At 43.2% G+C, this 58,129-nt stretch overlaps 3 protein-coding genes across 6 annotated transcripts; 1 reads left to right on the top strand and 2 right to left on the bottom strand.

Annotated features, from left to right (window-relative positions):
* Positions 1-8,212: 8,212 nt before the first annotated feature.
* slc25a23b (solute carrier family 25 member 23b) lies at positions 8,213-23,103 on the bottom strand. Its single transcript, XM_076080021.1, has 10 exons — positions 22,891-23,103; positions 18,555-18,678; positions 18,295-18,382; positions 17,099-17,210; positions 16,750-16,908; positions 15,519-15,671; positions 15,077-15,190; positions 9,095-9,262; positions 8,480-8,630; positions 8,213-8,394 (listed from the first exon to the last, which is right to left on the bottom strand). Exons 1-10 carry the CDS (start codon positions 23,101-23,103, stop codon positions 8,213-8,215), a joined length of 1,464 nt encoding a protein of 487 aa, XP_075936136.1.
* A 6,342-nt stretch (positions 23,104-29,445) lies between these two features.
* On the top strand, positions 29,446-41,628 carry gps1 (G protein pathway suppressor 1). 4 transcript variants are annotated; one of them, XM_076081998.1, is made up of 15 exons: positions 29,448-29,607; positions 30,790-30,854; positions 31,977-32,069; positions 33,155-33,336; positions 35,005-35,169; positions 36,555-36,690; positions 36,941-37,018; positions 37,174-37,234; positions 37,386-37,471; positions 37,803-37,927; positions 39,642-39,747; positions 39,864-39,944; positions 40,336-40,473; positions 40,563-40,697; positions 41,223-41,628. In XM_076081998.1, the coding sequence occupies exons 2-15, from the start codon at positions 30,822-30,824 to the stop codon at positions 41,295-41,297; spliced, it is 1,494 nt and encodes a 497-aa protein (XP_075938113.1). In that variant the 5' UTR covers positions 29,448-29,607; positions 30,790-30,821; the 3' UTR covers positions 41,298-41,628. The 4 variants fall into 4 exon arrangements, with proteins under 4 accessions (XP_075938137.1, XP_075938123.1, XP_075938113.1 ...); XM_076082015.1 differs by having other exon boundaries at positions 29,449-29,607; positions 37,833-37,927; XM_076082022.1 differs by lacking the exon at positions 30,790-30,854 and having other exon boundaries at positions 29,446-29,607; positions 37,833-37,927.
* Positions 41,629-44,625: 2,997 nt separating this feature from the next.
* On the bottom strand, positions 44,626-50,482 carry LOC142938667 (fructose-bisphosphate aldolase A-like). The gene is made up of 8 exons (XM_076081985.1): positions 50,370-50,482; positions 49,029-49,145; positions 48,342-48,608; positions 47,639-47,799; positions 47,342-47,425; positions 45,902-46,076; positions 45,611-45,810; positions 44,626-45,501 (listed from the first exon to the last, which is right to left on the bottom strand). The coding sequence occupies exons 2-8, from the start codon at positions 49,138-49,140 to the stop codon at positions 45,409-45,411; spliced, it is 1,092 nt and encodes a 363-aa protein (XP_075938100.1). The 5' UTR covers positions 49,141-49,145; positions 50,370-50,482; the 3' UTR covers positions 44,626-45,408.
* Between the last annotated feature and the right edge of the window lie 7,647 nt (positions 50,483-58,129).

Raw genomic sequence — 58,129 nt, 5'->3', positions numbered from 1 at the left:
TTTGTGGTTCTGGAGAGCCTGGGCTCTCTTTTACACACGCTTGGTTTTATTAGCATTTTACTTCATGGCTGTTATGAAAATTGCTTACAAACCTGATTTTGAATGATCACGTTTGAGAAGTCCTTTGCAGAAAATGTCACAATTCTTCTGTATAGGTGCGTTTTTAAAAGGTTAACTGACCAACTATAAAGTTGATAGCATCCTCTAAATCAGCATAGGCCTACGTTGCTGACGATATAATCCACAAGCTCTCAATATCCTTGTTTATGGCCATTTGCTAACATTAATCCCTTGCAATTGAGCAAGTGTTGTAAAACAGTTACTAATAACTCATCCACAAGTTAACCTGTTGAAGGTTATATCTCACGCATGTGAGCTTTGAAAGCTGATAGATGTTTGATATCTGGAGTCACACGGCTGACTGTATAAGACTTTAAATCATTTATTTACTAAAAAGGAACTTATATGTAAGTCTAACTCCATTTCAAAAGGAGCTATTGCACTTTTTACTTTTTTACAGCACTGCACTTATGTGACAGCCTACTTTTCAGATAAAGATTTAGCATAAAAACACAAAATGAATGTACAGAACATACTTCATTGTTATAGATTAAATCACAAATTTCAGGACTTTGACTTGTTTATTTTTAAATTGTTGGATTATGTCATTTATATCAAATAGTTAATCTGCTTCACAACTCATGCTGATGCTAATGCATTGACACATCAGTATGAATGATCTAGTAAAGTCATATATAATCTATCACTCCTAGGAGTCATTTTCTTTAGAATGTGTATTTTTGATACTTTAAGTACATTTTGTTGCCAACACTTATACGTATCATTACTTTTACTTCAGTGAGATTTTGAATGCATGGCTTTTAGTTGTAGTGTCTTTTTACATTGTTGTGTTTTTAATATTACTCAGTGACTGTGAGAAACTTTTAACTGAATATTAACCAGTTTCAGTCTTGTCCTGATCCTCGATATGAACTTCATCAGTAAACGAGACCATCAGAGAGAAGATTTTTTATTTACTTATTCTTAATAATTAATCTGGTGAAATCAGATGAAATCATGCAGGTTCACCAGAAACTCCTTCAGCTCATACTCAAGCGGGGCCTCCAGCAGAGACCGGTCCACCGTGGACAGACCCATACTCCAGCAGAGACCGGTCCACCGTGGACAGACCCAGATCCTCCAGCAGAGACCGGTCCACCGTGGACAGACCCAGATTCTCCAGCAGAGACCGGTACACCGTGGACAGACCCAGATCCTCCAGCAGAGACCGGTCCACCGTGGACAGACCCAGATCCTCCAGCAGAGACCGGTACACCGTGGACTATTGAACAACGAACTCACACGTCAGAACATTTACATGAACACAAGTAGACCAATGATATTAGGAAATGCCCCTAAACTGACGTTGTTCATTATACAACGTGAACAATGGAAAATGAATTATGCTTCATAGATGGACTACAGTTACAGCCCTCTTCTTTGTACAATGTCAGAATTTATTCTACCACTGAGGCATGTAAAGTGCACATAGACATTCTACTGACATAACTGATTTACCAAAACTAGAAAGTTCTTTTTGTGTAATTGATTTCAAATTACAACATCTCTGTCTTTTGGGTGGAAAAAGCTCATAGAAGAAAGGCAATACAGTCCGCACACAATAAAGCTACACTTTCACAACAGGCATGGAAACATGAACTCATGCTTTACAAATATTGTATGTCATGCTTGCAAGGCCCCAGTGGCAACAAGCATTTATTATTTCAAGTACTCTTGCAAGGGAGGAAAATCAGAGAATTAAGCATTCATAAAAATAACAAAGATGATGACATTCAAAGTGTATGGGAGTGTATCAACGGCCCATTTACTTGCTGCTTCAAAATAGCACCAACAAACTACTGAACATTTTTGTGCAGCTCATATTCAAGTTATACCTAAATATGCTAAAATAAATCATGCACAGTTACAGACTCAATAATTTCCCTCTTTTCTCTTTTATTAAAATTGCTGTTGATTCAACGGTTAATATTCTGACACTTGCAGCAAAGGTTTAGGTGTTTGGCTGAAGCTCCAGGGCAGGGAACAAGGTATAGAAAATAGATTTTGAGTTTATAAAATATATTGCAAGTCAGAAAATCAGATGGTTTTGAATATTTGGGATGACAAATCATATCATTATAAATGTTCCATAATGCACCAACCACACACTGGCCTCTAGTTTCATGGCAGAAAATGGGCAGACACAGGCAATAAACCAGCAGAAGAATGTGTTCACTCTGGTTTAATCTGGAGGTTTGATCTGGTGAACACTATGAGTCCCTATAATGAGAACAATCCATTCACTGCTTTCTACAACAGAACAAATGCTATTTTATGGTTTGATAAATTACAGCTAAGCAAAAGTTTAATATGAAAGTTCATTCTTGATCTTAGAAATGTTAGTTTGGACAAAATAATCCCAACTCATGGTCTACTTAGGGAGTGTACAAAAAATACTGGAGTGGGCAGAGGAGGGAATTTGTGAAATTGTCATGATTACTATAAAACGTAATAGCCAAAAACGTGTTTGTGAGGTCAAAGTGACCGTTGACAAGTCAATATTAATCAGCTCATCCTTGTTTGTGCCAAATTTGAAGAAATTCCCAAACATTAATTTTGATTGTTTGACATGATTAGTGCTGCTGCCTTGCATTCAGGTGCCTAACAATCTTCCCAGAGAACCGACTAATTTCCCAGTAAGTCAGCACTGTACCAATCAGCTGCCTGTCCACCTGGCCAATGTGATCTCACAGAAATACATGAAGGTTAGCTTCGGCTCTTAATTAGCTTCCAGATAGGGTTATTATTTAGATCATTTGAGAGTAATTCTCCACCTCATGAAAATACCTTCAACCAATTATTCTGGCGTTAGTGTTGGAAAATGTGGTCTAAATCTTTGTGGTCCTGGGAACAGCTGATATACAACAAGCTGACAAGTGATATCTGACCGGTTTTCGGCCCTCTCATAAGTTTTACAGAGCATTCAGTTTTCTCAGTTGTACAAGTTGTCGTATGAATGGAAGCTCTAGAAAAATATAGTTTTTCAATTCCCAAGGTTTAAACTTAACTTTGATGCTCAACGGTTAATAAAGGTAAACATAACTTTTGTTTATTTGCAAGAAAACTCCAGAGGGCAACTTTTACATGTCAGCCACAATGGACGAGAAGTTATAACGGTGCTGAGGAGGAAATCATTACAGCTGCTGAGCACAGATGTCAACGGATCCATCTCTATGACAACTGAGCAAACTGCATCTGCTGATGAAGACGTGGTGAGAAGGTCTGAACTTTTATTCAAACAAAGATTAAGTTGGACAAAGACAACAGTTCAGTTAGTCTGGAGACTGATCTTAGTGGTGAATGAAACGTTAAACTATGACGAGGTTCATGATATCAGTAGAGATAGCCGAGAGCAGAACAACCCATGAAGATCATCATTCTGAAAGAAGTTTTCAGCCTCTTGGCAGATACCACCGTCCACCGCCATGGAACTAGAGTCCACTTACTCACACCTCAAACCATGGGTAACAATTACCCCCCTATACCCTGAGTCTTTTTAAGCAAGCAATGCATACATTCGCTCCTCCACCTCAAACCTCTGAATCATTAGGGCCCGAGCAACCGATGTCGGGCCAGCGAAGGCCCTATTGAAATTGTACTCGTTTGGGTAAACGTACGCATGGTTGGAGGACTTGCCATGCATGAAAACTCACCACATTTTGGGGACTTGTCAGGCCTGGTAAAAGTAGCCATCTGAAAAAGAATGCATCTTTCTGTGTAAAAAAATGGCTCTCTAGTGCCCCCTACAAGTCGGACTGGCGACGCCCCTCGGCCAGTATGTCCGATTTACTTGAAATTCAACACACATGTCCACTTGAGCTAGATCTACAAAAAAGCCAATCAGACCCCTAAGCTCCGCCTACTTAGATTTTCCGCCATATTGAATTTAGTGTAAAACATATTTTTGCGAACTCCTCCTTGCTGGGTCCGATTACTACCAAATTGGCTGTGGGTCATTACTGGATATACGTCATCAAAAGTTATCAAAAGCTTTTTGATAACTCTTTTTGTTTACACGATATGGACCAATAAACTTCTTAGGGGCGTGGCTTAATAACAATACACATAACTTCTCAACCGTTTGTCCTAAAATTACAAAACTTGCAGCATATGTGCACATCGTATCCTGTAACATACCCTGAGAATTGTTTTGCATTCAACCACTAGGGGGCGCTACAGTAAGCCCGCGAAGTTGTGATTAGTGTCACTTTTTGCATTTTTCAGCCTTCGCACTTTAACGAACTCCTCCTAGAGATTTTAAGCGATCAACTTCTACTTTGGTCAGAATGCTCTTAAGACCTTTGTGATTAAAAGTTATCAAAATCGAGAGTTTTCATCGAAGAACCTTGACATGGCGTGGCGGCCATTTTGCCTCATTGTTTATGAAAAAATAAGTTCTTATAAGTTGTTATAACTCCAAGGTACATTATCCAATCTGCACAAAACTTATTATGCATGATGCTACTTCAAGCCTAAACATACTTCAATTGAAAACAATTCAATAACTCATAGCGCCGCCTACTGGCTAAAGGCAATGTCATATTTTATACTTTTATTTATACCTCCTAGCCAGGTGACTTGATGAGTCTCAAATTTGTTAAGGATAGCCTTAAGCCATTGATGATGCATCATCATGAATATTGTGAGTTTTTATTGAACACTGTTGCCGTGGCAATGCATCGTTCGCCATGAAAAAGGAAGCTGATGGTTTAGTGGGTTGGGGTGCTCAAAAACTCATGGAACTTTGTAGATGTGTCACAGGTCATATGAAGAAATAGTTTATATGATTTTCTTTATTGACCGTTTTAAATTGCCTCTATAGCGCCCCCTATAATATTTCAAAAGAGCAGCCCCAGCGCTACGTTTTGGCTACATATATGAAGCTTGGTAGGCACATGTGTCCTATGGAGACTTAAAGAAAAGTCTCTTGGGACCATGCTCCAAACCCTACAGAAAGTCGGCCATTTTCAATTTTGTATGAATTTATACAATATTTCGACGATGCAGCCCTCGCAGTACGTTTCACTATCTATATATAAAATTTAGATGTATAACATTTGGTAAACAGATGTATCACATGTAGACTCTAACCTCTAAACCCAACCGGAAGTCAGCCATTTTGAATTTAGTGAAAAAAACACATTTTTGCGAACTCCTACACGCTGGGTCCGATTTCTACGAAATTTACTGTGGATCATAATTGGATCTAGATCATCAAAAGTTATCAAAAGCTTTTTGATATATCTTTGCGTTTACAAGATATGGACCAATACACTTCTTAGGGGCGTGGCAAAATATCAATACACAACTTCTCAACCATTTTTTCTAAATTCCCAAAATATTCAGCATATGTGCACATCGCATCCAGTAACATACCCTGAGAATTTCTTTGCATTCGACCACTAGGGGGCGCTACAGTAAACCCGCGAAGCCTACTGGCTAAAGGAAATGTCTGATGTAACTCAGCTGGACTTGTTCCAAACGGTCCCAAACTTCACATGCTTGATAACACTCATGGCCTGAGGATGTCTACAAGCTAATTTCCCCTAATACTCACAGCGCCACCTGCTGGCGAAAGGAAATCTGTGTTTTTTGACAAACACCATCCGATTTACATGACTTTTACACAATGTGGTTTACACTTGATATAGAGCTACATAATGTACGTGTTCTGTAGCGGCAGGCAGCGGATACAGGAAGCATCGGACTATTTGCAAAGCATCACTTCCACCATCAGGCGGTCCATGCGGGATTAATAACATCTCACTCGCGGACGCGCTGTCCGACGGTCGCGGACGTTCTCGGACGTGCAGGCCAGAGTCCCGCCGGCACCCCCGACGCGCTGGAGGATGCGAGGGCCCGTTCATCGCTGCTCGCAGCTTTAATTTAAAATTGATTCTATATTAACGACACCATTAACACACATTACTGACTTTGCTTCTTCACCAGAGTCTCTGTGCTTTCTCGCCTCGCAGGTTTCCGTGGATCCTGGTTATATCTGGACCCTGGTCTTTCCTCCTGCCGTGGTTCTGTCATATGCATTGAATGTGTTGTACCTCTGTTATGCTGTTCATTCTGTACACATGACATCTATTGCACGTCGGTCCATCCTGATAGAGGGATCCCTCCTCTGTTGCTCTCCCTAAGGTCTCTCCCTCTTTTCTCCCAGTTAAAGGTTTTTTTGGGGGAGTTCTTCCTGTTCTGATGTCAGGGTTCCGGGACAGAGGACGTCGTATGTGTACAGATTGTAAAGCCCTCCGTGGAGAATTTGTAATTTTGGGCTGTACAAAAACAAATTGAATTGAACTGAACATAGTTAGCCAGCACTGTCACACCAAACAATCGCTGTCCTCAGCACATTGAAGTTGTTTCTAGAAAAGTCCAGTGTAGATAGATTCCATGTCTTTCTATCACTGTGTCAAAGAACTTCCATGGACATAAATGTCCCTTCTGGTTTAGTAATACTGTGTTTCTAAAGCTGAACTGTCTGGGCTTCATTCCTGTTGAGCAGAAAAATACAGTGTACTGCAATGAAAGTATAAAGGAAGAAGGGAATATGTTGTGCATGTACGTGAGGAAATATTCAGGAAGTATTGTAATACAATTGACTAGCTACAACTTTCTATTTTAAATGATGGCTCTGGTTAGAGTCAACCCCACCAACAGCCTCCATGTTTTCGCCATCTGCTACCTGCAGGGTGTGTTCGTGTACAGTGCCGGAGCGCACTCTGGCACAAACTAGTCCATTGGTAACTATCAGAGGGCTGTTGGTATGCGTGTGCTATTCAGATACCGCACCCTCAGAGAGTCACAGCGTACTCTGGACACTGTGGAGCAGCAGAGCAACAAGTACAGTGCAGTGTATGTGTGAAGGTTTATTATTTCCCATACAATTTAATATGAAATTCAACTAAGCTAGTTTTTACTAACTGTGAGCATTAGCTAGTAGCCTACATTTTCCAACTTATTGTCATAGACACAATTGTTTTCAGTCTCATGTCTTGACATTATTTTGTCATTGTCACTATACACTAGCTCTTACACAAGAGTTATTTTGTATTATTATTACATGAAAAAGTGTTGGATAGTAAAGTACTTTCAACCATTTTAATTTACCCGTTGGTTATTTCATATGAAAATAGAACGCTCCGTTTCCTTGAACAACAGCGCTCATATTTTACTGTAGATCACATAATTGGATTTTAGTCTCACCACGTAGCTAAACATGGTGGGTTGTAGTTTCAAATAGGGCAGATGGGTAAGCAACAACTTAATGTTACATTTAGCTAACTAATATCATAAATATTGTTTACTGGCCCAGTGCGGAAAATCACACATCGACGCTGGTGCTGCTCCAAATAGAGGTGAAGACTTCAGGGAACTTAAACCAGTAAAATTAGATGTGGTTTCTGTTGTTGCCATGGTTACATAGCGAACCATGGAGGTAATTTAAAAAACTGTCTGTGGGCGACTGTGGCTAAGTAGAGAGCAGGGTCGTCCTTCAATCAGAGGATCGGTGGTTCGATCCCCAGCTCCGCTAGTCGCATGAGCAAGTCCTTGAGCAAGACACTTAACCCCAAAATTGCTCCCTGTATGAATGTTAGTTAGTCTGATGTTAGGTGGCATTGTATCCATCAGTGTGTGAATAAGTGAATGACAAGTAGTGTTCAAGCCCTTCTGAGTATGTCGGAAAGACTAGAAAAGCACTATACAAAACCATTTACCATTGTTGATGCCCCCTGCTGCTCCCACCAACCTCAGTTCACACTGGAATCAAACAGAGGCAGCAGTGGAAACCACCCACTATCTGAAACATTCTCCTGAAGCAGCCAGTTAGAAGCCCCTGAAAACATATTTTATCTCTCAGCTCCTTCTCTGAATGATGGATTCTCACATTGACACAATATTTTCTGCCAAAGTTCAAACTGTTCTCTCAGTTGTTCTCACTCTTCCCATCTCCTCGTCCTAGACCTTTCTTTTCCGTTGAGGACTGAGGAGCAGCATCATGACCTCTCCTCTTCCTCTTACAAGCATAATGAAACCTTTGCCTTTTCTGTCCTTGTTGTCATTAATCCATCTTCTTTGTCTCAGTCTAGTAACTCATGCCGAGAACTTTCTTCATGTGCTCGTACACCACGTAGGAGATGCTGACAGCTGGAATCACTTTGAGGAAGTTGGGGGTGATGCCGCGATACAGGCCTGGTACCCCTTCATTGGATATGATGTATTTGAACTGGCCCACCATGGTCAGTTTGGGTTTATCCTCAGTGATGGCTAACAGAAGAGGAAATATGGAGGTCATTGCTGGATCATTGTTTATGCTCAGCATGTTTAGAATATGTCTGACAGTATGTCTCACCTTGTGCCTGCATACGTGTCCGAATGAGAGCAAGGGGATAGGATGCCAGCTGGCCGCAGGTGCTGGAGATGGTACCACAGCCCAGCAGCACCAGCACTCCTGGATCTGCTGAACCTACACAGTACCTCTGGAGCCAGGCGTTCTTCAGAGTCTTAAATCATGAGCAGTGAGATAGAGTTTAAAAACAATAGAGAGAAGAGTGGGGGAACGAAAGGAATGAGCAAAAGAGAGTTTTAGGAAACCTTGAGCTTTAAAGAAATGAACCTGTATAGTTATAGATTTACAACTTCAGTGGGATCCAATCGACTGACTTGGGACTGAGTGCCGCTGACATTAGCCGGGGAGACCAAAAGTATTGAGACACAGACTAATAGATTGTTGGTTTTTCATGGGATTTGTTGACAATAAAAAATATAGAATAATCAGTTATTACTTGGGAGCTTGATATTTTTCACCAAACCATCTAATTACCAATTATCAATTCAAAAACCTTCTATTATTTCTTTAAATACAATTAGACCTTACATTATTTTGTGTAGTTTCCACCACCCTTCACTAATTGTGGAAATGTGGCTACATTACCTATAAAATAAAAACAGGCAAATGTACACACACCTCATACACAGCCAAGTCAATGCCAGCATAGGGGATGATGCCCAGTGTATTTGGTAGGTAGCCCCTGTAGAAGGCCCGGACTCCCTCCTTCTTCAGGATCTGTCTGGCACAATCAGCCATACCCGAGTATTGTCCCGTCGTCCTTAAAGTAAGACGAGTCTTCAGCACCTACCCAACAGAGAGGGACAGGGAAAGGTTGAAGACGATGGAAGAGTGAGGACATATAGGAACAAGAGATTCTTCTGAAATTGGGCATTGGACAAGGAGGAAGAACTAGTTTTTGTATTCTTATATTTACAAAGAAACCCAGTGAGCACCAACCGCGATTTCAACGTTGGTTTCTGATTGAAAAGTGGTTGAAATTGGGTCTGAACGTCTAAGACCTATTTTCACCGTCTTTTCAACCGGCTAAAATGTGGTTACAGTATCAACGTGTCACAAAACACCAATTTGTTTTAAAATGTTGATGGTTCGTTCAGTTGTAGGTTGACAGAGAGATGATATTGGTTACTGTGAATGTAATTTTCCAAAGTCATATTACGCTGGGCGGTGAAATGTGGTCTACACGAAGACGTGATTGAACGCATTTAATCTTTCATACAAAACATCATAATGCTGACTATGCTGCCAACAAGAAGCTCCCAGGACATCGTAATGAGAGCAGTGTACATTCTGTAAAATACGAGTGTGTGTTTACTGCTGGAACACGCATGCGCAGGGACTTAGGCTCAGAGATCTTCTACAACTTTGGTCTAGAAATTCGGCATGGGACTTGCAGAGCGAAGTGAACGAGCTGCCGGAATAAACGTGAGGCTTCACGCTAAAGACATACTTTGTAAGTACTTGAACTACTGGATTCCAATATTGCAAACCAAAATTAGCACCATTAGTCAGATGGTTTTGACACCAGAGAGATTAGAGCTATTGACAACCACAGAAAGTGGAGTGACATCCTCGCCACTCCAAGCAACACACCTCCACCTGACAAATGAAGACAAGCCTAGTAGAAGCAGTTATCACAGTCATCTTACTGACGCTGGATAGTTTCTCACTGGTTGAACAATAAATGGCAACATATATGATGTTGAGCCAAATAAAGATATCAATATAACGCTAGCCCTCCAGTGTCGGTAGCTGCTGAGCTCCAATCCACCTGGGCATGCAATCAATTTGCCTCCTTTTTTACTGACAAAATTCAGAAAATTAGACAAGCAGTCAGTGCCTCGACACCAACCACAGGATATGTGTTGTCCCCTTCTCTAAATAACATCCATTCAAATATCTTGACACAATTTCATTCAATCGACCGTAGAAGCCTAGAAGACATTATACAACATCTGAAGTCATCCTCCTGCTGCTTGGATATTCTACCAACACACTTTTTCAAAAATATTTCAAACTGCATGACCACTGATCTTTTACAAATTGTAAACACATCCCTTCTCTCAGGTGTCTTCCCACAAGCCCTAAAAACTGCAGTTATTAAACCACTCCTAAATAAGGCTAGTTTAGACTCCGCAACAATGAAAAATTATAGGCCAATGTCAAACCTCCCATTTTTAAGTAAAATAATTGAAAAAGCGGTTTTCCAACAGCTGAACAAATTCTTGGCCGTAAATGACTGCTTTGATGTCTTCCAGTCAGGCTTTCGACAGCACCACAGTACTGAAACTGCTCTTGTTAAGGTTTTCAACGACATCCACTTAAAAACAGACAATGGCAGAAGTTCAGTCTTAGTATTACTGGATCTCAGTGCTGCATTCGACACGGTCGACCATGCCATACTCCTAGAAAGACTAAAAATCTGGGTGGGACTTTCTGGCACAGCACTTAACTGGTTTGAATCCTACTTGAAGGACCAAGAATACTTTGTGTCTGTAGCTAATTACACATCAGAGCTGACTAAAATGACATGTGGTGTTCCCCAAGGTTCAATACTGGGGCCTCTTCTGTTCAACATCTACATGCTTCCACTAGCTCAGATTATGGAAAACAACAAAGTGTGTTATCATAACTATGCAGACGACACACACATCTACATAACTATGTCACCAGGGGACTATAATCCCATACAAGGGCTGGGTAACTGCATTGAACAAATCAACAACTGGATGTGCCAGAATTTTCTTCAATTAAACAAAGATAAAACAGAAGTAATTGTTTTTGGTACCAAGGACGAACGATTGAAAATCACCGCTCAGCTTCAATCACTGATGTTAAAACCCACAAACCAAGCCAGAAATCTGGGTGTAGTTATGGATTCAGACCTCAACCTGAACAGCCATATCAAGACAATTACAAAATCAGCCTACTATCGCCTGAAGAATATATCAAGGATTAGAGGATTTATGTCTCAACAGGATTTGGAAAAACTTGTCCATGCATTTATCTTCAGCAGACTGGACTACTGTAACGGTGTGTTTACAGGTCTCTGTAAAAAGTCAGTCAGAACGCTGCAGCTCGAGTCCTCACTAAGACCAGGAGGGTGGATCACATTACTCCAGTTCTGAGGTCTTTGCACTGGCTTCCTGTCAAACAAAGAATTTACTTTAAAATCCTGCTGTTGGTTTATAAAGCACTGAATGGTTTAGGGTCTAAATACATCTCTGATCTGCTGCTACCTTATGAACCATCCCGACCTCTTAGGTCGTCTGGGACTGGTCTACTTTCTGTTCCCAGAGTCAGCTCAACATGGAGAAGCAGCGTTCAGTTTTTCTGCTCCACATATCTGGAACAAAGTCCCAGAAAGCTGCAGGTCTGCTGAGACCCTCAGCTCCTTTAAATCAAGATTGAAGACTTTTCTGTTTGCTGCTGCCTTTAATTGAACCAGATTCAATTTCCTGCATTTCTGCATTTTACTACTGTATTTTATTTCTTACACTGTTTTTATTGTTTCAATGAATGTTCTTAATTGTTTTTAAATCTCCTTTTCTTTTGCCTTATGTTTTGATGCTTTTAATGGTTTTATGTGAAGCACTTTGAATTACCTTGTTGTTGAAATGTGCTATACAAATAAACTTGCCTTGCCTTGCCTAGCCTGTGATGAAAAAAGCAAAAGCAACCGCCTCGGTATGTGCAGGTAGCCAGCACAGAAGGGCCTGGTCTGTTGTGAGCTATTGCTTAAATGTAATCCCTGCAGCATGTTCTAGGTCGTCTTCCAGTTAGACATGTTCAGAAAACCTCCAGATTCCTGAATTAACTCAACTCAAACCAGCAGGTTCTACTCTGAGCTCCTGTCAAACATCCAGGCTCCTCACCCTGGTTAGCTCAGACACCCTGCAGAAGATGAGCATGGGTGAGAGTCAGAGTTGTTCAGATACCGATATCAGTATCCGAAATGCCACCGATACAGCCTAAAATGCTGGACAGGGTATCGGCGAGTGCTGAAGTCTATGCACTGATCCGATATTATGTTATCATATCATTTATCAGGTCATTTACTCTACACTGGAACAACAACACGCATCACTCAATACCCGATCCATACATCCTGTCCGATTGATACTGCACAAGTAAAAACAAGTACTACACACCTGTGGTTAAACACCGTCAGCCTAGTTTTCTCTGACGATGCTACATTTCGAACAACAAATCCTGATGAATCCTGCTTGTCAAAATTCTGGAGCTAATAGCTAACGTTGGCGGAGGTTGCGTTGAGTTACATTATGATGCATGTAAAATTCTGTTTTTGGCGAGACAGCTGAATAAATCCAGTTTTTTGATGAAGATGTTTCACAGCGATATGAAATAGATATTAAAGATGGAACTGTGACTCTTTTTGCTTTTAGCGCTCTGGTATTGGATCGGTACTCGGTATTGGAGAATTCGTAAGTTTAGGTATCGGGAAGGAACGTATATCACGTGATAAATTAAGAACTTCGCCCTCTGATATTAGAATCAAAAAACACAGGACATGATGTTTGTCTGTCCTTTGTGCCAAGGTGGTGAGCACTTCCAGGAAATTAACCTTGTTTTGAGTGGTTGACGATCTACAAGTGGGGGTTTTCCAGCTTGTGTGGGGTGTATCTTGGTTTGGTTTAGGTTGTAGAATTTTGGGACAGTTGGGCCCAGAACACATCATCAGTAATGTTCCCTTGTGTCATTGAGTGTTTCGGCCTTTCAACACTATACACCCTCCCCAAGGTCGGCCAGCTGCAGGATGATTAGCCCTCAGCTTGTGTGCCGTGCCCAACTGTCTCAAACTTGACAACATTGAGAATGGTAGACGCTTGAATGGTTAACAGGTGGGGATTCTCAAGTGGGTTATGTTGACCTATTTGGAGCCCAGCATGGGTCATTCCACTTGATCCAAATCCACTGGCTGCTTCTTTCAGCCGCCTCCGAGACTGCCTTGATGGTCTGCCGCAGAGCCTGACCGTGGCTTCCCAGCTCTTTCAGCAGTCTGATGGTCGAAGAAGCCACAAATCCTCTGCATCCCACTTCCACTGGACAGTTTTTTGTGTTCCAGCCACGCTGCTTTGCTTCTGCTGCAAGCTCTGCATAGCGTAGCTTCTTACGTTCATTGGCCTCTTAAAACACGTTCTCCCATGGGACTGTGAGCTCTATGATGTACACAGTCTTCAGTGAAGGGGACCAGAGTACCAGGTCTGGCCTGAGGTTGGTGGCAGCAATCTCTGGAGGATGTCGACCAGCATCTTCCAGTCACGGGCCATGATTAATTGTCCCGTTTCTCGCTTGGTGGAAGGATGTTTGTGGGCTTTTTGTCCTTCTCGGACAAATGCTGTTGCCTTCAGGGGATTGGCTACTCTCGGGGGTAAGGAGTTGGTCGCACACCGCTTGATGTCAATCACTGATGCCAGGCTTTTAAGGACCTGGTTGTGCCGCCAGGTATATCTGCCTTGCGTGAGGCTGGTCTTGCAGCTTACCATGATGTGTTTGAGAGTCGCTGGCGTTGGGCAGAGGGCACAGGTTGGGTCCTCACCATACCACTGATGGAGATTCTTTGGTGATGGAAGCACGTCATAAGTAGCTCTGATGATAAAGCTAATTTTTGTTGCTTCCATTTCCCATAGTTCCCTCCAGCTGATCTTTCTCCTCTCCACACCTTCCCACCGCGTATTAATTCCTATTTATTTTTTACCTCAGTCATTTTCTTTTCTATTGTTGACTTTTATGATGGGTGCTGAAGAGTTGGGGGAAGTCTGGTCTGCTAAATTTTGTTCTATAAGTGTCATTCCTCTGAACATAACAGCATGTTGTATTTTACAAAGTGTGGATGCACTTGTAGAATCTGATCTGTATGCTTTATCATTGCGCTGCAGTACTTGCTTCTATTAAAAGAAGACTACTCCTGTTTCATGTAGAACACAGCTCAAGAGACTTGAATGAATCAGCCATTCGGGAGTCAGCCATTCGGGAGTCTTCACAATGGCCAGTCCATCCCGGTCCTCAGGACATCCTTAAGTGGTGTTTGGGTATCAACATTGGTTAACAAGTTTTACAGTTGAAGAAGTAAAATTATGCTTGCATTTTCTCAGAGAGCAGGCAGTTGTTTATTAAAGTTAAAGTCAAAGAGGAGAAAAAGAAGGGGGGACCAAGGCAGATCCTCAGATGGGACACAACAGTAGTTTCTTCACAGCACTAACTCTGCGGTCCGTGAACATACACAATGACACGTTAACAATACAGTAACTTGTTGCAAACAAACAAAGGAAGGTAATAAACACACTATATGACCTAATTATGCCCCAGACACACTAAGCTAAACGTTCCCGGGGGTTGGTGTTATCTTAAACTCAAATCAGGCTTTTCACTGCTCTGCAGGCCATGCAGGCCTAACTTGATGGTGAAACCACATCCACATGGTCCCAACAAAGTGATCTTTTAAAGGAGCTTTTGAACCATAATTTAATTTGCATGTATTTAAAACAGAGTACAATACAAACAGTTCAACTCCAGAAACAGTGGAGCCTGTCTGCCCTATCTTAATATGAACCCTTCAACTACACACTTCAAACTAACCTCCATAGGGTAGATGATGGTCTGGGCGGTAGCTCCTGCCAGAGAGCCAGCAATGAACCTCTCTCGAACCCTTAAACCGGCCCCCTCTTTACTTCCTCGGATCAGCCACTTGATCTAGAGTAAGAAAAGGAACAGGAAGATGGGAAGCCATGGATGGAGATGTTTGGAGAGAGCAAAGGAGTGGTAGTGATAAAATGCAATATGAGAAAAGGGAAGTGTAAAGGTATACACAGAATTAGACTTCCCTGACATATATGAAAATGATGTATGTAGGATTCATCCACTTTATCTGAGACAGAGGAACCATTGGCCATAATAACAATTATGTCTATTTGACATGACAAGATGATTTAAAAGGACACTTCACAGCAGCAAATCTGTCTGCTAGCAATCTAAGCAGATAGAGTTCCACTTTGTTGTGGATTAATTGAAGTGCACTGACCTGTTCATAGGCCATAAACTTAATGGCAGATTCAGGGGCAATCTTGAGGACATTGATGCCATTTCCCCTCCAGAGTGAGGAGACGCCTCCCTCCTGGACCATCCCCCTCAGTCCGGACCACAGATTAATGGCCCGAGACGTAGAGCCATGTACCTAAACACAAAAACACTACAGATCAGTCATCTTTATTACAACCTGCGCTAAGTTTGAAATGTTACGGTAGGCTAGTGTGTATATCTAACCCCACTGCCATGGGTGAAGACTTTGTCGGTAGAAAGGTTAAGCAGTATGCTAACATGTTGGCCAACAGTTTCTTATTTACACAAACAGAGCATTCTCATTCATATAGGGTAGGGTTTGTGTCCAGCTGATGAATGGAAGTCCAAAATTCATTCTCTTTTAGCTTTCTGTTTTCAAAAATATCTGTCTCTTTAGCTGCTACATGCTCCACTATGTTCACCAGCTGGTCTCTGGCTGTGCTGAGCAGGTGCTGAGCAGGTGAGAGTGAACCAGAACAATAAAGTTATAACTCCGAAAACCAGTGACCCCTTCACTTTAACACTAACTCTTCAAGTTCAATACAACCACACCTATAATGGCAGTGTGAAGACACATTCAATATTCTAATCATTATACTGGATAGTATTGGATATGTGGGTTCAACCCTTTAATCATTAATCAATTAGTAATATTCCATTGGCTCTCTGTAGAAAATGACATAATAAATCAGGAGGTTTCAGTGCTTCCCGTCATTCCTCTATTATCTAAATGGATGCTGACATTTCAAGCTGTGAACACAGGCAGAGCTGACTTTGCTCTGTGTTTTACTGCTAATGCCCCAACCACCCACCTGAACTACCCACCATGTGCTTTGTTTCGTTTCTGTAAGTGAGTGCAAGTGAATGTCAGAGCAGCATTTGAGGAATAGAATGAGCTGCAGACTCTGTAAGAAAGCCATAGCATTGCATTCACTAACAGTTGATATCTGCTATCCACAGGAATTAAAAACCATAATGCATCTGTGAGTGAAGGATATACTAAAGAGCATTTCCTGCTGGTAATGTGGTAACTCACCTTGGTTAGTCCAACTTTTCCTATTGTTATTTCATAATATATTTCTTCAGGCTCTATTATCCACAATGTATAATATATAGTTTAAATTGCAATCCTTAAAAAGTTCTTCCATCACTGAACTTTGTGTCTCAGTCAGAGTGAAAGTGCACTGACCCACCTGCAGGAAGACTTTGACGCGGTCCAGAGGAGCAGTTCCTGTCCGGGACACAGCCCCTGCCATCGCTCCAGCAACCAGCTGCCTCCACACCAGACCGGACCTCCGCTCCCGCTCTGAGAACTCATCTGGTACCGTCAGATGTTCCCCAATGTCAAACATCTATAACCACATCAGAAATGAAAGGGACATCTGTATTTGTTTTTTTAAACTTAAGCCTCCATATTTTTTAGTTAAAGTTCCTTTAAAGAAGGACATTGCTTCATCTTCTGCACTGCCTCCTACCATAGACACCACATCACTAAAGACCTCACATACGGTCATTATTATCAACTGGAACCTAGTGACTCACATGGGAGTGTTTCCAGTGGTGGACGATCTCCTCCATGTTGTGGAAAGGATTGAACAGGAAGTGATCATGCCATTCATTCCAGTCAATTGTCTTTGTGCCGTCCCTGTCCATACTGAGAGAGAGAGAGAGTTCCTCCAGAAAATGAGATCTCCTACAGTACAGTGCCATCAGCAGATCACATACTTCTAGCATCACAATTTAAGTCCTGTGTCTCTGACAGCTGATGTTTGGTGTGGACCAGAGAGCAGCTTCTCTCTCAGGCTTCATTCAAAACAGCTCATCAGTTTAAACCTGCTTGAACCTGTTTAAACCTTAAGTCATGTTCCAGGTTATTTTTTTTGTCTATCTTTCATTGTGTGTCCATTGTGTGTCCAACACCATAATAAAGGAGTAGGCTAACAAATGTACGTGTCTTTGATGCTCCTGTCAGTGAGTCTTATTCTGGATCAGGTTCAAATCATGTGAGGTCACCAGACTTCATGAACCAGTGGGGCAGATAAAGGTCGAACCCCTCCCACTCTAAAAGATGCAACACAACTAAGAGGGTCAGACAGATGTTAATCAAGCACAGTCTGTACACGGCCACAGAGTGGACAAAAGAGGCTAATCAGGCAAATCGATGAAAACACCTGTGTAACACTGACTTTGTGGCCCACAATAACACATACATGTGGTCACATCTTACTCCTCTTTTGTGTGTAGTTGGCATTAACTTTACTCCCTCATTGTTTGAGGTCCCACAGATCCCACTGTTCTCAGAGTAAAAATAATAGTAATAGTTCCAAAGTAACATTTGTATTTTATATTTGTGATATGGATAATGTTGCCTGTACAGAGACAGCAATTACCTTCAAGCATTGTTATTACACCAAATGTTTTATGGACGAAGAAATATGTTTTCCTTTTGTTTGCCAAAAAGTAATTCCCAGATAATGAAATGTGCAGTTAGTTATCCTACAGAGTGACGTTACTTCTGTTAGGGATCAATTAGACTCCAGAAGGGTCCCACTCCCTGTTAGATGTCTTCTTAAAGTCAGAGTCATTTGGGATCTAGGAGGTAAGGGGTGGTGCTGACACCAATCACAGATATACATATCATGTCATATAAGAAATAACAAAAGAATGCTTTTTGAGCTGTTGAAGAGACTGTAACATGTCCTTGTCCTTTATTGTGCTCTCTCTCACACACACTGTACCTCTGCAGTATTGTGGAGGCCTGCTCCATGGTGACCTCCACACCAAGCCTGTGCAGGGAGTGCTGGATCTCCCCCACATCAATCCGACCTGAAAACAGAACAGATAGAGTTAACTCCTTTGTCTGTTTGTTCAGTCGATGATATCAGATAATAAATAAATAAATAAATAGATAGATGAGATAAATAAATGTATTGTATGTGTGCTTCATAGTGATCTTAAGTGTGTGTGTGTGTGTGTGTGTGTGTTGTGGGTGTCACACCATCATTGTTGCGGTCAAGACTGCGGAACATGAGCCACAGCCTCTTCTCGTGAGCCCACAGGTACTGGGAGAACTCCTGGAAGTCCAGCAAACCATCCTGGTTGATATCGCTCTCGAGGACAATCTATGGGGGCAGAGGGAGACTCTCAGTCTCTCAGCAGGGAGCACAGGCGGGTACAGACAGGATGGAGCAGGTGGAGGTGGGCAGGTGAGGGTGTGTCGGTAATGTAGACAGCACAGAGGTGACAGGGGGTGTATAGAGAGTGTAACAGAGACACAAGTGAGAAGAAGAGGACAGAGGTGCTCCCTGTGAAAGTCAAAAAGTAAAGCACTTCTTACCTGCAAACATAACTTCTCCTCTCTTGATCAGGAGAAAGAGAGAAAGAATACAAGACTAGTGTCACAGCTCCGCCCCTTCTCTCCTGCCACTCTATCTCTCACTCACCTAATCAGCTCATTCAGTGCACCTGTTAGTCACACCCACCTCATCAGCTCATCATTCTCACCTGCTCACTCTGCAGCACATACTATTTAGACCCCAGTCTCACACAGACTCACTGCCAGATCGTTCTCTGCATTATGCCAGACTTTCCCGCGTTTACCCTCCGACTGTTTTCCTGTTGCCGACCCTGCCTGTTTGGACTTCTCCACCTTGCCTCTGCCCCGGTAAACGACTCAGCCTTCTGTCCCCGACCACGAGATTCTGCCTCTGCTTCCTCTGGTTTCTGTCTGCCTTCTCCCCTGACGGCTTGGCGTTCCACCGAGTGGACATGTGTGTAGATCCAAAACTGTTTGCCTGTTGTGTGTTCTGCCTGGAATAAAGTTTCGTTCCAACTATTCCGTGTGTCCGTCGTACTGCTTCTGGGTCCATACCACACCCGTTACAGCTAGTTCTAGTGGAAGAACGCACTAGCATACTGTTACTCTTCTATGCTTTGAGTGAAGTAACGTTTAACTAGTTAAGAGTCTTCATCACCAACAAAATATGTAACATGACATCAGTAAATACATATTTTTAATTTTCTAAATTTTATGTTGCTATTATCATCCATCCTTGTAATTGTTTTTATTTTTATTTTTTGTGAAACTTACTTGGTGAATCCATTTTTTTTAGTTTCCTGTGCTCCAGTTACTTCTGAAGGAATGTAAAATGTCTTGGAAATTATGGAAGCATAATATAAAGCATCACCAGATTAAAACTGGATATGATCTGACTGAGGAACAAAAACAGTGATGAGGACATGTGTTCTTTGTGTCTATTTGTTACCAGGTTACTGAGAAACTTGTCAACCGACTTCAGTGGAAGGATGGGCCACAGACCAAGGAATAAGGAATATGGTTTTGGCACAGATGTATAAAAATGTCCTGCAGTTGGAGCTCAGTTTTCCTTCAGGTACTTTGTCTAGGTTGCTGGCAACCCTTGTTGGCCACTAAGCACTTTTGAACACAAGAGCCCTCAACAGTCAAAGGACTTTTTTCAGCTAATGACCCTTTATGCCACTGTGTATGCTCTTTGTACTTCTAAACTAGTGAGAACCAGTTGGATTTTTAGACATTGGAATGAGGACCCTTCTGTGAAGTGAATTAAGTTTGGCTAGACCTTATTTTCCCAGGGCGTTCATAACCTCCTCGCATTCATCTACACAGTTTTGTGTAGTTCTGCTAGTATCTCTCTAAGGCCTCTCTTGCAGGCTACCTGTGAAGAGACGCAAAGAAAACCCACTTGCATTGCATCTGTATTCAAAGTGTTGGTAGATCAGAAAATGCTCATATGGGTTATTTTGGAAGCCATCCATCCATTATCTTTAACCACTTATCCTGTTCAGGGTCATGGGGGGAGGAGGGCTGACACTGGGCGAAGGCAGGGTTCACCTAGGACAGGGCTCCAGACTATCACAGGGCTAGATAGAGAAAACCAATCACACTCACATCCACACCTACAGGCAATTTAGAGTCATCAATGAACCTAAGCTGCATGTCTTTGGATTGTGGGAGGAAGCTGGAGAACCCAAAGCTGACACGGGGAGAACATTCAACCAGAAGGCCCCCCAGCCCGGGAGAGAGTCTCTTTTCAAAAAAACAAAAAAAAACGGAGGCTTAATCCATCCTTTGTAAAGTACCCGGCAATGAAATACTGCGTTCTACACACACTGCAAGACTACGTTTTCGGTTTTCATAGCACTTCTATGCACATGCATGAACCTGCAGTAAACGTAAGGCTCCCGGTTTGAATATATGGTCACCCTCGACTCTCCAATACCTTCTACTACTAGCCCGGCTGTGAGAAAAGCAGTCACTATAGCGCTTGTTTCAACTCAGTACTCGCTCTCCCTGAGCTGAAGGTTGCACAAATCATTCATTCACTCAGCCACAGGTCCATGACACATTAACAGTCAATGAATTTAAATGTCCCTTTTAGGTGGTTTATTAGTAAATGATGAAATCCAACAGTTATTTTCTTTACCTCAGAGTTGGTTGAAGTTGTTTAATGCTGCAGTGTTTTGGGCAGTTCAATCACTGGATGACTCTTTAGTGAGGGACTGGTACAAACTTACTGAGTCAGTAAAAAGAGTCACCCCATCTCTACTGTAGCTGTCATGTTTGTCGACGCCGCTTGGAGGCTGTCGTCATATGGAGTTGGCCGTGGTTTCATCCCCCAGTCCCAAGCCCAGTTTTTTGCATTTTTCAAAATGATGCAGTGGGTGGACTTAGCCGGAGACCTGGGGGTGAAGTTACACTTTAATGATGCATATGTGAAAGGTCTTGGTTTGTAAAACCCAGTGGAACCTACAGTGGTAAACTCCAGATTACAGGCGGTGAGGTCTACAGATCCTGATTGTCTCTCTTCTGGGTGGTGTGTGTAAGAGTTTGTGCTAGAAAGAATTATGCATCAATCTTCATAACCATTCAAATAACTTTCTGCTTTGGACGAAAACAAGAAGATCACAGTAAAGTGACGTGAGAGCCAGAGGTGTAGCAGAGACACTGTTAAAATATTCATTCACAAAGGCTTAGATTCCACTGCAAACTGGGACAGGTTGTCTTCATATGGTGTCATAACTAGGCCACACAAAGTAGCGATTGAACTGCAAGAGGTTGATTAATGACATGAAATGACACTGTTTTATGGTACTATTACTATTTAAAGGCAGAAGAGTTACCTACTGTAGTCTGTGGGGGTGTTCTAATGTCATACCATACACTGATAATATAAAATACTATAAGTCAAAATGTGGCGCTTTTCAGATCAAAATGATGAGGTCGAACTTTTGTCTGAGACAGTAACACTTCAAAAGAAATAGTTCTTTAAGTATACGACTCTAGTCCAAAGTTTTAGAAGGTAGAAAATATGAGATAGGAAGTCATCATGAGACACTGAGTCTATTTTTGATAACAAGACAAAATTATGAGATCAATCTAAATGATACAATTTGGGATCTAAGTTGCCATTTTCCCTTTGTATTATAACAACTTTAAGTTGTCATGCACATTTTCAATCGCTTTAGCCTTTCATCCTTTTTCTCTTTTACGTTCATCAATAGACTTGCACACAACATCCACTGCCTGGGATCACATCTCAGCCTGTGCAGAAAGACTGCTGACACGTTGAGATCCTGTTTGGGAAGAAAATTAAACTTGGTTTGAAATTTTGAAGCAAGAGCTAAAAGACTGGAATGGAACTATTGACCAAATGACCTCGGAATGTTCTTATTACATAATGGCTAAACTCATATCAAAAAGACACAGTGGTCATTTCTGTCAAACGGACAGAGACACTTTAAACTGAACGTATGGTCAAATTAAGTGGAGCTCACAATGTGCTCCTTTGGAACTCAGGTGGTAAACTTGTGAGAACACTGTTGCTATGGCATCTGACAACAAAGTGGATTGCTCTATTTTTAAGATAATTTGGATTTGAATGGCAGAGATAGTTATATTTTAGAACAATATTCAATGTGACTTTTTTTCTGTTATATAAGTTTAGATTTCAAGCTCACACTATTAAAAGGCAGTTGTCTCTTCTGAATGTTACTTGAAGCATGTGCTGACAGTAAAGGCTACTGTATTGATTATTAGTGTAGCACACTGATACTTCACTGACTCTAACAGATCAGATGATATGATAAGCAAACACAGGTGCCTCTTAATCATCCTTCATCATTAGCAAAGAGGATATAATGTGGCATATGCCTCTGTGTTACTCCTAAGGCCTATACAAAATAGTTCATATGTTTTATATATGAAACATGAATTCAGCAATAAAGCAGCTGTGAGTGGGACCGTGAGTGTGTTGCTCTCAGCATGTCTCACGCTCAAACACCGGTCGTCGCCTCACCTCCTCCGCCTCTCCCCGGTGTAAACCACGAGCTGCCAGTCCGGTCCTCAGTTCATTGATGTCAACCCTGCCATCTTTATTCAAGTCCAGCTGCTTGAACAGCTCTGCATATCTCCTCTCTCCGTCCGGGTCCAGAGACGCTCCGGTGTCTCCGTTTGCTTCGTTTCCTCCGCGGTGAGTCTGGGCGCAGGACCCCTCCTCGTCTTCGCCCATGTGAAAGAAAGAGAGGCTTCTATACTGTTCGACTGGTAGTTTCACAGCCGTGCATAACACTGGACGAAGTGTCCTTGTTTCCAGAGAGACAGCATAACGAGAGGCTGCGCTTCTCCTTCCCCGAGACGGACGGGTGGACGGATGGATGGCTTAGACCGGCTATAGTGAGATGAATCCCTGTATCGGTTACCCGGGTCCCTCTGTCACACCGGCTCACACAAATCCATAAACTCATTCAGATGAATTAAAGTTTCCATCATAGCTCGTGAACGAGCAGCCGGCTTTACCGCAGTCTCTCAAACCAGTGATGACACAACTGTGCGCGCGCGAAGCGCCTAACAATATGTCGTCAATGTGTATGATGTGTTATTTGTATTTTACAATGAGTAAGGTTCAAACATTCAAACCAAAACACATTTAATCCACCTTCTCTCTCTGACGCGGCTCTGATACGCCAATTGCATCTTCAGCGCGCGCTCACGGCAGTCTACCTCGAGAGAGTCAAACGGTTTACTAGAAGACGTGATATGAGCTTTTCTTTAGGCGTGCTGAATTCAGCTGTTAGGAGTGACTAGTAGTCTCATCGTTCACCATTCTGCGTTCAGAGGGGCGATATTTCGCACGTATCCTCTACTTATTATGATCTGTTACTGTTGCTCCAATAAGCAAAAAAGAAAACTACATAGGCTACACAAAATAAACTCCCAGGCGAGCATTGATACAATAATGTGATGTAGCATTAACGGTCCCTTTAATGAGTACCTTTACTTTTCATATAGGCTTGCCTTCATTCTGTTTGCTTTCCTTACATATGAATGAACCAGACTTTAACACAATCAATGTGTCAGTTGGCAGTGCTGTCGATCACTGTGATCGCTTATTGGCTATTAATAGCATTGATTATGGGGATTGTGAGCGGTGACGTGCAGCAAAGGATAGTAAGATGCCCCGTCAGCATTCACAGGATAGGACAGAGAGAGAGAGAGAGATAGAGAGAGAGAGAGGTTTGAGGTTTAAAAGTCGCTTTATTTCACTATTGCAGTGAAAACGGAAAACACTCTAAAACACCGCTTGAACAGCAAAAAATCAATCAAATTAAATAACCAAATTAAAGCACTAAAGAACAAATAAACAATCAATCACAATGATCAATATGTTCAAAAGTTCACCACCAGCTCTCCACCAGCACCCACTGAGCATAAAATGCTCCCAGTAGTCCATCTGTCCCTGAAAGCCTGTACATTGTCCACCATCTGGTAGTAGGCGTGTTCCACCCTGAGTCTGGGTTTCAACAGTCCCTCCAGAATTTTCACCGGATCCTCACTAATGGCACCCTAAGCCCGATTCTTCCGTGTCAGCCAGATGGCCAACTTGGCAGAACCAGACAAAAAGTTCACCAGTGTGTGGACAGCCTTCTTTTTTGTGCAGTATTTTGGACCGAAAATAAATAAAATGAAAGAAAAGTCCTCTCCAAGACCCTGAAACCATCCCTTTAAGCGGTCAAAGAGTGCTGAGAGCCGAGGACACTGAACAAACAAGTGTTCCAGGGTCTCAGTCTGACAGCAGAAATAACACTCCTCCCTAATGTGTGGATCCAGGTGTGCTCGGTATCTATTTGTGGCTATTGCCCCATGTACAACCCTCCACTGGAGGTCTGCTGTCCGTTGTCATCCCACTGGTCAGACAGAGTACAGTTTCCTGCAAATGCTCTCAGGTGTTGTGGCAGGGCGGCACAGACCTCCTCCACTATTCTGTTGGTCAACCTGACAGACGTGATGTTGGTGTTCTGCCTGAAGGTGACCATGGATGATACATCTTCACCAAATGTCCCAGTTTAGTGCAGCCGGCTTCTCTCAGACACATTCGCATGCTAGCAGACTGCAGCGTTTGAGTCCTTATGAAGCTGTTGAAAAACAAAAGTTCCTCCAGCAGCCACACACCCGGAGTCTCATCAACTTCACATGAGATGTTAAAAACCTGCCACGCCTGCAGAACAGAGCCGTAGAACGGCGTCAGCCCGGCCAAGTCCACTTTCTCAGGTTGTAGGAGAAAGAGCTGCTTATCATATCCCAACCGCCCAGCTCTCCTCAGCAGCAGTCGAGCAGTGTCCATCCAGCTGGGGACACAGCCATAGAGCAGCTTCTGTGCAGTCCGGAGTCTGAAAGAGGCGATCCTGGACTGGATATCGATGAGACCCTGCCCCCCCTCTGCCACAGGCAGATAGAGAGCTGTTGCACGAATCCAGTGCCGGCCAGACCAGAAGAAGTCCACGACAGACCTCTGTATCTCGGCTATGAGGCCTCCTTGTGGCGTCAGAGCGATGAGTCTGTGCCACAGAGTCGAGGCAACCAAGTTATTAGCAACCGGGAAGTCCTCTGTAGCGTAGGCCGTCTCATTTTGTAGACCGCACAGTCCAGCCTTCGCGGTCCTCAAAGGACGCAGCCCACGTAGACCGCGAAGGCTGGGTCCTCCGAAGGATGCAGCCCCTGAATTGAGACACAGCTAGTGTCTCTTGAATCTTCAGCTCATTGTCGAGCCAGTCTGAAAAGTGCAAGAGGCTGGGATGGTAACACGCATGGGGTACATGAACATCTTGAACTCAGCCCGCATATCCTGAGGCAGCTTGGACAACAGCCGTGTCACATGTGACCCACAGTGGAGCTCAGTATGTCCACTGTCCCCAAGCTGATCTAACATACCAACCAGTGCTCTAAATCGCAGTGCGAACTGCTTGAACCCACAGGTGTCTCCTCCACGTGCGATGTTCGGGGCATCCATCAGGTCAGCGATTTTTCTGAGAGCTAACTGGTGAGGCTGGCCATAGTGTTCAATGAGGCTAGCCATCGTGTCAGTGTATGGCTGCAACGAGTTGGTGTAGGAGTCCGCTATGAGCAGCGCCTCCTCATACTTCAGGTGGTCCACCAGGATCTGATATTTAAAGCGCTCTGTAGCATCCTGAGGCAGCAGGTTCTCCAGGGCAACCTTAAGCCGAGCAAACTCCCTCGGATCTCCTTTAGTGAATGCAGGGATTTTGGGCTTAGGACCGCGGTACACAGTCTCTTGGTGGTGGGAGAGTAGCGGCCTGCTGGGCAGTGACTCTCTCCTTGGTGGGGTATAACGTTCATAATAATCTGGTGTATGCATCCGGGAAACAGGATAAACTGGCTCTGGGCCACAGAGAGACTGCTCCTGACGTCTCGTCCACATGTCTCTCAGCGGCATTGTGAGCTCTGCCACAAGATCCTGTGATGGTGGTTGTGGCTGGTAAACAACGTCTTCTGTTACAGGGGGTGGTGGCCAGTCATCATTATCGACTGGAGGCAGAGTGTGACCATTAGCTTGCACAGGTGAGGGGAATGACAGAGGGCGGTACGTGTCGTCAGCCTGCACTACGTGCTGCTGCTGAGGGGGCTCAGACGTCTGTGGAAGAGAGGGGGCTCTCTGTAGCAGTGGTGGTGGGTCAGGGAGTCGCCTGTGTATGTCCATCATCTGTCGCTGCAACCTGTGATTGTCTTCCATCAGCCTGTGGAGGGCTTCAAGGATCTCTGGCGCCGTTTCTGCTGCAGGCCTCCGTCGATGAGAGGCAGGCGTACTCTGGAGAAGGGTGTCTGCATACTCAGGCTGGAAGGGATATTGAGCTGCCGCTCCTTACGCAGCACTCCCATCCTTGCGTTTCTCTCCGGGAAATTCTCTGTGCTGTGGTAAGGCCGCTGCTGTGCTGGCATGGAGACAGTGTAATCTTCCATCCAGGCTGGTGGCCGTGTCTCTCGGCGGGGACAAGCGTCTGCAGGACGTGGAGTCCTCTGCTGATCTGGAAACATCTTTAATCAATCCCACGGTGACCACACTGAATCCGGCTCAAAGGACCAATTGTTAGATTGACTGGGAAGGACTGTATAATTTTACTGGTTCATTACAAGTTGTGGCCATCTATCAGAATGCACTCCAGACAAGATGTTGCTTTGAGAGGTTTATTGTTTGCACGCACACAGTCTTGAAAGTGAAACTCCGAACAGCCACATAAACAAACTTTAATCTATTTACAGACACGGCCATCATTTTGCGCCGACACTCTCATCAAAGCCTTTTCACCAACTTAATGCCGGTGATATTAGTCCGCGAGCAGCTGACTGCCGTCCTCTTCTGCAAGGGGCGTAGTGCGGTTCCTGCTCGGCTGCTTCTCCGAAACCCGTCTATAGAGGTCGTCCTTCGTCACAATATTTGTAAAAAATAAAATTGTATCCATGGATTGTGTTTACATTTATATATATGTATTTATAGAGTAATTTATACATATAAAGATACTTTTGTGAAAGGAAAAAGAAAACAAAGATGGAGATGAGTTTGCCTGAGGGATCATATAAATGGTGCCATTGTCATTCAACATATTGAATATATTTGTTTGGTTTACAGGTCTAGTTCATATGTGGCAATCTGAATCACCACGGCCGGTTCTTCACCCAACACATTGATGGAAGGCCCCGGACCTCTGGGATATCTAGCTACAGCCATGCCGGTCCTCTCTCCCTGTGTGTGTGTGTGTGTCTGTCTGTGTGTGTGTGTGTGTGTGTGTGTGTATGTATGTCTGTGTGTGTGTGTTCACTCCAAGGATAATGCAAAGGAGTTGGCTCAAATATTGATAGGGAAAACATTGGTAGGCATGTCCGTACCATCCCCATGCAGACCTACGGTCTTCTAAAGGGTTGTGAGGTTGTTACAGAGGGGATAAACACAGTAGTGTTGGGAAACAGGAAACAGGTCTACTCGCCACATTATAAACTGTTGGGGAAGTGTACACTGGATGGGGACATACCTTTAAAGCTTTGTAGCCCACGTTAAAACGAAGAAGGAGAACGAGAAGAAGAAAAAGGAGAAGAAGAAGAAGAAGAAGAAGAAGAAGAAGAAGAAGAAGAAGAAGAATGGTGTACGAAGCAGCAGCAAAAAGTAATTTTGAAAAATTAGATAGATTTAGCTTGGGAGCAGTCTAAACCACACCCATAATGCATTGCTGGTGGAATCCAGGGAACTGGCGTTACATCTGAGGAGAACAAAATTAGCACTATCACACTGGATTAGAATTCAGGGTGGATTTAACATAAATATAGCATCGACTGTCCTATACAATTGTTGGGAGTACTCGACATTCTCTGGTAAAAGCTCTGGATGGGACATTAACAGGAATATTAAAGAGTTCAAATTAGATACCATACAGCATAGTCCGGCAGTTATTAGTAGCAGCATTCCTCCATGGATACTTCCACAACCAAAGGTAAATCTATAGATATTACAAAAGAGAAGAGAATGGACTGAGAGGAATTATAACATCGGATACTTGGTTCAAGATTACCTGAAGAAAAGCTATTGTAATTATCTCAATATTTGTACAGATGGACCAAAACACTCAGATAATAATCATGTAGGAGTGGGCATATACATTCCAGAATTCAACAAAGGAATTGTTGAAATAATTTCAAACAGGTAATCAGTGTACACAGCAATAATCATCAGTCTTCAGTGGGTGGAGGAGGTTAAACCAATGAAAGTAGTTATATGTTCAGATTCTGCAGCTGCAATATAAAGTATACAATCTGGTCAAACAGTTTGAGAGGATCTTCTAACTGAAGTTTATTTCATTATTGAACTTACAACAATTAGGAATAGATGTACATTTCGGTTCATGTTGGAATAGAGGGAAATGAGGTTGCAGATAAACTTGACAAAAGAGCATTAAACAAAAATGATATTTTCGAAATTTGTTTTGGGAGGTCAGAAGCAAAATCAGTAATACAGCACGAAATGATTACATCTTGGCAGGAATTTGGAATAATGACAATAAAGGTAGAAATTATAACAAAAGTCAGACGACGTCAGTCAGAGTGAGAAGTGATGGAAGTTAATGTAGGAAAGAAGATGTTACTTTCTGTAGATTACGGTTAGGACATACAGGACTCAATGAGACATTATACATCATGAAAAAGACAGAGTGGGATACATGTGAGATATGCAACTGTAAAGAAAGTGTTGAACATGTGCTGATAGAGTGGAGGAAGTTCAGTGTGGAAAGAGAAAGACTGAAGGGTGGTAGCTTTAGGAAGGGAGTGGAGCATCAAAGGACTGTTAGAGATAGGGGACAAACAAGTTCAGGTAAAAAGCTTTCAGCTTTTTTTTAAATGTATAAATAATAACATTATTATTGTTTAACTGTTATAATGTCCTGCTGTTACACACTCCGGTACAGTAGGTGGCGGCATGCACCTTAAACGTTGGTTGATAGTCTGCCAATAAACTGAAAAAAGAAGAAGAAGGAAAAATAAGTCAAACGTCAAACTGCGCCTTCCCGCGAGCCGTAGCGAGGAGTAGGTTAGGCCCAGCCCACTAGAGACGCGGTTGCTAGAGTGCACGCCGCACATCAATATCTTTGTGATAAATTCTCCTCTAACAAAACCCACCCTGAAGTAAGAAATAAATAACATGCCTTTGCCTCTACAAGTGTTTAACTTTCAGGTAAGTCTTAACCATCGCTTTTTTTGTAATTTCTAACCTATCAATATTTCTGAAAACTGGCGTAAGTGGCGTAACCTTAGCTAATGTTAGCAGTTAGCTTGCTAGTTTTAGCTAAATAAACTTAGCTCCGGCTCAGTTCATGATTAAATATCACAATTTAAGACTACGCAAGACCAGCATCATGCGTTCGTTATGTTTGATAATGCGTATAAATCATATACGAAGCAATATTTTGTTTAATTAAATCACTAACTAGCTAGCGTTTGGCATTTGTTGTCAAAGGTAGCGTTACTGTCATTCCCTAACGTTTCAGTGCGAAGTGAAGACAACCGCAAGAAAAATACACAATCACCGTTACTGCCGGAAGCTGACCTATTAAATGTAAAGTTTTAAATGTATGCACGTTTGCCAGTAAAACAGTTGAATTCGAGAGATTGGTTTAATCGAGTTGGGAAGTGCAGGCTAACCACTGACGGAAGGCCTCCATTGACTTAACGTGGAGACGATATCAGTGTTAACGGTACACTGGCTAAACAACAACGCTAACCAGTAGTCTGTAGAGCTCTTACTGATGCACAGACATCTTAAGTTCGGTTCTTCACCAAAACAAAGCACAACATAGACTGAAGAACGGCTTGTGTTTATCATTGCATCATAAGCTAGCACTGCAAGCCAACTTCCTGTTATTAGCAGTTTGTCCCATTAGCTCCACATCGTAGCTAGCACAACGCTCAAGAAGACCTGAGCTCAAGTCTTATAACGACAGCGATTTTAATGGTTTTAGTCTCAAATGCACAATAAAAGTCCAAGTAGCCTGCATGCTAACGTTAAATCAGAAGTGCTGCATCAAATGTAGACGTGGTTGTGTATTATGTTACAATAAAATATTGGATTATGCGTTGTACTTAAAGACTCTTGTTGGATCTAAAATATCTTCTTTTTTTAAATATCTTTTTTGGTGTTTAGGCCCAGAGTCACTGTGGGCGTATGTGTTTTAACTTAATGTTTGCTGTTATTTACATTTGATATGAGTCGCGATGTGACATTCATTAAATGAGCCTATCACTTTGATTACATTATGACTTGGTAGGGGGGATGTTATCATACTTATGATTATGTCTTTGTTGTGTACTTTGCCATTTCTTTGTTATTCTAATCTCTGCTAAACTGTAAAAACTGTAGAACTGACTGAAGCGCTTTCTGAAGTACCAGTGATGTCTGAAGCTTCGGACGCCGTCAGTCTCGTGGTATTCTTCATTTAACACAAGCTTGGACACAATGTATTGATACAGTGCACTTCACCAGAGTGAAAGAAGCTTCGGTATCACGCCCATCTCTAATGAGTCTTACACACGTGGCTTTACATGTGATAACGCATACAGTACTAACTATTACTAACTGTACGACTTTTGCAAGACGTTTATCTTCCCAAAGGTAGCGTTCACTCAACATCAGCCTGGTAGCGTGTTGAAAAGCTAACAAAGCAAATGATAACATAGCGATTGTTGCATCTGTGGCAACGCCACACTACCTCTTAAGAATCCTGTATGCTCATTTTGCCTTGCTTGTTGCCAACCATGCATCCCATTAAGAACAAGGCTTAATACCTATTGTGAATCACTTTTACCACTGTTGAAATCATCATAAAAATCCCATTATATCCAATTGTGTAGAACATTTACAATACAATCAATTCTCACACATCCATTCCTTGATCTCCCATTAGCAATGTGAACCAGCTCTGTTTTATTATTGTAGTTATTCAGTAACAGTAGAGCACATCTCATTGCTTTAAGTTTAAAGACCAGTGAACATTGTGATTTACCATCCAATGATTAAAATCCCTGTGTAGAGCAAAGTGCTACTGTGCCATGCTAGCTCACTCTATAATCAGCTCCTGGCTCTCAAATGAGGTTTGTTGTTGAGGTTCACAAGCCAGCATCAACATTAGCTACAGAGGTTCAGCTGTAGCTCAGCTGCTGGATCGCGCTGCAGCACACAGTTTGCTGTGCTTGTTGTGGTTTTTAATGCTTTTTCATGCTGAATGGGTATTTCCAAGATACTAATAAGCACAAATCTGTTAAACACAAGATTTAAAGTGGTGCTTTGGTGTGATTCTATGTGGATAAACTCCGTTTTTTCAGATCTGCTGATTTAAATCAACTCATCGATGAGTTGATAAAATGTTGTGAGTGTTGATTTAGGATTCCTTTGGTCGAGGACAGTCCTAATCTGGAAATCTGACACTAGTCGTCATGAAACATTTCTATTACAGTTCTAGTATTTTTTTAATGTATTTCCGCTATAATGTTGATCATGTGTTGCATTGTGATTTCTGCTAACCTCTGTGTCTGGTGTGTTTCTCTCAGGGGTCTGTGGAGCCCATGCAGATAGACGCAGACCCCCAGGAGGACCAGCAGAATGCTCCGGACACCAATTACATAGTGGAGAACCCAACGCTGGTACTGACCTGACAGACTCTCATATACACACACACACGCTAACCCATGATGGTGGCATACAATGTAACTGTTTGCCAAATACAATAATTATTTGCATGAAGCTGTTGTTTAGTTTCACTTTACTGTACTGGCCATACGTATTTCTCATAATTGTAGGTAAGATGGTGGAGATACAACTTTGAAGTTATGTTCCTCATGGACACATAACATTAAGTCCATCATAGCCTCTTGCCTTGTCGCAGGTTAGATGTGCAATCATTTATGGTCATTATTATTCTTTAACTTGATTATCAGTGCTTGGCGAATGTTTGTCTTATGTGCAACACATAAAACAACTAGAAAGTTGAACTCGGTAGAGTGCAGATCTCCTCCAGGTGAGTCTGCAAGGACCACTGCTGTAATGTTTGATTGAATGAATACAAGCAGAGCTGTGGAGCCTCGTCAAGCACACTTCATTCAAACTAAGAAACAAACGTTATACAAGCATCGGGCTCAAAGTGGTCGTACACGACACTTCATACACAAAGGTAAACTCACCACGCTGATGTGCAGCAGTGTGTGTACAAGTAGTTCTGTTAGCAGTTAGCCAAACACAAGAACCAAAACAGTGTGCAAAGTGTTTCTCTGGTCTCAGCTTTGTAACACCAGCTGATACACAGCTGAGACCACTAGGAGGCCTGTTAGGAGTCACTAGCTGAGTAGTGAGGGACGAGTCAGCAGGCAGTCAGTGGCAGAATAAAACAGAAAGTCACTAACTATGAGAGCTCCTTGAGCATGCAGCTCTAAAGGGACATCGAATATATTCTGCAGTTTGCTGATTAGCTTTGGACAGACACAGAGGTTCACACTCACTCAGTCACGGACACACACAGACCAAACGCATAACCTCTCTCCAGGCTCAGGCCTTGCAGAGGTAAAACTTTTGAACGACAGCCCTAGTACATGAAAACAACCGTAAGTCTAATGGAGCACCTAACCCAAATATGCTAAAAACAATGGAGCTACTATGACATCACTTCAATGTGACATGATCATTTGAGAGCAGCAGGTTTCACACTGTTAATAAGACCTCTCCCTGTGTGTAGGACCTGGAGCAGTATGCCACCAGCTACAGTGGATTAATGCGCATTGAGAGGCTTCAGTTCATCGCTGAGCATTGCCCTCAGCTCCGGGTGGAAGCCCTGAAGATGGCCCTCACCTTCGTCCAGAGGACCTTCAATGTCGACACTTATGAAGAGATCCACCGCAAACTCACAGAGGCCTCACGGTATTCTACTCAATGACCCTGTGGCATGAGAACTCTATTGGAGAGAGTGCAATCCTGATTTGAAAACGGATCATATTAGCGAGTAGTGTACTCTTACCAAAGAGGTTGTTGATTTCTTAGCACTCTGTGAACCCAAAATGAACATTCTTGCATTTTACACCACAGGAGCTTAACATCCTGTAGTTTGTTGTGTTCCCTGCTTTTGTGTTCCCTGTTCTGTGCGAACCTGGTCCCAGACATTTGAATCCGCCTACTCCACCTAATTCAAGTGGACTGATTCCTCTGACATCGGGACATGAAACCGCAGTTTCTTGATAAAAATGTAATCAACGAATAAGTGCAGCGAACAGCCAATCAGAGCCAGGAGGGGGACCAATGCCGTTTTCAAGCGTTGTCAGCGTTGCCCAGAACTGAGGGATAATAACAACAATGGAGACTAACGCTGCTATCATCACTGTGTCGTTCTGCTACCAGATGCCGGGTTGAGACTCGGCTTCTTTTTCCTTTGTTAGTGTATCACGGTCCCTCTCCTCTACTCTTCTCCAGTCTTCCTCATTTGTATCTGTAACCGTAGCATTCAGCTCTGGCTTCCACCTCCTTACAAAATGTTGTGAATCTTCAATAATTCAATTAATCAGTCAGTCTTCAATCTTCAACCCTAAAGCAATCCAAAACATTTCCACCAATCCTCCAGACCCTCTGAGGGAGAACTGCCCCGACATCTCTCAACCCTTCATGGCCTCTCTTTGGTGTTTGGTGCTGAATACTAGTTTTGAATTTGATGTGACAACCTTGGTTAACAAATACATTTTACATATACAGCATGTCTTGTCAGTATCGCCCAACATCGTAGGCTGGTTCTGTTTATTAACGTTCTCTTTTAATTCGCTCCACTCTTAAAACACTGACAAGTATGCTGTCATGGCAACACATCACCTGTGGCCTTAAAGTGACATTAGATACAGGCGGATAGGTTAGTCTCTGGTGATTGGTTAGCAAAAATCGACCCCCCCCCCCCTCCCATGGAAATGGATGAGAGTGGAGGTAATGGAAACGGAGTGAAACCAGTTGATGATTTTGTCTAATATCAGGAAGCACTTTGCCCTCCTGAACCTGCTCAGGAGGTGGTACTACATCAGAGTTCAGGGATGCAAAAGCTCATTAGCACTACGGCAGGTAACGCAGGACTTGTTTGTCTAGCGGCCAGCAGCTAATGGTCCTGGTATTGGTCCTATATCGTCATTTCTTAAATGATACCCAGCCTTAGTGTCACGTCCTAGTCCTGGACTGGTCTGCCTGTCTCGTGTACTCTCTTCTGTCAACCTCCTGCTACTTGTAGGCCCTTCTGTTAATTTGATAATACTTTTGTTTAGATGTCATCTCTATCCGTTTTTATTTTTCAGTCCAAGCCAATGTTGAAGCTGAGTTTATATGGTTTGTTTATTTATACAAGCTTTGTTTATATGGTTTATTTATTTAAACTTAATTAATATTGTCACATATAGCAATATCAACTGCTATTAACACAGGCCCTAGCTGTGAAAACGTTTAAATCATGAGGAAGGTAGCCGTGTGTGGTGGAGAAGCCACAGTGTACTGGTGAATGTCACCTTTTCACTCATTTTGTCAACATCTAATGTAACAGATGTTTGTTGTTGTTTTGTTTAGGGAGGTGCAAGGTGTGCCGGACACGGTACCTGAAGGTGGTGTTGTTCCTCCTCCCCTGGACTCTGCCTGGGCCGAGTCCACTAGGAAAAAGGCTCTGCTCAAACTGGAGAAACTGGACACTGATCTCAAGAACTACAAGGGAAACTCCATTAAAGAGAGCATCAGGTATGAAGGCACACGCCATTGTTAGCATCAATGTTCTTACTAAAGTTGCACCGATCGAACTCGGGACGTTTTTCAGCTGATGGGCCATGACAGGTGACTGGACTGTCAGTCTCGTATTTCTTGTATGTGATGCCGCCGCCTGAGCGACACAGACGGTAACATCGCAGCCACACATAGACATGCATCGGTGAGTGAAGGAGACATAAAGCTCACAACAAATTAGTCCATGTGTCCTTGGACAACACACTTAACCCCAAAATTGCTCCTGCAGGCTGTTCCTGCGGTGTATGAATGTTAGTTACATGGTAGCCCTGTCATCAGTGGATGAATGGGTGAATGATGTTATGTAGAGTTAAAGAGCTTTGAGTAGTCAGAAGACTAGAAAAGAGGGAAACAAGTACAGTCCACTTATTATTTAATCATTCACAATGCGGCTCACAGACAGCACGGAGCCAAACAGCTACAATTATGGAGGTTACAATAACTTGTATTATAATGCGTTCAACCTTCATGTAGTAAAAATGAGTATTGGGTGACGGTAAATTCTAACACTATTATGATGCAAGTGTAACTTTGTTTTCACAGCAATATAAAATAGTTATCAAAGGGAGAATTATGACCTGTTTAAATACCTAACACTAGCTCTAAGCAGCTTCAATTACATTATTAAAACTAACAATGCCAAGATTTTGTATATCAAAGCAAGTATTTAAAGTGACAGTGAGGAACTTTTAACTGGTTGTGAACCAGTCTCAGTGTAGTCCTGATCCTCTATCAGACCTCCATCAGTAAAGAGACCATCAGAGAGAAGATGGTCTATTTCTATAGAGTTATTCTTAATGCTCGTCATCGGTGCCACCGGGTTGGATTCTGGTGAAATCAGATGACATCATGCAGGTTCACCAGAAACTCCTTCAGCTCAGACTCCAGCAGAGACCGGTCCACCGTGGACAGACCCAGATCCTCCAGCAGAGACCGGTCCACCGTGGACAGACCCAGGTCCTCCAGCAGAGACCGGTCCACCGTGGACAGACCCAGGTCCTCCAGCAGAGACCGGTCCACCGTGGACAGACCCAGGTCCTCCAGCAGAGACCGGTCCTCCAGCAGAGACCGGTCCACCGTGGACAGACCCAGGTCCGGCTAAATCATGATCAGGGCATCTCTAGCGAATTACCATTTCAACACCACCCAATACCTGTCCCTTAAGATCACGCCGTTAAAGACACCATCAAAGACAGCTGGTTTGTAACAAGAAGGTTCATGCTGATTCATTTTACCAGCTGGTTTATTAGAAATGCTTGGAGAGGCGAGCTGACTACTGCCAGTGTTTTCTTTACGAGACCCTTGTCCCTACATCTACCACCTCTTTATCTTTACCTCCCCAGGAGAGGGCATGATGACTTGGGGGATCATTACCTGGACTGTGGAGACCTCAGTAACGCCCTCAAGTGCTACTCCCGAGCCAGAGACTACTGCACCAGTGCTAAGCACGTCATTAACATGTGTCTGAATGTCATCAAGGTACAGCACCGTATCCCACAACGTTTTCATGTGGCAGTAACCATTGTAACAGCTGCTGGTGGGAGTTCTAGATGCTTGCTATGTTTTGCTGTCATGTACTTTTACATTTACGCTTTGTCTCTCATAACGGAAAAGCAGCGTGGGGTAGAAACTACTGGGGGGGGGGGGGGGGGGGGGGGTGGGCTTTCAACAATTTGACTTGAGCACACAAAGTATATGAAGGAGTAAACCCTGTCCTCTGTTCCCACAGGTTAGCGTTTACCTCCAGAACTGGTCCCATGTACTGAGCTACGTCAACAAAGCAGAATCCACACCAGAGATAGCAGAGGTGAGCAGAGGTCCCAGTGTCTGCACTCTATTCGCCTTACAGTCGCACAATGACGCAGAGAAGTAGTCTTGCACCCATTGTTGTAAACAAGGAAGAAGTTCTTCACTAAGATGACAAATGCCTTTAGATGATGATGTTTCTGTTTGTTTGTTTAGCAAAGAGGAGAGCGAGATAGCCAAAATCAAGCAGTCCTCACCAAATTAAAGTGTGCTGCAGGTAAGTCAGCATTATGCTCATTTGGAAGATCAGCTGAGAAGAAGCTTCAAGTCTGTTCTTCTACTGTGATATGAATAAAAGACAGTAACAGCTGTAGAGAGCTGTTCTCTATCATTTGTGGAGGGTCTGAGCTGCTTTGTTCCTGTTTCAGGCCTGGCAGAGTTGGCCTCTCGGAAATATAAACCAGCTGCCAAGTGCTTCCTGCAGGCTTCCTTTGACCACTGTGACTGTCCAGAGGTGAGTGGTGCCATGGCGCTGCAACTTGACCCACACACATTCAGTTCAACTGAAGCTAAAATGATGCGTGTCAGTGGGGGGGGCTGATACAGACAGACAGGCTTATTAAGAACCGGAGACTAGTGCTCCTGAAATGTACACGCATGGCAGATAGCAACTTGTGAATAAAAACTATTTTATTACAATGAAAAAATAAATATAATAAAGCACCCTAGCTGTTTATGGGTTATGGACAACTCTGGTTACTTTGACGTAGAGAATTGAACTGGGTATTTTTCCGACTGCTGCCTCACACTACCGTAGGCTGAAGTTTGAAACCACTAACAAAAAGCTGTGTAATATGTGTGTGTGTTCCCTGCAGCTCCTGTCGCCCAGTAACGTAGCCGTGTATGGAGGAATGTGTGCTTTGGCCACATTTGACAGACAGGAGCTCCAACGTAACGTCATCTCCAGCAGGTAGGAGGAGTTTAGTGAATGATGACAGAAACATGCAGGACTGTGCAAATGTTTTAGGCAGGTGTGAAACAATTCTGTAAACTAAGAATGCTTTCAGAAATGGAAGTGTTAACAGTTTATTTTCATCAAATAACAAAATGCAGTGAATGAACAGAAGAGAAATCTAAATCAATATTTGGTGTGACCACCCTTTGCCTTCAAAACAGTATCAATTCTTGTAGGTACACTTGCACACAGTTTTTGAAGGAACTCGGCTGGTAGGTTGTTCCAAACATCCTGGAGAACTAACCACAGATCTCCTGTGGATGTAGGCTTCCTCAAATGCTTCTGTCTCTTCATGTAATCCCAGACAGACTGGATGATGTTGAGATCAGGGCTCTGCGGGGGCCGTACCATCACTTTCAGGACTTGTTCTTCTTCTTTATGCTGAAGATAGTTCTTAATGACGCTGGCTGTATGTTTGGGGTTGTTGTCCTGCTGCAGAATACATTTGGTGCCAATCACACGCCTCCCTGACGGTATTGCATGATGGATAAGTATCTGCCTGTATTTCTCAGCATTGAGGACACCATTAATCCTCCCCAAATCTCCAACTCCATTTGCAGAACTGCAGCCCCAAACTTGCAAGGAACCTCCACCATGCTTCACTGTTTCCTGCAGACACTCATTATTGTACTGCTCTCCAGCCCTTCGGCGAACAAACTTTCTTCTTCTACAGCCACATTTTTCAAATTTTGACTCATCAGTCCAGAGCACCTGCTGCCATTTTTCTGCACCCCAGTTCCTATGTTTTCGTGCATAGTTGAGTCGCTTGGCCTTGTTTCCATGTCGGAGGTTTGGCTTTTTGGCCTTCCATGAAGACCACTTCTGGCCAGACTTCTCTGGACAGTAGATGGGTGTACCTGGGTCCCACTGGTTTCTGCCAGCTCTGAGCTGATGGCACTGCTGGACACCTCCCGATTTCGAAGGGAAATAAGCTTGATGTGTTTTTCATCTGCTGCACTAAGTTTCCTTGGCCGACCACTACGATCCTCAACGTTGCCCGTTTCTTTGTGCTTCTTCAAAAGAGCTTGAACAGCACATCTTGAAACCCCAGTCTGCTTTGAAATCTTTGTCTGGGAGAGACCTTGCTAATGCACTATAACTTCCTTGTGTCTTGTTGCTGTGCTCAGTCTTGCCATGGTGTATGACCTGTGACATGAAACCGTCTTCCACAACCTCACCTTGGTAGCAGAGTTTGGCTGTTCCTCACCCAGTTCTAAGCCTCCTACACAGCTGTTTCTGTTTCTGACTGTGTTTCAACCTCCATGTGTAATTGATGATCATTAGCATCTGTTTGGTATAATTGGTTGATCATACACCTGACTATAGTCCTACAAAATCCCTGACTTTGTGCAAGTGTACCTATAGGAATTGATGCTGGTTTGAAGGCAAAGGTGTAACACCAAATATTGATTTGATTTAGATTTTTCTTTTCTTCGCTCACTTTGCATTTTGTAAATTGATAAAAATAAACTATTATTTATATTTTCCAAAGCATTCTTAGTTTACAGCATTTTTTTTACACCTGACTAAAACCTTTGCACAGTACTGTATCTTGGTACATTTAATGACTAGCAGGCGATGGTAAATATATATATATATATATATATATATATATATATATATATATATATATATTTTTTTTTTTTTTCTTTTTTTTTAATGTCCTCAGCTCCTTTAAGTTATTTCTAGAGTTGGAACCTCAGATCCGTGACATCATCTTCAAGTTCTACGAGTCCAAGTACGCGTCCTGTCTCAAGCTGCTGGATGAAATGAAGGTGAGAGAAGGTGACGAACTGTCACTGAAACGGCATCAGTTTGAGACTGTGCTGAGGTTCTATGGCAACATATTGTGTGATGATTTAGAGTGTATGTGCTGTGGTGTGTCCTCCAGGATAACCTGCTGTTGGACATGTACCTGGCCCCACACGTCAAGACGCTGTACAGCCAGATCAGGAACAGAGCCCTCATCCAGGTGAGTTTATGCATTCAGGCGTGATGTTGTCTGTCCATATCTCAGGAACATGTGGAGGGATGTTTTTGGTTTAAATTTGGCACCAACGTCCTCTTACACTCAATCTGTAACGGCTGTATGAGAGCACTGCAGAGCAGCAGCTGTGAGCTAACCAGTGGGGCACGCTCACATGCACTATAAGGCAATGTAGACAGAGCACAGAGAACACACTGAGGGAGAGAGACTTGGTCCTGTGGCCAGGGAGACATTCCTCCTCTAGATCTTCACAGAGATGATAGTCGTTTGATATTCATGCTCCGAATGTCAAATAGAGAGCCTTTAAATCCCAAGGTAACAAAGTAACTGGTGTCTGATCGTGGCATGTCTGACAGTTGTGTGTGCATGTGTTCAGTATTTCAGCCCCTACGTGTCGGCAGACATGACTAAGATGGCTCAGGCCTTCAACACCACAGTAGCAGCTCTGGAGGACGAGCTCACCCAGCTCATACTGGAGGGGCTCATCAACGCTCGCATCGACTCCCACAGCAAGGTGAAACACACACGCACACACACAAGAAAATGTTGAAGCGAGTAATGTCATTTGGAACATTCTGAACGGAGGCTCTGACTTGTTGATAGATCCTGTATGCGAGGGATGTGGACCAGAGGAGCACCACATTTGAGAAGTCTATTCACATGGGCAAAGAGTTCCAGAGACGAGCCAAAGCCATGATCCTCCGAGCTGCTGTGCTGCGCAACCAGATCCACGTCAAGGTAGGAAACATGTGTCTTCTGATGCACTCAGCTTAGCAGGAGCTAAATATGAAGCTGTTAATAAAACCAGCCTGCCAGAGTACTGGGTTAACTGTCATGTTAGAATGCTCACACGGAGTCTGCAGGTCCTGGGTGGTCACATGTATGTTGCATTACATGACTCACTGCATCAATACTGAGATATTACACTGTAGTATACCTCACAGACATTCAGACGCATTGAAGTCCACTCTGGTGTATTTGCATGTATTTGGACATGACGACGCCTTAGTGTTGACTTGTTTAAACCTAGTAATGAAAGGTCTGGAATGGTTCTCTATGAATACCCCTCCATGTTGCAATGATTCGATAATAAACCAGTAGAAGAAATAACGGGACCAGTTGGACTCATTTACAGATATTAGAACACAGGCTGCCGGTCTTCTCCACATGCTATCATTTGTACACAAAATACACAGAATCCAAGAAGTGAAGATTATTTTGTTTCTCACACGGTGCCTCACTCATGTTGTGTCCTCTTCTCAGTCTCCACCCAGAGAAGGCAGCCAGGGGGAGCTGACACCAGCCAACAGCCAGACCAGGATGAGCACCAACATGTGAGGAGGACGTCCTCTTCAGGGTCTGACGACAGCCGCAGACTGGAGGGAAGGGTCACCATGTCATCCATCAACACAACCCCCAGCCCCGCCCACTTCCTGTTTATCTGCTAAGGCCAGAAACAGCCCACAATATAAAGACTTTAATGTTCTGAATCCCCCTCAGGTGAAATGGGAAGTTCCTCTGTTAGTGTGATGATGTGGATGTTTTGATGAAAGCTCAGCACTTCAGCTGTACGTTACTGGTAGGAGATGCACTTTGCTCTGCTTACACATGATGGAGGCCTCATTAACAGAAACCAGATTTTAAAATAAAAACACCTACCTGACATACACTCACTGGTTGTTTCTATGCAGCAGCAGCTCTGTTGTCTTCCAGTGGCTGGACCGTACCGAGTCAGAAGAACTAAGGGGGTCCACTGTTTGGATGTGATGTGTGCTTAAACTAAAAGGAGCGGTTTCTCCATCAGCCTCTATTAGCTGCAGGTTTAAAATGACACTATGTAGGATCTAGTGGCATCTAGTGGTGAGGCTGCAGTTCACAGCCAACCTCACTACGGTGGCCTTCAGGTAACGTAACAGCGTGAAAGTCTCTCTCTAGAGTCAGTGTTTGGTTTGTCCATTCTGGGCTACTGTAGAGACATGGTGGTGTAACATGGTGGACTCTGTAAAGAGTCCCTATTTAGATATGAAGGGCTCATTCTAAGATAACGAAAACACAATTGTTAGTTTCAGATCATTATACACTAATGAAAGCATAGATTCACAGAAACTTACACACTGGCCCTTTAAGGTTTAAACTGTTCAAACGTGTTGTGGAATAAAACCCAGTTAAACCCTGCTGCTGTTTCTAAGCTGCAGTGTGTTTGTAGAAATCACCTACATGTCACGAGATAATAAAGTAATTGTCTATCTAGAGGTCACTGCATCGGAGGTTTGACTTGAACCTGCAGACCTGGTTTGACAGACATTTAAAGGGACATATGATGAAAGACTCCCGTACAGTTGTGTATCTGGAGTGGCTGCCGACCCACAAACTGAAATATGACAATCCAGGCCCAGTGCTGCGAAGCCAGTTCAACATAGCCAGGTTATATCTCGGTTATCTGGCTTAACTAACCCGAACAACCAGATCCCTCTAAACAGACCTACGAAGCTGGTGATCAACTCAGTAAATCAACCAGTGTTTCTCAATCTGGCTGTCGGCGTGTTAGCATAAAAGGGGCAATGTTTGCAGCATCTGACCAATCACAAAGCAGCACAAGTCTGCCGTCAGCAGAGCGGGATATTTCACAAACAAAGAACTAGGATATCAGCTGATTGATGAAAGTGACAGTTTAAACTGACAAATGCATGAAGGACCGCAAGAAATCACTGACTGACGTGTAAATCCTTTCTGTATCCGTCACTTTAAACTGTTACTTTAGTCTGGATTATGACTTTAATTTATCTGTGCAATATCTAAAGAGCCACATACTCTGCTTTGATTGGTCAGTAGGTGTAGTTTTTATTTGAGTTGATCTGTATACCAGCTTCAGAGTTCAGTTCATTGAGTAACCATGGTGATCTCCCCCGGTAAGAAGTGAACCTCTATTGCAGGACTAAAGACCCAGAGTTAGCCCTGAGGTTACTTCACTAACCCCAAGTCCTGCTTCCTCGTGCAGGGTCCCAGTCGGTTCTTTTATTTGGCTTCCTGGATCAGTAAACATGATTGAACACGTTGGCCCTTCCTCTGTCATGTGCAGCTCTTTAGAATATGTCTCCTACAGCGTGAGAACAACCTTTACAAAGGTGCACCGTATTTAACTCACAAACCAATTGGAGCAGACTGGGCTTTTTTTCAGGAGGCTCAAATAGACATGTACTAAAGCCAAAGTGTTTTTTGAGCAATAAGCACGAAACATGTTCAAAACCAAAATACGTCAAAAGTATGAAGCTGAAAATAAGCCTGATTAAGTTCTGAGGTGTTAGGACAGATTTCTACAGCTCAAAAAATGTCTCTCGACCACTCAAAGCTCTTTAGCTCTACATGTCATTATTCATCCATTCATACTCTGACAGGAGCTACCATGCAAGGTACCACCTGCCCATCAGGACTAACTAACATTCATACACCATTCACACACAGTAGGCACAGCTACGGGAGCAACTTCAGGTTGAGTGTCTTGCCCAAGGACACATCAACATGGACGAGTGGAGCCGGGGATCGAACCGCCGATCCTCTGATTGAAGGACGACCCACTGAGCCACAGTCACCCTGTCATGTGTCACACTAATGTTACTGTGTGATTACATGTCACACACACCTGCTTCAGTTCCTTTTTGACTGCAGATATAAATTGAATCGTCAATTCACATAATGTGAAAGGAGACTGTGGAGATATTTTATATCTCCAGTATATACATGTTAGGATTGATAACATTGTATGTAATAATATAGCAGCTTATGAGCAGTCTCAACACAACCTATTAGTATATATCTCCACTTTGTTGTAAAACTACACACACACACTATTCACAGATGAGCTGTGTGTGACCGGACACACTGGTTGAACAGGTGTGGTCAGCTCTTATCTATAGGGACCTATGTCCTGCATGTCTGTGTTCTGACCATCTCCATATATGGACTTATGTCTGGCATGTTTGTGCTCTGCATTTTTCCCTGGAAGAATAAATATCTGACCTCCAGGTTCGGAGCTAAGTTTAAACGTCCATGTATGGACATAAGCTTGACACCCCTGTATGTTCCACCCCCCCCCCCCCACTCCCATGTGACGGGAGGGTATAAAGGCCTTACGGTTTCCTCAGAGAGTTGAAGAAATTCTGCAGTCCAGCAAACTGCTTTCTTCCCGTGATTCATGTCCAATAAAGAATTCTGAAAAATTGATCTTCGACTCCAACCTCATCTGTGACCAGTCTGTTCAAAGAAAATCAACCACCACAATGCATAGTTGCTATAGCAACTCACTGCTATTGTATTTGATATAGCCTGCAGTAGCTGCCAGGAGAATATTGTGAGTACCGTCGGCAGGTGTGACATGTGAACTGTTCAGTCACTGGAAGAGGATTTCTTTGAAACGTCACTGCAGTTGGTTGTAAAAAGACATGAATTATCCTAGGGGCGAGATTGATAAAGTGCTTTTGTCGATAGTTGACCGGACACACGAGGTATATTGTTCCAGTGGTGTTTCTGAATTCTTCCCTCAGCAGTGTGTGTGATATGGTGCTGAACTGAAAATCTATTAAATGTCCAGCAAAGAAGGTTCAGGGTAGAGCTGCACTGTCTCGTTCCACTGTGGATAAATACATGTACACAAAGTGACAGGACACCGTTGGTTATTGAATATTTTAATTTGAATGTCTTTCCAGTGTATACACTAATACTGTATATTCATTACACCGTCCTCTACAGAGTGTCCTCCAGCAGTTCAGTAGAATAATGAAGGCACATGTACGAAAGACAAATTCACAAACTGAGGACAACTCTGTCTCTCTGTGGGGTTTAAGTGCACAAACAAAATAAAGTGACACAGCACACTAAGTCAGGCAGTACAGTAGGGCCTAGTCCTAAACCCTGACCCCCCCCACAGACTTAACTGATGTCACCTGGTGAGAGGCTTCAAGGGCTCAAAATGTTATAAAGAGGAATGGGACAAGACTTTGCAGCGACGGAGAACATGTTACATACAGTTGTGGGTATAAGACTTTATATATATATTCTGTGTAGGTTCCTTTGAGCGAAATGCTCTCAGTGAATTTAGTTCCCCCCGGTAAGCAGGGATGCAGAAAATAATGTCTGCTCGAGAGCCAAACATTGGGCAGCCTTCAACCCTCACAGACCTACTGGGAACACACCTCAAGGTCAGAGTGTGGAGATTAGGATTGGGCCCAACACCGACGTTACAAGTGCAAAGTCAAGCTCAAAGGGAGGATAGAGCTAAAGTATCCGTACTGGGCTTTTGGGTATTGTAGTATTCTAATGGTTTTCTATCTAGGAACTCATTGGGCTCTCATCACTAATGGGATGATACTGAATGGTTAATCTGTGTGACTGAGGATGTGGTGGAAAGGTGTGGAGTGACTGGGTAGAGTGGAGATGAAGTGCCTGGCTGACTTCAGTAGGCGTGGTCGGCCACAAACAGAGACTCCTGAGCTGCTCCCTTCTCTCCAGAGGACTCGTACTTCCCCAGAGCTGCCTTGCTATTATTCTGTGGAGAAACACAAAGCAGAAGGATTCCTTCAAACATGGGTTTGAATCCGCCATCCCCTAAACCACACCTGGGTCTCTCTACTCTGTTTCCTCCTCCTCCTCCTCACCAGGGCTCTCTTGACGTACTCCTCCTGGCAGGCCTTGCCGTTCTCCTTCTTGCCTCCCCAAGCCTTCAGTGCGGAGGCCTGCAGGGCCCGGCCGAAGGAGAAGGTGAGGGCCCAGGGCCTGTGCAGGGGGCACTGGTTGATGGCGTTCAGGTTGATGGTGGCCTCCGCCTCACTCTGACCGCCTGACAGGAAGGTCACACCTGGGGAGGAGAATGCACAGGAGGAAGGTCAGGTATAAACCAGGTATACTTGTGATAAGTATGTGTGCAGATAGCTACGTGTCCATCTCACCTGGCACCGCGGGGGGCACAGTGCGGCGCAGGGCGGTGACAGTTGCCATGGCGATCTCCTGAGGGACGTACTTCTTAGGGCAGGAGTGGCCGGCAGTCACCATGTTGGGTTTGAGCAGCGTGCCCTCCAGATAGACGTGGTGGTCAGACAGGGCTTTGTAGACCGCTGCCAACACCTGACACAGTTCATAAACACAGTCAGAGATGTGACAGCAGGACGGTGTCTCACGCACGCACGCACGCACGCGCACACACACACACACACACACACACACACACACACACACACACACACACACACACACACACACACACACACACACACACACACACACACACACACACACACACACACACACACACACACACACACACACACACACACACACACACACACACAGTTGACTAACAGTACTGTTTCTAGGATGTTGTATTTATGTTATACCCAAGCAGATTTAGCCGCGTGGCTGAAGAGACAACAGAAATATCTCAACAAGTGTCGGATGGATTGCTATTAAATATAGTACAGATATTCGTGCTCCCCAGAGGATGAGTAGGGTGCTTTAGTCCGTTTGGCTAGTCTGAAGTCGGGACTTTGTGTATTGGCCACTGCTGTGTAGAGATCAGACACCAGTGTTGAATCAATAAGCTGGATGTCTCACTGTGTGAAGAGACTGTGTAAGGCAACATCAGACGAGACTAAAAAAAGGATTTCCTAACTTTGTAAGACAAAATGTCATAAATAAATGCATAGATATAAATGTGCTGAATTGTTATTTATGAACATAATGGTATCTGATAGCAGCTGATCTACTTGAGTCACAATCGGCATCGTTTCATATGCAGTCTGGTTGGGTGTCACAGGGTTCACAAGTTTCTTTTCTTTGACTCGGCCGGCACTGATCTAGTGAGCACACCAAGCCTTCTCCTCCAGTTCATCTCCAATGAACTTTAGTCCGCATATTCTGTCTGTCCTCATCCAGTCAGTCCTCTGTCCTATGTTGACCTGTCCTTACCTGTGTCCATGTGAACTACAGCCTGAACAAACCTCACCAGAGTTCCATTCAAACGCTCTCCCTGTTGACCAGTAAAAGTGCCCTGACTGACTTTGGTGATCCCCTCTAGAGACTCCATAACACATCAAATAGCAGCTATTGGAGAGATTTCCATGAATATTGGTAAATAGATATGACTGTCTCTCTACCTTCAGTAGGTTCATGCTGCCACAGAAGAAGCAGAAGACATGACATGATCAGACACGATCAAAACAACTCAAATCAAAGTGAAAATATGCACCACGTTAGCAGATTGCGGCTCTCTTTATTTTCTGAGAAAATGCCAAATTGAGGGTGATGCTGACATGTTCCTGCACTATACCTCTATGACAGACTAATATCTCAGACCAGTTACCCATCTGTTCCAGCTGACCACCATCACCCACCTTCTCAGTCACATACTGGCAGCGCTGCAGGTCGTGGTCACCGTCTGGAAGAATCTCAGGCTCCACGATGGGCACGATGCCATGCTGAGGGGGGAGGGGCAGAGAACAGAACAACCACCGTCATGACGACAGAGACAATAGCACTTCCTGTCCTGGGCTGGTGACTTGTGTACCAACTGTCAGGAGCCTGATGGGCCAACTGTGTACCGAGTTGTGTAACGGCTGCTTGTGTTGCATCTCTGCACTGACAGAAGCGTACGTCTGAGTGTAAACGTGTGTCCTGTCTGAGTCTCTCACCATCTGGCAGATGCTGGCGTAGCGGGCCAGCACGTTGGCGTTCTCCATGATGGCCAGCTGGGACGGGGTGGTGGAGGTGATCTTCAACACACATCGCCACTTGGCAAAGTCAGCGCCGTCCTTCTTGTACTGAGCACAGCGCTCGTAGAGCCCGTCCAGACCTGACAGAGACACAGAGGAACACTCCTCAGTTCAGCTCCATCACTGCACAGCAGCAGGTCCTCTCCAGAGCACTCTCTAGTTATTGTATCGCAAATGACAAATGCATGAAGTCTTACAGAATCCTACTGTTCATTAGTATCTTCTGTGTGGCTTAGGGTGAATGGGATGTTGCCTATAATTTCTATTTATATCATATGAGGTCATTTGAACTATTTATTGATATTATTATTAATATCATTTTGTTGTTATTGATTTTTTTGTGTTGTATAAAGATCAGCTCTTTGCACCTTGCTTATTACTGATTTTTGATCCAATATAATAAACACAGCTTGATAAACTCAGACATGAGATTGATTCAATCTGCTCACTTGTTCTAATGTTGAGCTATTTTGCAGAAACTAAGCACTGAGCTGTATACGCCCTTCTGTGTGTGTCATACATGAGTTCATGCTCATGTTGATGGTCATCTTCACATGCTGACGCCCAGCAGTACTCAGCAAGCTTTTGTTCCAGAACCACAGCTCTGTTTGGTTCTCTGTACCTTGAGTGGTGGTCTCTCCATTGGTGCCAGCGAGGGGAACCACACCCTTGTCCACCTTGATGCCCACCACCATGCCCTTCTCTTTGACCAGCTGGGGGAAGAGCTTGCCGTCGTCCGTCTTCTGATAGAGCGTCTCGTGGAAGAAGATGACACCGCCGATGCAGGGGTTGACCCGGTTGTCGGCGGTGAAGAGGAGCTGGCGGTAGAGCCTCCTGTTCTCCTCCGTGTTCTCAGCATTGATGCCCTGGAAGCGCTTGGCCATGCTGCCTGGAGGAGTTTAAAACACATGGCCATTTAGCAGTCAGGGAGGCCGGACACTCTCAACTTACATTTTGGTAAGTGAGCGTGAATGATATCGGGACCCAGGAGGGGGGGGGGAATCATGGAGACATAAGATATGTAGTAGGACATTGTTATAAAATAAACAGTCAGTGCTCTCTAGTCAACTGATGAGCATGCTGATGTATCAGGTATCAGGGTCTATAAGGTGTCTGTTAGTGTGGAGAGAAATAGAGGACAGAATACATTGTATGCACTTTAGTATTTTTAGCAGTTATATATTTCAAAAACATCCTACTGTCTTTAATATCACACCAGCAGAGAGACATGCAGGCTGTTGAGTGGTGTGTTACTGTGGAGGTTCTGTGTGCTAACAGGATGCCGAGTCATCCGTCGCTGCAGTCGTACCTGTGGACTCATCAGCTGCCAGGATGCCTTTTCCAGCAGCTACGATCTTCTGAGCGATACCACTGAGCTCCTTCTTCTGCTCAGCGCTCAGGAAGGGATACGCGTGAGTCATGGTGACTGGGATGGAGACCAGGAGGGAAGAGAGATATTAATGTTGACTTATTTCTTAATAACTCCAGAAGTCAGTCGAACGAAAACAGAAGGAGATTGTGCAGTCTTACTAAACCCAACCCCAACATGTCGACACCATTTCCTCCACATCTGAGAAGGAAGTATTCAGAGAGGCCCAGGACGCATTCTTTCTTTCTTTAAAAACTTTTGTCATGTCCCAAAGTTTCCCTGTAAGGTCTACGAGCTATTCACCATGACGAGTTTAACTCTAGTGAGAGAAATACTTCTATTTATTCATTTACATAGTATCTTTCTTTATCTTTCTCCCCTAAATATAATAGCGTTGCTATTTTAGTGTACACTCTGGTTTATTCACGAGTATATATTTATGTATTTCACCCTCTATATGTTTAATGATGAAAACCAAAACAGAAGAGCAGAACCCCACAAACATATCTGAATAAAATACTGATGATCATCACAGTAGTAATAGAAATACAATAAGGAAAAGCACTTCCTCACATGGCTTCGTTTCAGTTATTGTTGGAGGATGAAAGTTGTTAGATAATCCAGTGTTAGTTTAGTGAATATAAACTTTCCTCTTCATGAATCACATCACGACCCTTTGAAGGGCCCGGCGCCCAGGTTTGAAGCCCCTATCTATCTAAACTAGCTGCGACACAGTCTCAGTTCAGATGAGTAGTGTTTGCTGATAGAAGCTACTTTCATTGAAGTAGGCTCGTGAATGCATGAAGTGGAGTATTTCCTTGTATTACCACTAGTACTTGGTATTAGTATCTCAGGAGGATACTTTAAAGTGAATAGAGTGAAGCTAGCGGTCACATTACAGATACACACATACAGGACTGCTGCTGGCTTTGAGCAATTCTTACCAATTTTTCCGACGGTATTTTCCGGCTTGTGTTTTATAGTAAAGTATAAATATTAGTATTAATACAGTAGTAACGTTAATAGAATGTAGTAGCTTCTCGTGACGACACTTCCGCGTCCTTGCCACCCAGCTGAAGGACTTTTACTGGGAGTTCCCAAACACAAATGGCCTCCAGAAAACTCCAGGAAAACCCTTCATTTGTATTTATCCTCTATTGTGGAAACCTTAAAACAACAGTAACGTGCTGGACTAATGAGCTCCATATGAGAAAATACGAGCAGAGCTGTCATCTGCTGAGCGAATGTTTGAAATGATTGGATGGAGAAAATCAAACTCACCAGCTTGTTGGTCGTGCAGCGTTAGGAAACAGCGGAGAGATGCAGGAAGCTGCTGTCGTAAAAAGGACACAGATGGAGACTCTACAGGGGCGGGACCTCAGCGGAGATTGTCCAATCAGAGCTCAGCTCGCAACAGGAATGACGCGTTGACTCCGGTGATGCTGAACTTTGGGTGTTTGTTAACCCTCAGTGATGTCTTACGGTTCACAGGTTGATCAAACATCCTGCTACACAGCTCTACGGACGTCTTCTTATTGAGTCACATATTACTGAACCAGGTCCTCAGATTTAGGTCTGCTGTTCCAGTAACCACCTCCATGACCAAAACCAAACCAAATCCATGTTTCACATAACCCCGATACAAATATTGGGGGCGATTACAGAAAGTATGGTTAAAGAGCAGCTCAGTTTGGTACAAATACATCGGAGGTTTTTGTCTTATTCACTTCTAGAAAAAAAAACTACATTTAATGATCAGATGTTGTCAGTTGTTGCCTTTTGAGGTGAGGGTTCCCAGCTGGAGACGTTTTGTACTGTTACATCACCCAGAATCATGCTATGATTTATTTCACAAGCTGACATGGAAGACTTTAAATGAACAGACTGCAGTTGTTGCTTTGACTTCTGCCTGTGTGTTTTCATCTGCATTCTAAATTACAAAGGAAGGGCTTGTTGCCTGTGAGACAGCGCAGAGGCCCTAAAAAAACTGGCTGGCATCTCTGGGCGTACGTGAGGATCCTCACATGCACGATGCTACATGACTCGAGCATCATCACACTGAGGAAATCCCACTGCTGCAGAGCTAGTATAATGTCTCTAATCACTTATACAGCTACTTTGATCTGACACCAGCTCATGGCTGGAGGTGAAGCTGGATGTACAGTATGATGTGAATATGTAAATATGTGATCTCTCCATCTCCATCACAGGTTGTGCTTCTGGCCTTCAAGCATAAAGAATAACTTCATTCACTGGCTCATGCTTTTGCCATACTGATGATGTGTCCAGCTGTCTCAGTAGAGTGACAAAATCACTTCCCATCTGTCATATGAGTATCACTGGCTGGATAAGGACTCAGTTACACAACCTCAGTGCTGCTTTTTCTATTCAGGCTGAAGAGACCAGGGTTCAGTGCAGTAAGGTAGTTACAACAGACCCCACTGCATACTATGGGAGGCTGCAGTTATAAAGCACACACACACACACTAACACACACACATACCGTCGTATTGTTTCGTCACATGATCAAATAAAGATTATATAGAAAAAATGTAAACGTTTTAGGCACCTCTAAACTGGTAATAGTTCACATGATCTCAATGCAGAACATGTCTCATGTAATTGCTGGTTCAGAGGCTTCTCCAGTGATTCACTGTTGCTCTTGCATAAGGGGGGAAGGGTAGTTTGTCTCTATGTGCTCTGTGAAGAAGACTGGCAATCTGCAACCGGCCTCTCGCCCATATGCGAGCCACATTTCGCACCTGTATTTAAAAATCCATTGATTAATGAATTGAACCTTACAGGATGAGTTTAAATTGAAACAGAGGGAATTAATGAGAAGAAGAGAAGTTGAGTTAAAGTTCACAGTTCTCTTTAGCGTGGACATCTTGTTTATAAATGTTGATAAAACAGACGCACAAATCTAACAAGAATAAAAGTTAACAGCAATAACCAATCTAAAAAAGAGAAGTAAATTACAGTAAGTTAACTGTAACATACGTGCATCATATCATTTAACGCGTCACACACACACACGGACAATACAGGTGGAGTCAGATCGAGAGATTTTTGTCCTCCATTGTTGGAACCAATATGAAGCTGGAACAACCCCTTTTGCGTCCTCCAAAAACTGGACAAAATATTAGTGAACCGTGAAAACAAAATGTTTTTTTTTCTTTTTCTTTTGTATTATTTATTTTAATACTGTAATCCAACCTTATTTGCCCCTGTCACGGGACATAATGAGGACTCAAATGCAGACAGTCAGAGTAGTGAACAAAAGGGTTTTAATAACTCACGAAACAAAAACAGGTAATCCAAGGACGAGACAAGGGGGGAAATCCGGCAGGACAAGGCAGGGCAAAAACAGGGCAGACAGACTGGGAAACCGGGAACAGGACGAGCAAAACGGGCGGGTAGGTAGAAAACAAACAATGATCTGGCAGTGAGTGAGTGAAAGACAGGGGTTTAAATAGTGACTAGAACAGGTGAGGAGAGTTGTGCTGATGAGGGAGAGTGTGACTGGCAGGTGCACTGAATGAACTGATTAGGGACAAGTGAAGGAAGTGAGGAGCTACAGAAAACTACACACAAAACACCCAAGGCAAAGCCTGATTGTGACAGCCCCGCCCTCTCTCGCTCTCTCTTTGTCTTTCTCACACACACCCACATACCCACACACGCACGCACGCACACACATGCACAGCGTGCTCTGGGGCCCATGGTACTACTACTACTACTACTACTACTGCCACTGATCCAGCCATCTGTTGGACTCCTCCATCACTGTTGATAAAACCATACTGAGTTCTGCTAAGACTCACAGGACTCTTGGGGTAACTACACCTACTGCTGATCTGCAAATTCTCAGCTTTGAGCTAAAAAAGCAATCGTCCAGTGAAAGCCTTTCTTACCAGATACTTTCTCTATTGACTTTTATTCATGTCTCATCTGGCCAAAAAGACGGCTGCTCTCCTCACTGCTAGCAACAATAAATTCTCCTGCAAACTCCTTAAACTGCTCAGAAGGAACGCAGAACTCTGGTACTGTTTGCAGAAGATTACCTGGACCACCTGACTCGTAGAGGTACCAGCAAGGCAAGAAATATTCTAATATTGTCTTCATCATTTCATTTTTCAAGTCTCTCTGAACATTGTCTCCACGACGGTCCAGTTTAGAGAAGATCTGAGTTGATAGAACTGTTGATATGGTCATCTGATGGGGTGGCACTGCAATCAGAGGGTTCCTGGTTGGATCCGCTACTCCTCCAGAGGGAGTGTCAAAGTGTCCTCGAGCAGGATACTGAACCCCTAACTGCTGCTGATTAAGAAGATTTAGTTGGAAATCAGAAGAATAGGATAATGATCAGAAACAATATTAACTTTTATTTTGAAATTTAAGCCTCACCTCCAGCTTCAGAGCCTGTGGCATGAATGGCCTCACACGCCTTTTATGTGTGTGTGTGTGTGTGTGTGTGTGTGTGTGTATCAGAGTACTAAACAAACTAAAAAGCCACGTAGAACTGAGGGGAACTTCAGCAATCATCTGTGGGTTCACCACTACAAGCAACACCTTTCACATTATGCACATATTATACACATAGTCATGTGATTCATTGCTGATATATCTAATATTGTTCAGCTTTAAGTACCTATGCTTTTATTAGCTTCTCATTTATTTTTACTGAACAAGACATCCCACACTCTGATCCACAGTAATTTGCTGCAGACCTCAAGACCCTGAACAAGAGAAATACCTCAGAAAATGTGTGTGTGTGTGTGTGTGTGTGGTGTGTGGTGTGGACAGATGGATCCTGTGTGTGATGCTATAGAGCTGTACCACTTGGTGGCAGTGCCTGACTGTACTCTGGGAAGCACTAACAACACCTTCTCGACTGACATCTTGGAGAATAACTGGCCTCACCACATCAGACGGATTAGTTTGAAATCTTCAATTGAATTGGCGTAAACCTTTGAAGTGATCCCTTAAAATCATTTCCTACATATGTTTTGGACCTTTTAAAAAACATCCTCAATTGAACTGCGCAGCATCATTAACTAGATATACGTAGGAAGACGTCAAATATGAACCCTGTAAATTCACAATAATTTGGTCTAAGTGAGTTAGAAATACTTTACTAGTCTCATTCCTTGTATGTGCAACATACTCTGGAAAATAAACGGTTCTCATAAAGGACAGCAGTCCAGTCCTAACCATTCGTACAGTACTGAAATGACTCCAACAGACGAAGAGTATCAGGGTGAGTAACATTTTGTTTATTGCTGGTTATCAGTTTTCTTTGATTCAAGGGTTCACTGGATCACGCAAGAATATTCAGCTTTTCAGGCTTCAAGTTTGTGTCCAGCCAGCAAGTGGCCGGACCAATCAGCGTCCTGTGTGGAGCTACTTGCAGCAAAGGGCATGACTTTGGTGTGTGTGACGACACAGAGAGGCGACTGTTTGTTCAGAACAATTATGGTTGCTCCTAAAGTGGTTAGCATAGCTGCTGCAATGGTATCAGTTTGTATCAGAACTGCAGAGTGTTTCTACATTGAAAGAAGAGCTAAGAACAGCACTAAAGACTCTCATTGGAAAGATTTGTTGAGACAGGTGTTGCCAAGCATGTTTGGTTGTGCCTGTATGGTTGATGCCATGCTGCTTTGCCTCTAAGGTAAAGAAACTCCACTCTCTGCAACAACACAGGCACGTGCAAGCACCAGAGCAGGACACAACTTCTCACTGGAACAAAGTCCGGTGTCATTCCCAGGACCTCGGGATCTGATACGATGCACAAAGGGACCCTTTACCGTCTGTGAGACACACTGGCTTTCAAGTAAAATTCCAATGTAAACCCCTCTGCTGCAGAATGGATGGGTCAAACAAACACAAAGACTGATCACATGAGAATATGTTTAAAGTGATTTATTGATCGGTCCTAGTTTTGTTTGGAATGACAATAAACATGGCACTTTGATTATAATTAATAGTGTCTTACAAGCTTATTTCATCATATCAGAGGTAAAGCTTCCATACATTCAGCTTATTATCTTTATTATTATTATTTCAAAGTAGCCTACCGCTTGGTAAATTAGTTCTTTGAATAACTGGTTATAGATCTATGACCACACATACTTTCAGTTTAGTTACAGGTTAGAGCATTAATATTATTATAATAAATATATAATATAATAAATACTAAAGCTCAGAAACCTGAAGATGGTCATACACATTGTTGCTGTGCTCATAATTAACATCACACTAACTGTGTCATGATCCATGTTATTTACCCAGTAAGATTAACAGAAGCCTGTAAATGGCTGCTATGCTGGTGGACCATGACTACCAGGGATTACCCAAAATCCTGCATCTTCTTTATCCAAAAACATCGAGGCAAATTGTCTTATTATATCCTTTATGGACATTAAAGTTTGTCATGGAGTTCCATAAAGGTTCTGTGCTATTCAATGAAAATATCATTGTTACCCAGATGATACCCAATGATATCCATTGATTAAGCCATACGAAACCAACAAGTTTGCTAAACTTCAAGCAGCCTTGAGGACATAAAAACCTGGATGACCTGTCTGTATCAAACTGCAGCTGAAAGAAAAAGGCTAAAACATATTCATACACGCCATTAGAATACATGGTAAAATGGTAAATGGACTGTACAAAGTTATACTTGCATCATAATAGTGTTAGAATTTACCATTACTCATTCTTACTACATGAAGGTTGAACGCATTATAATACAAGTCATTGTAACCTCCATATTGTAGCTGTTTGGCTCCGTGCTGTCTGTGAGCCAGTCACTGTGAATGGTAAATGGACTGTACTTGTTTCTCTCTTTTCTAGTCTTCTGACCACTCAAAGCTCTTTAACACTACATGTCATCATTCACCCATTCATACTCTGATGACAGGAGCTACCATGTTAGGTACCACCTGCCCATCAGGACCAACTAACATTCATACAACATTCACACACAGTAGGCACAGCTACGGGAGCAACGTGGGGTTAAGTGTCTTGCCCAAGGACACATCGACATGGACTAGCAGAGCCGGGATCAAACCGCCGATCCTCTGATAGAAGGACGACCTGCTCTACCACTGAGCCACAGTCGTCCCATCTGCAACACATTCATTGAACAGAATACACACGTGTAATGACAGTCACCATAGGTGCTCTAGATGAAGCAGTGGTATTTTAAATCTATTCATTTAAACATTCACACAGTCTGCGGTTTCTTGCCAGCTGTCCTTTCTGTATTTGTCAGTTTAAACTGTTACTTTCAGCCTGAATTATGTGTGTGACTTCTTCGTACTTATGTAATATAATAGTCTTCTCTTTGTTTGTAAAATATGCCGCTCAGCTAACAGCAGACTGGTCCATGTTGTGACTGGTCAGATGCCCCTTTATGTGAAGGCCCTCACAGACAGATTAAAAACCCTGGTTGATTTAACAAGTTGATAACCAGCTTCTTAGAAGCGCTTAGCAGGTTGTTAGGGTTAGTTAAGCCAGATAACCTAACGATACCCTGGGTATGTTGAGCTCTCTTTGTACAGGACCCAGCTCTCCGTAGCCTGTGTGTTTTCACACAGGACACGAACACCGCTCTCCTGTGTTTGTTCCACTGTTTCGACTCTTACCTGGCAGTGCATATAGTAAGAAAATGCTCCACATTCACCAGGTTTGACATTGAAGTGATAATTCAATAATATTATATACATTATTCTGTAAATAATGCATATGCTGAAATGGACTGTTTTGCATAATGTGTATACTTTAACTTATGTATATGTTGAGGCTACTTTTGTACTTTTACTTAAGTAATATTTTGAAAGCAGGACTTTGATGCACTTGAGATGTTTTGGACAGCTCACAGAGAACAACAGAGACGGAATAGTCTGATTTCTCTGGCTGCCCTCCACTTTGTTTTGTTTGTCAGTTGCTGGATGTTTACTGACTTTAACACACCTACCAATTACAATTATGCCTTTTCCGGAAGAATCTTTAGTTTACCAGAAGGACAATGACTGGCCTAAATCATCACTTTAATTTGATACATTCTGCTGGTTTTACAGGTTTTAATAGCTTATTGTTATCATGCTGTTTAGCTAAATGAACAATCAGTCCTTCTAATCTCTAATCTACTAGTTTGACCCCTGTGAGTGAATTCTGGTCCCTTGGAAAACACTTTTCCCATTTCACAAGTCATCATTCACCCATTCACACACTGATGACAGTGGCTGCCTTGCAAAGTGCCAAATGCTCATCAGGATCTAAACTAATGCTCATTCACTCACACACTGGTGGGACAGCCTTCAGGAGCAATTTGGGGTTCAGTATCTTGCCCAAGGACACTTCAACATGCAAGCTGGTGGAGCCGGGAAGCGCTGATCCTCCAACTAGTGGACGGGTTAGGGGTTCGGGACTCTACCTGAGCCACATATCAGCTATATACTGATCTGAATGATTGCATATTTGAATGAGTTTGCCTGCCTGATTCTAAATATGTAGTGAATTATTGTGGAGGAGAATTCAGCATCCAATGCGTTAAACAGTGACGCCAAGTACATGACAGGTTGGGAAGAGAAGGTATTTGTTCCTGTGCTCTCAGTATTGAGATTGTATATGCTAAACTACTGGTCTCACTTCTAGCATGGCCAGGAGCAAATCATAGCTAAGTGGTTGAAGTGGCATGGCTCACCTAGATGCACCTCTTCTAGAAACGACCAAAATAAGCCTTTCAAAGAGTTCAAGCATATCAAAAAGTGAACAGTCAAGTTCCTGACTGAGCAAGAGCACTCAAATCCATGTTTCTGGTAATAGATGACTCTGTTATTAACTATTATCACTTCAAGAGATTACAGATAAAGAGGAGAATAAGGGACAAAGGGAGGAGCCTTCAAGACAGAATAGATTAAAAGAGCCTGACAGTGAAAAGAGAGACAAACACAAGGAAACAGGGGAATGATGTCATGCCAGCTTCTGTCAAATGCTTTCAGTGTCACAGATTGGAAAAGAAAGACTGACTGACA

Source organism: Anarhichas minor, unplaced genomic scaffold, assembly GCF_050575085.1.
Source record: "Anarhichas minor isolate MPS153535 unplaced genomic scaffold, ASM5057508v1 ptg000007l, whole genome shotgun sequence".
Taxonomy (NCBI): Eukaryota; Metazoa; Chordata; class Actinopteri; order Perciformes; family Anarhichadidae; genus Anarhichas; species Anarhichas minor.
This window is presented reverse-complemented; position numbering and strand designations above follow the sequence as displayed.

What these genes read in the sequence shown, in the direction of transcription:
- gps1 (XM_076082008.1), top strand. Translation starts at nt 29,575, where the DNA reads ATGCCTTTGCCTCTACAAGTGTTTAACTTTCAG. An exon ending in TCCATTAAAGAGAGCATCAG is followed by an intron (nt 35,170 to 36,554) that starts GTATGAAGGCAC and finishes TTACCTCCCCAG; the next exon opens with GAGAGGGCATGATGACTTGG. An exon ending in TGTGTCTGAATGTCATCAAG is followed by an intron (nt 36,691 to 36,940) that starts GTACAGCACCGT and finishes CTGTTCCCACAG; the next exon opens with GTTAGCGTTTACCTCCAGAA.
- LOC142938667 (XM_076081985.1), bottom strand. Translation starts at nt 49,140, where the DNA reads ATGACTCACGCGTATCCCTTCCTGAGCGCTGAGCAGAAGAAGGAGCTC. An exon ending in GCCAGTATGTGACTGAGAAG is followed by an intron (nt 46,077 to 47,341) that starts GTGGGTGATGGT and finishes GAACTGTGTCAG; the next exon opens with GTGTTGGCAGCGGTCTACAA. An exon ending in AGTACGTCAAGAGAGCCCTG is followed by an intron (nt 45,502 to 45,610) that starts GTGAGGAGGAGG and finishes GTTTCTCCACAG; the next exon opens with AATAATAGCAAGGCAGCTCT.
- slc25a23b (XM_076080021.1), bottom strand. Translation starts at nt 23,103, where the DNA reads ATGGGCGAAGACGAGGAGGGGTCCTGCGCCCAGACTCACCGCGGAGGA. An exon ending in ACCGGGGAGAGGCGGAGGAG is followed by an intron (nt 18,679 to 22,890) that starts GTGAGGCGACGA and finishes CTGCCCCCATAG; the next exon opens with ATTGTCCTCGAGAGCGATAT. An exon ending in GCGTCAAAGTCTTCCTGCAG is followed by an intron (nt 15,672 to 16,749) that starts GTGGGTCAGTGC and finishes TTTTGTGTTTAG; the next exon opens with GTACATGGCTCTACGTCTCG.